This window comes from Dama dama, unplaced genomic scaffold (genome assembly GCF_033118175.1).
Source record: "Dama dama isolate Ldn47 unplaced genomic scaffold, ASM3311817v1 ptg000036l, whole genome shotgun sequence".
NCBI classification, from domain to species: domain Eukaryota; kingdom Metazoa; phylum Chordata; class Mammalia; order Artiodactyla; family Cervidae; genus Dama; species Dama dama.
This window is the reverse complement of record NW_026870878.1, coordinates 2,411,355-2,483,099: the sequence shown is the minus strand read 5'-3', so window position 1 is coordinate 2,483,099 and position 71,745 is coordinate 2,411,355. Positions and strand designations below refer to the sequence as shown.

At 43.2% G+C, this 71,745-nt stretch overlaps 1 protein-coding gene and 1 long non-coding RNA gene across 3 annotated transcripts; both read left to right on the top strand.

The window, feature by feature from the left end:
• Positions 1–26,470: 26,470 nt before the first annotated feature.
• On the top strand, positions 26,471–30,803 carry LOC133053671 (uncharacterized). Its single transcript, XR_009692306.1, has 2 exons — positions 26,471–26,626; positions 30,685–30,803. It is a non-coding gene; the product is annotated as an uncharacterized LOC133053671 (long non-coding RNA).
• A 932-nt stretch (positions 30,804–31,735) lies between these two features.
• On the top strand, positions 31,736–67,918 carry LOC133053672 (cyclin-Y-like protein 1). Of its 2 annotated transcripts, XM_061138189.1 has the most exons (10): positions 31,738–32,134; positions 43,663–43,737; positions 45,530–45,564; positions 50,875–50,975; positions 54,126–54,161; positions 56,294–56,345; positions 57,185–57,304; positions 61,181–61,347; positions 64,565–64,727; positions 65,854–67,918. In XM_061138189.1, the coding sequence occupies exons 1-10, from the start codon at positions 31,909–31,911 to the stop codon at positions 65,968–65,970; spliced, it is 1,092 nt and encodes a 363-aa protein (XP_060994172.1). In that variant the 5' UTR covers positions 31,738–31,908; the 3' UTR covers positions 65,971–67,918. The 2 variants fall into 2 exon arrangements, with proteins under 2 accessions (XP_060994173.1, XP_060994172.1); XM_061138190.1 differs by lacking the exons at positions 50,875–50,975; positions 56,294–56,345 and having other exon boundaries at positions 31,736–32,134.
• Positions 67,919–71,745: the final 3,827 nt, after the last annotated feature.

Genomic DNA, 71,745 nt, shown 5'->3' with positions numbered 1-71,745 from the left:
ATATTGATTGATTGGTTGATTTTAAAGGGCATAGGGGAGACATGAGCATTTCTATAACTGGGGGCGGGGTGGGAATCAGGTCCTTAGCTTCTCCATCCAAATATTGCAGAAATGTTAATGTAACTGTAGACAAAGAGTCTGTCCAAGGTCATCCAGCCAACTGACCAAAGCATCAGAATTAAAATCCTGGTCCTTCAACAGCTTGTTTTCTTGGGCACATGAGGTCTCTCCATTTTGCAACTGTTTTTTATTTCAGTGGGTCATGGAAGGATGAAGGTGGTCATTCCTGTATAACTGCATTTGTAAAGAGCTATAAGGTCCTCTTGGGAAGGGAAGGGATAAAGATAATAAATACTTGATTAAGTTAACATTTTCCATTTGCCAGACACCAGGCTAAGTGCTTTACCTAAATAAGTTATTCAACCCTCACAGCAACATATAAAGAAGATTAAGTTATTATCTTTTCACAGACAAAGAAATTGTGGCTCAAAGAGATTTAGTAATTCACCTGAAATCACACCAGCAAAAGCCAAACAAAAAAAGGGGGGTTTTAACCAGTAGATTATCCCATCTCTCATATGCTATTTCAAATCCTGAAAGATGATGCTGTGAAAGTGCTGCACTCAATATGCCAGCAAATTTGGAAAATTCAACAGTGGCCACAGGACTGGAAAAGGTCAATTTTCATTCCAATCCCAAAGAAAGGCAATGCCAAAGAATGCTCAAACTACTGCACAATTAGTGATATTTTTAAATATCACAATTCATTGTTTCTAGGTACAGTCACATTTTTGTCCTGTTTTATTTCCAGAAAATGCTGTGAGACAACTGAGAACGTCAACTCCATTTGAGAATAGGGACAATGAAACATAATCTCTCTCTCTCTCCCCTGCTCCCACTTCTCTCTCATACACACACATACTCACACCATTAGGGAGGAAAGCCCATTAGAATGGAAATAATAGAGCCTGGATAGCTCGGTGGCCAAATTTGCCACAGAGCTGCCAGGACACGTAAGAGAAGAGATTCAGTCCTCTGCTGTTTTTAGCCAGCAGCACCTGGTGTCCAGGGTAAAGGAAATAAACCCATTCCATCAAAATGCCAGAATGTATGTCCGCAGGCAGCTTTATCAGAAGACCAGGTGAGAGGACTCATAAATAATAACTAGGAAAACTATTTCCAAGTGGAACAAACTCTTAAAATAATAAACGCAGCAGATCTTGACCACTACTAGAATTCTTTCCTCTCCCCAGTGAACTACAATGAGTCTCTTGGCATCACAGGGCTCTGTGCTGAGATGAGAATTTGCAATTAGCTTTAAGAATAAAAGAGTAAGTACAAATTGGCCCCATATAGCCTTGATTCATAACATACCACTTAAAAGACAGTATCCATCAGTTACAAAAAAGAGTCTCTGTGCAAAGGCCAGCCTAGGTATGGTTTGTTTGTAATTTTTGTGCAAGAGCTATGTCTTACTCATCGTTGCATCCCCAGCACCCAGCATAATGTCTGGCACATTGTTAGTACCCAATAAGTTTTGTTTAGTGATTAGTGAATATTAGCCAGGATATAATGATGCCATGTCTGCCACTTTGCTCCAGTTCTCTAAAACCAAGGAATATATTTAGGATTATGTTAATCAAATATACTTAGTTGGATGAAGGTAACACTGGATTGACATCAAACAGCTCTAGCCTGAATTTCCTAGGGAATTGCCTCAACTTTTAACTTACATGGTTTGTAGCATTCTGATTTAATGGAAGCAATTCCATTATTAATGGGTGAGTTTCTAGATCAGCTTGTAAAATTCAGTCAGTTAGTTCAGTCATTCAGTCATGTCCAGCTCTTTGCAGCGCCATGGACTGCAGCACACCAGGCCTCCCAGTCCATCACCAACTCCCAGAGCTTGCTCAAACTCATGCCCATAGAGTCGGTGATGCCATCCAACCATCTCATTCTCTGTCATCCCCTTCTCCTCTTGCCTTCAATTTTTCCCAGCAGCAGGGTCTTTTCAAATAAGTCAGTTCTTTGCATCAGGTGACCAAAGAATAGGAGTTTCAGCTTCAACATCACTCCTTCCAATGAATATTCAGGACTGATTTCCTTCAGGATGGACTGGTTGGATCTCCTTGCAGTCCAAGGGACTCTCAAGGGTCTTCTCCAACACCACAGTTCAACAGCATCAATTCTTTGGCACTCAGCTTTATGACCCAACTCTCACATCCAAACATGACTACTGGAAAAACCATAGCTTTGACTAAATGGACCTTTGTTGGCAAAGTAAGTCTCTGCTTTTTAATATACTGTCTAGGTTGGTCATAACTTCCCTCCCATGAAGTAAGCGTCTTTTAATTTCATGGCTGCAGTCACCATCTGCAGTGATTTTGGAGCCCCCCAAAATTAAGGCTCTCACTGTTTCCATTGTTTTCCCATCTACTTACTATGAAGTAATGGGACTGGATGCCATGATCTTAGTTTTTTTAATGTTGAGTTTTAAGCCTACTTTTTTACTCTTCTCTTTCACTTTCATCAGGAGGCTCTTTAGTTTCTCTTCGCTTTCTGCCATAAGGGTGGTGCCATCTGCATATCTGAGGTTATTGATATTTCTTCCGGCAATCCTGATTCCAGCTTGTGCTTCATCCAGCCCAGCATTTCGCATGATGTACTCTGCATATAAGCTAAATAAGCAGGTGACAATATACAACTTTGATGTACTCCTTGTAAAATTATTTTATCAGAATATAGAAAACTAATGGCATTCAATTATATTACAGACCTGTTTTCCCATTGTAATCATTCTTACTTGGCAATATTTATTTGAAGTTCCAGTCTAAGATGGCAGAAAGAGACTACCTGCTGTTCAGATTCAGGAATTCCTTCTTAACTCTCCACTCTTTCTTACCTTCCATTACCTGTATTCACCTACCCACCTTCATCCAAATAAAGCCTACTTCTCCTCCTGTTTTCTGAATCACAGTGAGTAGCACTTGTCATCTACCATTGACTAAAGTCTGACACTTTGGAGTCATTCTCCCTTAGTGTGCCCCCTCACTCGCATTACATAGATCCACATCCACACAGACATGTCTAGTGGGCTACCAGGTACTGATGATTCTATCCCAGCCACTGCTTTAGTTTAGGACATTATCTTTCTCGACTACTTCATATGGTTTCTGGGTTACAGAGAGAAGAAATCTGTAAATATGGCAAGTCTTCTTGCCATTTCCATGCATAGAAAATTTACCTGAATTCATAAGTTAGTACATATACTCAGGTGAAGACAACACTGAGGTAATAAATAAGGTTTTAGTAGTGGATAAACTCTCCAAAGAAGGACACAATCTTTCATCAGGACCTTGGAGAGAACCAGCAAAGGTAGCTGATAAATAGAACTAGGCAAGTTCTGTCAAAACTAGGATTATAAACGGGCAAATACTGGAAAGAAGTCAGCTTAGACTTTCCAGCCACAGGTTGACTTTCTGATCCTTAAATGCTTCAAGTACAGTCCTGTGACAGGCTTTTGCACCAGATGTTTCCCTTGATTGCAACCCTCTTCCCCCATATATTTGCATTGCTGTCACCTTCTCACCATTCAGGTCTCAATCCAAATGACTGTGCAGTACAGCTTTTCCTCAAATACTCCTATCCCATTTCCCCATTTTACTTTCTTCATAACAATTATCACTGCTTGAAACTGTGTTATTTATTCATTTGTTTACATGACTATTGTCTCCCTAGGCTTCACAGAGAGTAAGCTTTGTGGGTGAATAGACCATGTCTATGTGATTAACTGTCATATATCTTTAGTGTTTAAAACATATCTGTCACCTAGGAGGCAGTCTATAAATATTTGACAAATGAGAAAATGAAATAAGACAGGCAAATAGATTTGAAGTTTAGGAGACTAGTGAGGACCTTGAACTGAGAAGTTGGAGTTAATATCAGACACTAATTATTGAGTTTGGAGAAATAGGATTCAAGATGCCATGTATAGATTTGTGTTCGCATGACCCATGTAGGGCCAAACATCAAACACACCCATTGGGTAGCATGCATGCCAATACTACATTTTAATTTCTAGAATAATTACTATAGTTTGAATAAAAGCAAGATAGCCCTTATTTTGATCTCTGCAAAAGGAACAACACTTTTCCCTGCATTTTCTCTAGAAAGGGATTTTTATTCTCTCAGTGGCATTAAGTGGGAACTGACCAAGCAAATCAGTGGGTGGGTTGTTTGACCACTCCAGAGGTCAGTGAGTTAGGACTATTTCCCTTGAGCCCTCACTTCCATAATTCTTAGAAATGAGAGAGTCCTGTGGCTTGGAAGCTTGGATCTTGCAATTTGTCTCTGCAAATGGAGAAGGCACACAAAGGGTGCTAGGGCAAACTATATTAAAATCCTATATTATATAGGATTTTAATTAGGTACACATGTTTCATTTGGCCAATGCAGAAGTTTTAAATGTTTTTGATTAGTCACCAACATTATAAAAATCAGGAGATTTCATATAAAGAAAGTTTTCCAGCCTCTCTTAGAAATACAGAAGTTCTAGAATACTAGCCCTTGATTTCCCACATGACAAAAAAATCACCTGACATGGAGTGGCAGCTGCCCCTTCAAACAGGACTTGTCATCTCAACACCGCCTCTGTCTCCAGGCCTCCACCTACTTCACTCATTTACCATAACTACATGGCCTTTGCAGGTGTTTGAGTCTGAGGTCCTCCATTATGAAATACAAGAATTAGATGATTCTAAGAATTGGAGACATGAGAATAATTATGAAGGTAAACTATCTATAAGGAATTACAGTGTGCATTTCCCCAAAAAAGCAACTAATTTTTGGTATATTGCTATGGGTATGAAACTTGTATGTATTATAAGATATTTATGAGGATATTGACACCATTCACACAGTGGCTCCCTAAAAGAAGATCTAAGGAAATTGTGTTTATGTGTGTATGTGTTCACACATACACACAGATATGCACAGAGTAGATACTCAGTAAATATTTCTTGAATAAAGTAATGAGAGGCTCAAGAGCATTCATCAAAACCCTAAGCAATAATAAATATTATGAACTGCTGCTCTACACCTCACAGCTTATGAACTCACTCTACTTCTCTTTTTTCTCTTATTTTCCCCCAGTTGTAGTCCAAGACTGAGAATCTAATTTAGATATAATGAAAATTTATTAATTAATTGTAAATAGAACGGGTTGATCAAGCATCAGTTAGCCTACCTGCATTAGTTTGATGTGATCTGAGAGTGAATTCATTACTATAGTGAAACCAGAACTTCTTAGTTTGGAGATATGGATTCTGGCCCTGATTCTGCCACTAACTGTAGTTCTTTGAATAAGTCACTTGGCTCTCTGGCCAAAGTTTGATCATCCATAAAATTATATGGTCTTCAGGGCTTCTCTCTGCTTTATGATCTCTCTTTATGTGAAAAATGAAGACACATCAGAGGTAAGAGCTAGAAACTCAGAGCCAGCAATGTCTAGCAAGGAAAGACCAAGAAGAGATTTTTTTCCCCCAATAATTAAGGCAAGTAAGTCTCCAAACGCATGGGCAACAATCCATGGAGGGACAAAAGTGGAAAGTGAACTCATTAGCAGAATGTTGAGTAAAACTCAGGGAGGAAAACAGAGTAATAGAGAGGGAGTCCAGCTGTAGACTAAGAGAATTCTAAAGAAAAAAAATGGAAAAACTGCTGCTAATTAGGTCATTTAGAAACTGAACAACCGAATGTAATTCTTGCTGAAGCAATAAGGAAACAACCATGGGGTGCACAATAATAACAAGAATACATGCTAATAGATAAAACTAGGATCCCCCAAGTAACTTAACAAGTCCCATGCAAGCTAGTAGATATCAGGTGGAAAACAGCACTTGAATTCCACACAGATTTTTAAAATATACTGAGGAAACATGTAGCAAAGGATCAGATAATATTTGCTGAATCAAATTCTGTTATTAAAAACTCTGGTATGCTTCACTATTTAAAAACTTTAATGTGAAAAATTAAAAATTTGAAAAATCTCAGAGTGATTATTTCTTTTTATAAAAGAATTCACTGCCGGTATATTTTAAACAGAAATCTTTCACCCTTAAAATTAAAAAAAAAAAAAATTGAAACATTTCCTTTTACAAAAATCTTTCATTAACAAAAATGAGGTAGAGCTCAGAATCAATGCTTTATTTAATTTTACATTCACATCACCTAATGCAGCGTCAGGCACAGATGGACAGTTCAGTAACTTTCAGTGAATGGATTATGTGTGGTTTTCTACTGCTGCATAACAAACCACCCCAATTTAATGGCTTAAAATGACTTTACCTTTCACAGTTCCAAAGGTTGACTAGGCTCAATGGGAAGTTCTTCTGGTGGTTTCACTTGTATTCTCTCGCGTGCTTGCAGTCAGGTAACAGCTTAGCATGGGTTCATCTGGAGGCTCAACCAGGATACTGGGTTGACATGGTCTCTCTCCCTCTCCATAGTCTCAAGTTTCTTCCTCTCTATGTAGACTCTACATGTGGTCTTTGCAGCAGGGAAACCAGACCTCTTACATGGTGGTGGCTCAGGCATCCCCAAAGTACAAAATCAGAAAACTGCCATTGTCCATGGGTTAAAACAGATCACTGGGCCAGCCCAGATTCAACGAGTAGGGGAACCACAGAAGAATATGAACAGGAGGTGTGATTCATTGGGGCATGTTCATAGACTAGCCGCCCCAGTTTGCCTTCACTTTGGGCCCTTAACTTCCAAAGAGATAGGAAACAGGTTTAGAGTTATACAGCTACAAATATAGGCCATTTTAATGAAAACGGAAGAATGACTCAGAGCTAGAACCCAGAGGATAAAACCAAGAGCAGAGGGAAACCATTCCTAAAAAGCAAAACTGTACCTTAATCAAGGACTATCCTCTGCCTTGAGTTAGAGAAATTGGGATATGCACCAGGTTGGATTTTAGAATTGCTATAAATCAGGAAATGCTCATGTCTCCCTTTTCTCCTCTTTTTGAACATGGGAGTCTGCTGAAGTTTTTCTGTCTCTTTCACCATTACATGAAAGAGATGGGTTGGGGGTGGGTGGATAATCTGCTCTTCTTCACTGGTCTCTGCACCTGAGAAAGTGCATATGAGAAGATGCCTTCGAGCAGTCACATCCATACCAGCACCTGATTTTGTTGACGATATCCTGGAATTTAAACTGATATCATATTTAGGATGAGATTTGCAGAGGTAAGCACATTTTTCATGTAGAAAGTCCATGAATCAGTAAGAGCCATAGGATGGTACCCCGGTCTCCAAAGATGGCTCCCAATGAACCACATCTCTTTGAATTTACACCATGTATAGACCTCTCTGTCATTGAAGCTGGGCTTTCCTGGGACTTGATTTAAATAACAGAATATGGCAGAACTGACACTATACCAGCTAAAGCCTAAGCTTTATAGACCTGGCAGCTTCCACTTTTTAGTTTTGAAAACCTTGAGTCTTCACATAAGAAGTCTGGCTTTCCTTCTGGAAAGATCACATTGACAGAAAACGTAGAGAGGCCACACGGAGAGACAGAGGAGGCCACTTAAAGTGGGAAAGAGGAGCAGCTATCCTGGCATCTCAGCCAAGCCTCCATCTAACTACAACTGCATGACAGAACTCAAGAGTGATCAGCAGAAGAACAGCCCCGATGACCCTAGGCATCCCATAGAAATATGAAAGGTAATAAAATCATTGTTTTAAGCCACCAAGGTTTTCAATAGCTTATTAATGCAGCTATAGATAAATAAAACAGTATACATAAATGAATATGGACAAAGTACCCTATTTAGCGGAGTTACAGGTTCACATACTAACCATAAAGTTCTTTTCTCTATTCAAGAAATATTTACTAAGTCCCTACATCAGTTAACACATCCTTCTTATGTATAAAAGAAAGATTTAGGCTTATGGAAAAACATCTTTAATTGAAAACTGGAATGTTTAGTTGAAGAAAACTTTCATCTATCATTTGCTCCAGCATCCTCAGGCCTCAGGGGAGATAATTTTGATACATTAACAACAGGAAACTATTGCAAACTCTTGGGGGAAGAGTGACATGATGGAAATGGTATTTGGAAAGGTTCATTTGGCAGTAGAAAACAGGGTTAGTGGCAGGGTTAGTGAGGTTAGTGAGGCAGTTTTGCTTTTTGCATCTAAATCTTAGATGCAAGTTGATCTGGATTGAAACCAGGGTAAATGGAAGAGGAAAGAACTTGATTATAGATCTTGAAATTTTGTTGAAAGAGTAAAAGAGAACATGTCCAAGATTACAGAAGCTGGGAGAATAATGGTGACAACAACAACTAAAGGAAGAATGTGGGACACTTGGAAAAAGAGTCATGAATGGGAAGAACAGATCTGTACAGATTTGGATTTAATCATTTGGATAAGAGGAAAATTGAACAGAGCTATCTGATAGACAGCTGGTATTTCATTAACTTAAAAACAAAACAAACAAGCAAAAAGACTAGGGCAGCAAACTACAGTGAGAGAAAGGATAAGGATTCAGGAGATGATGATCTGCTTCTCTGCTTACACCCTTGGATTCAACATGGCTTTGCCACACCAGCCAGTGAACCGTGTGGTCTAGGCCACAATGTCTAGATCTGAGACCTGGAATTCTGCAGACCTATCCAGTCATCCTGCTTCTAATGAAGATCCTAATGCATGTGGGAGGATCCAGGAAACAGTGGAGGGCTGAGTGCTAGCAAGGAGCAGATATCAAAAACCAAATCTCTGTGGAGCAGCCAGTGGCTAAGCTAGCAAAATTTAAACACAGAGCATATCATTTTCTGACTTCTCCCTCAAATTATCTTCAAAGTGGTACAATTTCATTACCGATTGTCTTGGACTGAATGTTTGTGTCCCACCTCAAATTTATTTCCTGAAGCCCTACCCCTAAGGTATAGCATCAGGAGGTAGGGCTTTGGGGATGTGATTAAATTTAGATGATTTCATAAAGGTGGAGCCCCCATGGTGGGACTAGTGCCCTTATAAGTAGAGGAGTAGACATCAGAGTTTCCTTTCTCTACCATGTGAGGATACAGCAACAAGACAGCCATTTGCAATCCAAGAAGAGAGCCCTTACCAAGAACCAAACTGGCCGGCATCTTCACCCTGGACTCACCAGCCTCCAGAACTGTGAGAAACAAATGTCTGTTGTTTAAGCCAGCCAGCATGTGGTATGTTTTATAGCAGCCCATGCTGACTAAAACACTTTATCCTTTAAGTAGATACTATATTCTATATGGAAGTGAATTTGGTGAGCTTCCAATAACTTCATAATGGTTTAGCATAAGTGGAAAAGAATTGACAGTCCCTTGAACTGCTAGGAGACCAACCCAGTCAATCCGAAAATAAATCAACCCTGAATACTCATTGGAAGGACTGATGTTGAAGCTGAAGCTCCAAAACTTCAGGCACCTGATGTGCAGAGCCAACTCACTGGAAAAGACCCTGATGCTGGGAAAGACTGAGGGCAGGAGGAGAAGAGGGTGACGGAGGATGAGATGGTTGGATGGCATCATCGACTCAATGGGCATGAGTTTGAGCAAACTCCTGGAGATAGTGAAAGACAGGAAGCCTGACATGCTGCTGTCCATGGGGCCACAAAGAGTTGGACATGACTTAGCAACCGAAAAACAACAAAAGCTCCCTTTGGGATCACTTTGTGTCTCCAACCCCTGTGGTACTAGATATTCTTGCATTTAAGCTGTAAAGCAAAAATAAACAATGCTTGTGAAGATGATGGAACAGAAGCTGAGTTCCTTTAGTTCTAACATTCTATGTGATCACATGCTTTCTATTTGTATTCAAAAGTTTAGAACATGAAACATCCCACCCTGCCTTCTCCCACTGATGATTTGAAAGAATAGCAGCGAAACATGTACATTACCATATGTAAAATAGATGACCAGTGCAAATTCAATGCATGAAGCAGGGAATCCAAAGCCTGCTCTGGGACAACCAGAGAGAGAGGGTGGGGAGGAAGGTGGGAAGGGCGTTCAGGATGGGGGAGGGGGAAACATGAATACCTGTGGCTGATTCATGTTGATGCATGGCAAAAACTATCACAATATTGTAAAGTAGTTATTCCCCAATTAAAGTGAGTTACTCAATTTAAATAAATAAATAAATAAATAAAACACTGAAACAGAGTGACCAGGGTGATTATTTGAAAACATGCTCAAATGAAACTGAAATCCAAATACCTCTGTAATGTACTCCTCAAGTGTGCAGTTGGGCCCTTGTGTGTTAAGGGCCCATTCTAGCTACATAATCCAATTAAATCTCAATAGTATTGCAGTAACTGTTTAGGTCTTCAGTTCAGTTCAGTCGCTCAGTCGTGTCCAACTCTTTGCGACCCCATGGACTGCAGCACACCAGGCTGTCCATCACCAACTCCCAGAGTTTCCTCAAACTCATCTCCATTGAGTTGGTGATGCCATCCAACCAGTTTATCCTCTGTCATCCCCCTCTCCTCCTGCCTTCAATCTTTCCCAGCATCAAGGTCTTTTCAAATGAATCAGTTCTTCACATTAGGTGGTCAAAGTATTGGAGTTTCAGCTTTAGCATCAGTCCTTCCAATGAATATTCAGGACTGATCTCCTTTAGGATGGACTGGTTGGATCTCCTTGCAGTCCAAGGGACTCTCAAGAGTCTTCTCCAACACCACAGTTCAAAAGCATCAATTCTTCCGTGCTCAGCTTTCTTTATAGTCCAACTCTCACATCCATTCATGACTACTGGGAAAACCATAGCTTTGACTAGACGGACCTTTGTTGGCAAAGTGTCGTCTCTATTTTTTAATATGCTGTCTAGGTCGGTCATAACTTTCCTCCCAAGGAGTAAGCGTCTTTTAATTTCATGGCTACAGTAACCATCTGCAGTGATTTTGGAACCCAAAAAAATTGTCTGCCACTGTTTCCACTATTTCCCCATCTATTTGCCGTGAAGTAATGGGACCAGATGCCATGATCTTAGCTTTCTGAATGTTGAGCTTTAAGCCAACTTTTTCACTCTCCTCTTTTACTTTCATCAAGAGGCTCTTTAGTTCCTCTTCACTTTCTGCCATAAGGGTGGTGTCATCTGCATATCTGAGGTTATTGATATTTCTCCCAGCAATCTTGATTCCAGCTGAGTGGATGGGGGCTGCCAGGGTGAGTGGAACGCAGAGCGTGTTCACAGACTGAGCCCTTAGACACCAACGACCTCACTCCCTTTGCTGGTGTCTCCAGTGGAAGGCTTAAGGCTTCAGGAAGTCCCCTCCTTCTCTTTCTCCCTCCCTTGATATGTCCTCAGTGCTGCCAGGCAGGGGGCCTTGTTCCCACCTCAAAGACCTCCTCCTCTTGGGTCCGTGAATCCCACACTGAGCTCGTCACCTGCTCACCTCTGCCTTCTCCAAGCCTGCTCTCCTACCGGCCCTGCTGGTTGACGGGATGGGAATCCAGGGCGCACTGCTTGCTTCAGTCTGTCCTCATCGGTCCCTGAACCCCTGAAGAAGGGACAGTGGCTGTTGTCCATTTGTAGTTCTGGCTCTGGGCTCTGAGTCTGGAAGGCAGGAGACTTTTATCACAAGTTTTCTGAATGTATGAGCAAGCTGGTCCAGAGTCTCAAGGCTGGGTCCCTGCTCAGGTCAGCCAGGCCCATGAAGAACTAAACCCAGGAGCATTGGGGAGGCCAGCCAGGGGTCATACTGAGGGTCCTGTCCAGGCAGGCCAGAGTCTAATCTGGTGCAGGGTGGTGGGCTTGGGCCTTCCGTGGGCGTTCACTGAGACCTGCTGTGAGCCGATGGGTTCTGGGTCCTGGCGACACACCGTGGACGAGAGGCTGACCCGTCTTCCAGTAGCCCAGGTCCCTGGGGGACACACGGGCAGATGCTCCTGGGTGGTGATGGGGGCTGCCAGGGTGAGGGGGCAGCTCCGACTCTTTGAAGACACAGTGATGCCACGTTGCCGCCGAGCCTGAGGGCAGGAGAGGCGCTGGGGAAGCGGCCCTTGGGCATAGGGCCTCACGGGGCGAGTGCCCGAGGGAGCCCGGAGACCTGGCCCAGGCTGGTGAGCAGCGGGGCCCTGTGCCACCATCTCCGGGCTTCGAGTGTGCGGTGGGCTGATAATTCACTCCGCGAGCCCAGCCTGTGAGCCAGGCGCTGTTCCAGGAGGACAAACAGACAGTCTGCCTGCCCTTTTGGGGAGCTTCCACCTTAGCGCCCCAGTTCTGAAAGTGGGGGTCGGTGGAACCCTGAGAGGGGTCCCCAAGATGCTGTCAGGGGAGCCACAGGTCAAAGCCGCGTTCACGGCAACACTCAGATGCTGTTGTTTGCTTCTTCTGTGTTGGTGTTTGCACGGATGGTGCAAAAGCAGTGACAGGCAAAGTGGCTGATGCTCGGGCACGGATTGGAGCGGCAGCGCCACGTCCTGCCGCCGTGTCGGGCGTCTCCGGGGCCGCGCACCTGAGCCCCGCCCCGCCGCGGGCAGCCAAAGCCGGCTTCCCTGAGGCTCGGGGCTCTCCTTCCAGCGCAAGCACCCAGCTGTGCAAGCGCTCTGTGAGGGGTGGGAGACACCATCATGGTGGTCTCGGGAAGAGCCCTGAGCCTCTGTTTTGAGTTACAAGCTCGGCCAGCTGCCTTTCCCCAGGAGAACTCAGCCCTGATGGCCATCCCCAAGTGTGGCCTCAGCATCCCGGTGTCAGCCCCAGCTCTATGACTCTCCGAGGGCCCTCCCGGGCCTGGGTCCTGGTGACCGCAGAGGACAGACCCGCCGGGAATAGGAACAGCCCGGGGCAAGGCTGCGGCATCAGGGGCTGCGGACACAGACCCTACTCCACCCACGAAGCCCAGTGGCCCTGGGGGTCGTGACCTCCCGGGATGTGCCCTCTCATTGGGAACACGGGGTAGTTACATCCTCCGCGAGGTCTTCTCCCAAGCCCAAGTGTTTGTAAAGTGCCGGCATAGGTAGAAGTTCTAAAAATGGCCCAGTCATCACTGGGAAGAAGAATCTTCCAGCAAACGTTAGGAGATGGGCCCCAGTAGTCTATTTTCAAGAGGAGGAATCTGAGGCTCAGAGCAGGAGCTGACCTATCCGGGGGTGCCCAGGCTGGCCACCCCACTCCTTGGGGCCACACGGTGCCTCTTCCCTGCCTGCTCTCTCAGACCCCCAGGGCCCTCCCAGGCCTGCACCCAACCCTTTGCAGCTCAGGCCCTGCAGGGCCCACTTCTCAGAGCGGCTTCCCGTCCGGAGCTGGCTTCCTGGGCTCTGTGCTGGGCACTGCCCTCTCATCCCCATGTCCTGCTGACGGGGGGCCAGGTTGGATGCATGGAGGGAAAGGGGCGCTGAATGAGCGGGGGTGAGGGGCGGCAGGGGCGAGGAGAGATGGCTTCCGGGTGGCTGAGAACCTCTGTCCCATGGATGGGTGTGTGTCTTCTCTGTACCAGGCAGGAGTAGGGGGCCAGAGGGGCTGCAGGGAAACCGGGGAACCGGCAGGCCCCGGGGATCACAGTGGGGCTTAGGGGCTCTTGTGCTGCTGTTTGATTTCGGCCGGGGAGCCAGGCGTGCCAGTGCTCCTGGCAGTTCCTCACCCCTGCTCTCTGCACGCAGTGCAGCACCAGGCAAGCTGGACGCAAACATGAGAGCAGGGTGACGACCAAGGGGCCGCCTGGCGGCAGCTGCCAGAGTGGCCTGGGTCCAGGCAGGGTTTCAGTTAAGGCCGAGTGGGGGCTGGAGGCTTGGACATGAGCCCAGGGGGCACAGAGAGTGCCCTGCATGGCCGGGGAGCCTGGGAGTGCTGGGGTGGAAGCTGTGTGTCAGAGGCGGTCTCGGGAAGGTGCAAGAGTAGCCTTCCGTCAGGGAGCAGCCTGTGCAAAGGTCCTGGGGTGGGAACGATCTGGTGTGTTCTGGGAGAGGAGGCGTCTTAGGGCCGGACTGAGGAGTGGGGGTTTGGGGGAAGATCAAGGGAGGTCTTGGCCATGCTGGGGACCTAGGTTTTCCCACGAGCAGGATGGGGGCCCCAGTAACTTCGGGTGGATATTCTTAGAGGATTTTCTGGCTTCTCGTGGGCCACAGAGCAGGGCAAAGGGAGGCGTGGAGGCAAAGAGGCCCAGGCCTGCGACAGGACGCTCCTGAGAGGGAGTGACCGGGCCCCTGGAGGGCGTGGGGGAGGCCGATGCCCCAGCTGGGGTCCCTCAGGGCAGGTGCGGCACAGGCGTCGGACAGAGTCCCAGCCTCGAGCTGGGGGCCCGCCAGGTGCTTTTTTCATGGAGGCTGCAGCCCTCTCCCAGCAGCCCTGCTGGTGACTTGGCCCTGGTGGGACCCACTGGGATGGACAGACGGACGCGTCAGGATCCGTGGACAGGCAGACGGTTGAGAGGGGGCTCACTGGGAGGCGAGGGCAGGCCTGGGGGGGGGCACCACAGGGGGCTCGGGGGGCAGCAGGGTGGAAACGCACCCATAGTCCTAGGGGAGCCCTGGATCCCAGGTTCCTCACATGCTGTCCCATGATAGGTCCCTCTCTCCCACTCCCAACCCCTGGGGAACCTGTGAGCCCCAGGCACCTTTGCCCTCATCAGGGGTCTGGGCCGCTCTCAGAGCTTGGTGAGCCCACCTGATCCCAGACGCGTTGGAGGGTGGGGGTCCTCCTCCTCGCCGCCCCAGGCCCAGCACACCCAGGTTCTGCGTGGCTGTGGAGTGAGGCCGCCTGGCCGGGACATGGGCTCGAGGGCAGACTGCATGGCATGAATTCACTGGGTTCCCAGACTGGCCTTGTCCTTGACTTTTGAGGGACCTTGAACCCTCACTGCCTTCTCTGAGCGGCCACTTGCTAGTGAAGGGCCAGAGGATTCCCTCAGCCCCTCCAGCCTCTGTCTCCTGGGATTCCAAGACCCTCCCTCCTGGCAGTGATGGGCAGGGCTGGCTTGTCCCCGGGCGTCAGAGCTGCTGGAACGTTCACTCTTGGAAAGAACACGCTGCACAGAAATAGCAGCCTGGTGCCGACGAACATATGCTGCTTCCCGGGGGGTGGCAGGGAGGGGCGAGGGCCCCTGACAGGCTCAGGCTGGAGGTTTCGCCACTCCCCAGGAGGGCGTCTGCGTCGCCAGCACCGACTGGGCATGGCAGAAGGGCTTATGAGGCACCTACTGTGTGCCAGTTACTGCTGTCTGTGGTCTGCGGCTTCCCGAGGGCCTGCGGGCAGGTGGTGCTGCTGTCCTTCTTCCAGGTGAGGAGACCGAAGGGAGAGCAGCCGAGTGACGGCGAGGTCACACAGGGGAAGGGCAGAGCCGAGGCATCGGCCTGACCTCGAGGGAGGGGGCGCTGCTGTTGGTGTGGGTGGAACAGACTCCCCACCCATCCACCCACCCACCCACTTCCTCATTCATCCACACATCCGCCCACCCACCCAACTGCCCACCCTCCCACTTGCCCACTCACCCACATCCTCATTCATCCACACATCCACCCACCCACCCACCCAGCCACCCATCCACCCACTTAACCCATCCATCCATTCACCCATCCATCCTTCTCTCTTCCTTTCTTTTTCTTTTTTTTCAAGTCTTGTTGATTTACAGTGTTGTGTTAGTTTCTGGTGTACAGAAAAGTGGTTCAAGTACATATATATATACACACACACATATTCTTTTTCATATTCTTTTCCATTATGGTTTAGTACAGGATGTTGAATATAGTTCCCTGTACTATATGGTAGGACATTGTTGTTTATCTATTTTATATATAGTAATTTGTACCTGCCAATCCCCAATCCCTAATTTATCCCTCCCCCACTCCCTTTTCTCTTGGGTAATCATTGTTTCCTGTGTCTGTGAGTCTGTTTTGTAAACAAGTTCATTGTGTCATATTTTAGATTCCACATGTATGCCATATCATATGATATCTCTCTTTCTGACTTACTTCATTTAGTATGATAATCTCTAGGTGCATCCTATATGTACCACGTCTTTTTTATCCACTCCTCTGTCCATCCATCCATCTTCCCATCCATCAGTCACTAGACTGAAGAGAAAGTGAAAGTCGCTCAGTTGTATCCGACTCTTTGCAACCCCATGGACTACATAGTTCATGGAATTCTCTAAGTTTGAATATTAGAGTGGGTAGCCTTTCCCTTCTCCAGGGGATCTTCCCAACCCAGGGATCAAACCCAGGTCTCCCCCATTGCAGGCATATTCTTTACTAACTGAGTCATCAGGGAAGCCTCAAAATGTCCTCACTCACTTGTACCCTAGGCCGTAGCAGGGAGTCCTCTGGGCCTCAGTTCCCCCTATGGTATAGAGGGGGCCCACTTGAGGCCCCCAACTCTCAGGCTGAGAGTGAAAGTCACCTCCCCAGCTCTGCCCGCTGCCAGGGCCACTCAGCTCCCTAGTGTGCATGCAGACTCTCAGTCCAAGCAGCCTGCTCGTCCCCTCCTCCAGTCGTCCCAAGTCTGCCTCCATCACTCCCCATTCGGGCTCCTCCTTGGTGCTCCCAGCCCCCTCCTGTGTGATGTGGGCCCTGATCGGATGGAACGCCATGTGAGGCCGAGGCCACGGGGCTCCGTGGTCAGGGATGTGACTATATCTCTGAGGTCCGAACAGGGCTGCACACCGCACCGGGCTGGGGGCGCTCCTGGAATCGTCACCCTGGGGTTCCGGAGTCCTTCCTCGTGTGTGTCCCGGCTTCCACCTGCTGCAGCTCCGGTCAGCTTCCTCTTTGGAGCCTCAGGGCGGCAGTCAGGAGGGTCAGGGGAGTGCAGGGAAGGGCTCCTGGCCCAGCTGAGGGGGCTGCACGCGCTCCTACAAAGGTTCTTCCAGTTGCTTCGGGCGGCTGAGCTGTTGATGGAGAAGCTGGAAGCAGCCTGGCAGGGAGTGGAGAGGCGCCCCTTGGAAGAGAGGAAGGAGCCGTTTTGTGAGCACTGCGGGTGGCTCTGCCGCCGTCTCCCCCGGAGCAGGATGAGGAAGGACGGAGGCAGGACGACTCTCCTCTTTACTCTCCATCACAGGAGGCTTGTGGTTGGATGGGGAGCTCAGAGAGGACCACCCAAACCGCCGCTCCCCCTGGGGACCCCCTGCCCCACCGGGTGAGATGAGCCATCCCCATTTGTGGGGTGAGGTGCCTTCGGGAGCCCCAGAAAGTCTCCCTCACTCAAACATCCCGAGACTGCCCTCCTAGGGCTTCCAAGTGACCTGAAAACAGCATTTCCCCTGGGAGGTCAGGAGCAGCGTGTCAGGGTGGCAGGGGTCTCGGAGCCACTGGGATCAAGCCCTGATGCCTAGGTCTCACCCTCTGTGCTCTCAACTGTGGTGAATGGGAGGGTCCCCGGGCCCCACCGGCTGACTCCAGGTGGGCCCGGAGAGGCGCCCTCTTTGTGAGCAGAGTCTGAGGGGGCCCCCCTGCCCCATGCAGGTGCGGTCAGGCCAACACCCCCCGCATACCTTCTTCCTCGCCTTGTTCATCACCGACAGACACCTTCCTGGAGGGGCAGGGCACCTGGGTGGGGTCCTCTCCACGTGACCCTCCCCATGGCAGGGTCTTGCCTAATCGCTTCACCGTCCCACCCAGTGGCAGCTCAGGCCTGGACCCGGGGACCCGTCTGCTGGAGGTGGGAGGCCAGGGTGCTGACCCCCGAAGGAGCCAGCTCCACCCAGGACGCTTCTCACGCTTTGATCAGCCGACTCCACGCTGGCTGGGGAACTGAAGTGAAGCCCCCTTGAAAGGCGGATGGGTCCCTTGCCCTTTTGGAAGCCAACACGTTTGAAGGGACTTGGAATCTGATTGTTCATCGATGGAGGCCAAGCTGCTGCACATGTAAATTTCCAACTAAAACAGAAATTAATCCTCTCCCCCAACTACCTGCTATCTCCAGCCGGATGAGCAACAGTTTTATTCTGCTAATTAATGTTATCACCCGTTAGCTTTATTTACATAAGCAGATAAAATTCACATGGCTTTGCAGAAGCTGATGGAGAAACTTAAAAAAAAATTTTTTTTAAGTTAAAAAAATTAATTACCTTGATCCTCCCTCTTGCATTCTAATCACAGACTTGCAGGGTTCCTCTTTGGTGCTCCCTGAAACCCCTGGGTTGGCGCCTTCTTTGATGAGTGGGAGCTTGTTCCAAACAGAGAGAGGAAAAAGTTGAAAATTGAGCAGCTTGGAGGGGAAGCCAGTACCAGTCTTCATATGAAAGGCCCGATGGATGTGATAATTATTTACGGTTTCTGGTGTTGGGTATTTTTGTTACCCAGTTAAATAGACTCCAAATACACATTAAAATCTTGCAAAGATCCTGGCAGATTAATAAATCACAGCAACTGCTCGGCATTTGGCATGGTTTGGGGGGAAGTTTGAGTCTGTTTGGTGACTGCACCTGCAGTCGCCTCCCTGCAGGATCCACGTCTGAGGGTCCCCCGAGCGGAGGAGCAGCCAAGAGGCATGGGACAGGACGTCCCGGGCCCTGGGCTGGAGATTTCGTCCCTCCAGGGCTGTGTCGAGGACCCCGCTCAACTGTTGCTTTACCCTGAGGAAACGGAGACTCAGATGGTCAAAGAGGCTGCCTGTTGACTGGAGACTGGCATTAAATATTACGCGTTGTCCTAGGTGGGAGCCGTGAAGTTGGTGTGACAGTCAGTCATCAGACACTTGGAGAACTGTGCTCTGGATCAGTGGTTCCGGCCTTTTTGGCCCCAGGGACTGGCTTCGTGGAGGACAACCTTTTCACAGCTGGGGTGGGGGGCGGGGTATGGTTAAGGTGGTAATGTGAGGGTGCGGAGCGATGGGGAGCGGCTGGTGAAGCTTTGCTTGCCTGCAGCTCACTTCCTGCTGTGTGGGCCGGTTCCGAACAGGCCACTGATGGATCGGTCTGCGGCCCCGGGGTTTGGGGACCCCTGCTCCATATGACCTGTGGGTGTGAACTTTTTAGTCTCGGCAGATGGAATCAAGACGAGGTCATAGCGGAGTGGGGTGACCACCGATTGATGGACTGCGTCCTCTCAGAAGAGGGAGGGCTGGAGATAGACACCGAGGAGGGTCGGCGCCCCGTGGAGACACAGAGTCTGAGGGAAGAGGCGGAGACTCAAGCCAGGACCTCACGCCAAGGAGGCTGGAAGAAGGAACGGGCCCTCCCTATCCCGGGGCTTCAGAGGTCCACCTTCTAACACCAAGTTTCCAGATTTGTGTCTCCAGCCTGGGTGGGGATGAGTTTCTGTTACATGAACTCACCCAGACTGTCCTAGGAAAGCAACACAGCTCTGCAGAGTTCCCTGTCTGGAGCGGGAGACAGACAGACAGATCGTCAATACTCCAGGAAGCATCAGGAGTCTCCTGGGGTGGGCGGAGGAGTGCAGGCTGCCTGCTGCAGCCCGGGGGTCAAGGAGGGCTTCCTGGAGGAGGGGAGGCTGGGCTGAGGCTGGGTGCTGGCAGTCAGCTGGGGGCTCAGGCGGGCTGTCTCTGCACAGTGCCCCAGCCCCACACCTCTGCCTCTGCCACCCTGTGACCCGGCCGCACTTCCACTGATTCCCCCCCTTGGAGGTCCGAGTCCACCTGGGGACCCCGCCCGTGGCCCTGACTGTGGCCCTGGCCTTGGTCCTGGGAGGCCCTCTGGGCACCCAGCCCTCCACTCCACCCTTCAGCGGCCTCCCACTCCAGCCCCGGGGCTGGTGCTCCTGCTTCCTTCCCCCACCAGACCTGAAGCTCCTCGGGGCCTCACTCCACACCGTGTCCCCTGCCTGTCCCCCTCCCACAAGTGCCTGGCAAAGGTTGGAGACTCTCCGACGGGGCCCCTCTACCTGGGGGGTGCGGGAGCCCAGGGAACCCTTGGGTGCCAGCCTGGCTCTCCCCAAGTCTGAGCCCTGGGCTTTGCAGAATCCGCCTCCCCTCCAGGGCCTCACGTGCCTCAGGGCTGACGTGGCCGTGGGGAGGCCTTGGGCAGTGCTGAGCAGCTGTGGGGCCTGGGCCGTGCCCCTGTCCCCTATCCCAGGTCAGTTCAGTTCAGTTGCTCAGTCGTGTCTGACTGCGACCCCCTGGACTGCAGCACGCCAGGCCTCCCTGTCCGTCATCTACTGCCTGGCGGGGGGAGGCCTGACCCTGACCATCCCCTCCCACCAGCCAGCCTGCATCTGGGATCAGACGTCATCTGATCTGAGGCTGGGGCTTCTGAAAAGCTCCGGGCAGGTGAGAAGAGACAGGGCTTCTTTCAGGGGACATGAAAGTCAGCCTAACTTTGAAGAAACCCCCTCCCCACCACCCCCACCGGTGTGGAGAGCAGCTGCCAAAGTCTGAAACAGCGTCCTGCCCCCAGAGAGATTTGGGTGTTTTTTTTTCCCTCCTTGAATGAAGGAAAGAAATGATGCTGAGTGGAGACTAATTACGCAAATTGAGGCGGAAATTAGTCGTGAAAGGGGGAGGAAAGGAGATCAGCTAGGAAGTGCCCCTACCCCCAACCACCGCTCTGCCTTCTCCTCCTGGTCGGGCCCCGGGATGCTGTCATCAAAGTGGTTCTGGCTCTGATGGCCTGGCCCCTTCCTGCCCCCAGTGAGGGCCCCAGGGGTTCTCATCCCCCACCTAGGGTCTGCCAAAAACCAAAATTCTACAAATTTTGCCTCCTAGCCTCACAAGGGTTTCCCAGGTGTCCCTAATGGTGAAGAACTCGACTGCCAAAGCAGGAGACCTCAGAGACATGGGCTTGATCCCTGGGTGGGGAAGATCCCCAGAAGGAGGGCATGGCAACCCACTCCAGTATTCTTGCTAGAGGATCCCATGGACAGAGGAGCCTGGTGAGCTACAGTCCATGGGGTCACAAAGAGTTGGACACAACTGAAGCGACTTAGCATGCTTAGCACTAGCATCATAAAATGGTAAAAATATCTTAAAGGGGCAGAGCCATAGAGTTCTTTTTCTTTCCTCTTTTAAAATTATACTATTTTATTTTTTGGACCAATTCAACCAGGAAAGACTGAATGACACCTGTGAGCAAGTGAAAGCAAATGCAGCTCACCCATCACTGTCTCCAAGAAGACCTTGTCGACACGCGGGGCGTCTGGAAATTCTCTTCTTTTTGGTGGAAGCTGTGACAGGGATGTGGCTGTTTGCACGCTGACCCCATACCCCATGAGGGCCTTGGTACCTCCCTGAGGGGGCTGTTCTCAGGGGCAGACCCACTGAGTTGTTTGAGGAGCCTGGAGCCCATTTCTGAGCTTTGGGAAGTGGTTCTATATATGCCTGGGTGTGGAAGGGGCAGGTCAAATGTGAGGGGCCCACTGGGTCGCCACTTCAGAGTCACAGTGGGTCACGTAGACGGCCAGAGGGATCCCCGTGAGGAAAACCAGTTAACTCTGAAGAAAACTTTTAACGCCAAAATAATTTATGGAGCTATAGTTCACAATGATATATAGTTTATGGGCTTCCCTGGTGGCTGAGCTGGTAAAGAATCCATCTGCAAAGTGGGAGACCCTGGTTCGATTCCTGGGTTGGGAAGATCCCCTGGAGAAGGGAAAAGCTACCCACTCCAGTATTCTGGCCTGGAGAATTCCGTGGACTGTATAGTCCATGGGATTGCAAAGAGTTGGACATGACTGAGCGACTTTCACTTTCATAATTCACATACGATACAATCTGTCCACTTGCAATGTACAATTCATGGTTTTAAGTATATTCACAGGTGTGCTGTCATTTTTAGAACATTTTCATCACTTCACAAAGAAACCTCAACACCGCCACGCCTCAGTCCGCACCCCATACCCTTCGCAGCCACGAGTCTGCCCTCGGCTCTGAGCGTTTCCCGTTCTGGGCGTTTCCTACAAATGGAATCACACGTGTGGTCTCTTACTGAACCTCTCGTTGTCAAGGCCCATCCACGTGGGAGCCTGGGTCAGGGCTTCATCCTTTTTTTGAGGCCAAATCACATCCTGCTGTGTGGATGGACCCGTCTTCACCAGCGCCAGGTGACGGGCCTTCGGGCCGTTGGCACCTTTGCTGCGGATGCGGCTGCCGTGGACATCTGTGTACACGTGTTTGTGTGGATGTGTGCGTTCGTTTCTCTTGGGTACACACCTCGGAGCGGCACTGCTGGTCACATGGTGACCCCACTTTACCTTTCAGGGGACTCACCAGGCTTTCCCAAAGCGGCTGCATCATTTTCCGCCCCCACCAGCTGTGTGTGAGGGTCCACTCTCACCTCCTGCCCAGCCCTTAGCATCTGTTGTTTGATTCTGGCCATCCTAAAGGGTGTCATGTGGCATCCCATTGCATGTTTAACAATTAAGCCAAACTTTCACAAACCTGCTTGAGCCCTGGGCCCCACTCTGAGGAGCCAGGGTGTAGGACACGGTGTAGCCACCCTGTCGCCCCTCGGGACATGCTGGCCTGGCACAGGGATGCTGGGGGTGGGTGTGACCTTGCGAGTTGGCACCCAGGGCTTGCATGGGGCGTTGCTTAGTGTCAAGTAAACCCTGATGCTTCTGGGGAAGGGCACACAGACCTTGGCATATACCTTGTTTCAGAAACAGGCAATAGCAAACAGCGTGTTCACTCCACCTACTTCCCTGGAGAAGGGAAGATCCTCGTGAGATGGGATCAGATGGGCCATTGGTCCCAAGTGGAGAGTTTCCCTGAAGGGCTTTCATATTACTGTATTATGGGGGTGGTTTGTGGATATTTCTTCTGCACATCAAACACTTCACAGTATACATTCACATGGAAATTGCTAGTTAAATGTAGCAGCTGTAGAGCTTCCCCGGTGGCTCAGTGGTAAAGAATCCACCTGCCAAAGCAAGAGACAGGAGTTTGATCCCTGGCCCCAGAGGATATCACATGCCATGGGGCAACTAGGCTGGCGTGCCCCAGCTATTGAGCCTGTACCCTACAGCAGGGGAGCCGCAACTACTGAAGCCCGTGTGCCTGGAGGCTGTGCTCCATGACAAGAGAAGCCGCCACAAGGAGAAGCCCATGCACCACAATGAAGAGTAGCCCTCTTAGCCACAATTATAGAATGGCCTGTGCAGCAATAAAGATCCAGCACAGTCAGAAGTAAATAAAGGGGAAAAAAGTAGCAGCAATAATAATGTTTGGAGTTTTGTGTTCATCAGTGGTTTCGTTTTACAGGACACTTTTTTTTTTTTTTTGCTGAAACCATAGATTCTAAGTTGCTCTGTCAAGGTAATCGCTAGAAAAATAAGCTATTCTTAGCATATAAACTTTAGGAAATTTCTCCTACTACTCTTCTCTATTTAATGTATTATATGTTGTTTTCAAGAAACAGTCTGCCTGCAGTGCAGGAGATCCAGATTCGATTCCTGGGAGGGAAAGATCCCCTGGAGAAGGAAATGGGTACCCACTCCAGTATTCTTGCCTGAAGAATCCCATGGACAGAGGAGCCTGGCGGGCTACAGTCCATGGGGGTTGCAAGAGTTGGACACGACTGAGCAACCAACAACTATCATCATGTTGTTTTCAAACACATAAGTGGAGACATCACAAAATGAACATAACCTATGGCAAATTTGTTTCTGCACAAATCTGTGTTTTTTTCTAGCTACCAAAAAACTCAGAGACCAAGCGGGGAAAGGAATTGTTTGAATGGCAGATAGTGCATAAGACTTAGATTTGGTTACAGTATAAGTTTAGCATAATACATTATAAGGTGATGGCCTGGATGATCTTCAGAGGTTGATGAACTTCGGTGAATTAGTTAACTTTGAGGTTTTTTTTTTTTTTTTTTTTCTGATTTAAGGAATGTTGTTCACCATACCTCTCCTTTCCTCCTCTGTAGTTTTAGATTAATACACTTACTAGGGAAGCAAAATACAGCGGGATTACATACCTGCATCTAGTAAGAAGTCTGACTCTCCTGAGACCACCACGCGCTGATGGCTGTCTGGCTAGTCCCAGATGTCCCAGCCTTCAGAGACTAGGCATCTGACGGGAGAGTGAGGAACTCAGCTGACAGCCAGAGCAGACCCTCCAGCTGCGTGGCCCTGCATGAACCATGTCCAGCAGCTAGATCCATTCCAAATGAGGCCCGAACTCTTCTGGGTCAGAGAGGGGTGGTCCCCACCGTGCCCTGCCCTTGAGGACCCACAAAATTGTGAGCATTAGAAAACGACTGTTGTTTACATAGATTTTCATTGGTGTACAGTTGCTTTACAATCTCATGTTAGTTTCTATTGTACAGCAAAGTGAATCAGTTATATGCATACATATGTCCCCTCACTTTTGGACTGCTGTCCCACTTGGGTCTCCACAGAGCACTGAGTAGATTTCCCTGTGCTACAAAGTCGGTTCTCATTAGTTATCCATTTTATACACAGTAGTGTGTATATATCAGCCCCAGTCTCCCAACCCATCCCACCACCTCCCCTTTCCCCTTGGCGTCCCCATATCTGTTCTCTATGTCTGTGTCTCTATTTTTGCCTTGTAAATATAGTCATCTATACCATTAGAAAATGACGATTGTTTTTAAAAAATGCTCTAGAGGAACAGAAACTAGAAGGAGAGGCACACACACAGACACACACACACAAAATAGAGAAGGCTGAAAAGTAAAGAATAATTGTATCAGTTCTCAAACTGTGCTTGATGGTACACTTAGTCCAACTTTTTCACTTTTCCAACTTTTATTATTCATTTAGTCATTCAAGAAAAAACATATTGAGCCTGCTGCAAGCCAGGCATTATACTTTGTGCTGGGGATACAAAAAAGCTGAATAAAATAGCTCTGTCCTCAGGGGAATGGCTAGTTTAATGAGGATGTCAAGCTATTACCATACAATGGGATACAAGGCTGCTTTAGAGAAGGAACTGATTGCCCTGAGGATGCAGAGGTTTCCTAACTTTAATAGTCAGAGAGCACTGCAGAGAAGGTTCTGCTTGAGATAAGCCTCAAAAGAATGAGTAGAGGTTTACCAGATGGCCAAGGTGGGACAGGGCAAATTCTATGACTACAAAGAACAGTGAATTCATTTTTGGGACAGTAGCTTCAGCTGCTCCTGTGGTCTCGATTTTTCCTTGTGTCTCCTGGGCAAAGCATTGATTGCATAACCAGAGAATTACTTTCAGATGAGTATTTGGTTTTATCTGCATGATAAGTATGACTGGAAAAACACAGGTCATGGGGTGTATGGCCTTACTCAACCTAGGCTTGTCAAACAAGTGCCCTACATAAGCTAAACTTACTCAACATAGGGGACAAGGCCTTAGCCCTCCCTACCCCCTACACCCCCACCCCCAATGTAACCTGTGTTATTGGTTTGTTTGTTTTTTCCCCAAGTGTGCTGTCTATTCAAATCTGACTCTTCAGACAAGTTCCCTGGCCCCTACCTCCTTCCAGTTTGCTGTCTTAATCCCTTTTGATAGAAAAGTTCTAGAAGTATTTCAAGGTGAATGCCATGCTATGAGGATAAAAATTGATTTGTCTCCAGAAAAGGGCAATAGATTCATATGAGAAACATTTCATGTCCTAAAAATCCGTGAGCTTTGTTTCTAGGAGACAAACTTGGTGAAAAAGACATCTTCAAACTTTTCCCTACTGCCAAGTTTAATGAAACTCCTTTTTCTGCAGTGTTTCTAACATCAACTTTGTTTCAGGAGGCCGTTGTCAAAAAGGCTAGGAGAAACTGAGGGGAACATGGTGAACCACTGCAAGAAAATGGTTCTAACTTCAATAAGGCATCTTGGCCAAGGATTCCGTTTTAAGTGTATAAAATTAAATGGAAGTGCAGAGAATAAACGTCTTAAACATCCCAAGATAACACACAAGGGAAACAAGTGGAAATAGTGAAATTTGGAAATGCTGGGGGAAAAGAGCGTTGGCATGATTAAGAACAAACAACTGAAAGCATCTACTGTGAGTGTTTTTAAAAATCTCTCTGCCTTGTTCTAAGTGGATTTGGCAGTGAATTATTTCCTGGGTAAGTATAGAGGGGAGGAGCTCTCTGATGAGACCAGTTAAGTATAGACCACATACTGTTACAGTCTTTGGAGCTAGGAGCAGCTGGCATCTGCTTTAGGAAACCAGCAGCCTGAACAAGGCACTTCCAGAGGAGAACAGCTCCTCTACCTTCGCTTGGAGGTGATCAGAGGAAGCACTGGTGGGCTGAGAAAAATTTGAGATTTCCTATCATATTTAGACAAATGGAACTAGAAGTAAATAAACCATTAAATGGCAGAGGAAAGTAATGGCCCCAAGAAGGCAAAAGGAAACCCCTTGACTCTTCTAGAACTGCAGACTTTTCCTAGAACTTGTCTGAGAAAATGCTTCAATATTTGGGACAGTGACTTGTCCAGTGAGCATTCATTGCCCTGATGGTATGGTAAACTAACGACTTTTTCATTTTTTTAGAGCATCATTTCAGCTAAATTTGCATTCTCATCTCAACAGACTCACTTGGCAGAAGGAAACCTAGATGGTGTGAGAAGAGAAAGAAGGTGGGAGAATGGTTCAGAAGGAGTAGGGAAGGAAGAAAGCTGGAACAGACATGGGGTAGTTTATTACAATATGACTCCCAGTATTGTCTAATGCCCCCACTTACTCCAAAATCTGGATTATAATGTTCTGAAGTCGGGAATGAGAGAAGTCAAGTTGTTCCACATGAAATCAGGTATAATAGTAATTCTCAACTTTTTTGTTCACACATGCCACTGAGAATATGATGATAAGGGTAGACTCTACATCCAGAAAAAAATGTACCTATTACACACAAAATCCTCTTTTATAAGACCAACAAGTTGTAATACTCAGGATAGAATCCAATTACTCACAACACACACATATAATATATAATCCTGTTTACTTGACCATTGTGGACTCTTTCTTGCATCTGGCCTAGTTTCATTCTACAGTTTGTCTTTCTCCATTTTTTTGTCCTTTTAACTTAAGAAAAGATCATTATAGAACTCCTTGTATAACTTTTTCAAATATGCTTGCAAAAGGCTATGAAATTTTATCATGATCATTCTTGCTTTAAGTTGAAATTTCTCTAATCTTTCCTTAGAGATTGTTCCTTACAAAGCGTGCTTTCAATATCTAGTTTCAATGTCTAGTTCTCCCTTCTGCATTAGTTACTCAGCTATATAATTACATTTTCTGAGCCTCCCTTGCAGCTATGTATGCCCATGGGACTAAGCTTTAAGCCAATGATATGTAAGCACTGTGCTATGTGGATTTCTGAAAAAATCTCCCTTCTACTCCTCCACCCTACCGTCTAGAATGAAGACACAATAGCTGGAGATAAATAGACATCCTGGGCCATGAGCTTGAGGGGTGATGGATAAGACTGGTTTGTGGACTCCCTTATCAGAAGATAAATTTCATGAGAACAGGGACCTTGTTTTTCTTGGTCAAAGCAACCTAAACCTGAACCTAAAAAGTGTGGCTTATAGTAAGAGCTCGGGAGCGTGCATGCTATCTCTTCAGTTGTATCCCACTCTGTGGGACCATATGGACTGTAGCCTGCCAGGCTCCTCTGTCCATGGGATTCTCCAGGCAAGAATACTGGAGCGGGTTGTCATGCCCTCCTCCAGGGGATCTTCCTGACCCAGGGATTGAACCTGCATCTCCTGCATTGGCAGGCAGGTTTTCACCTCTAGCGCACCTGGGAAGCCAAGAGTTCAGATGCTGTGCTTAATTGCTCAGTCATGCCTGACTCTGCCACTCCATGGACTATAGCTTGCCAGGCTCTTCTGTCCATGAGGATTCTCCAGGCAAGAATACTGGAATGGGTTCTTTGCCCCACCCCAGGGATCAAGCCTAGGTCTCCCACATTGCAGGCAGATTCTTTACCTTCCGAGTCATCAGGGTATTGAACAGCCATTAAATGAATAAGTTGAATTAATGAATGCATTTACTCCAGATCCATGTAAAACAGGGAATGTTCATACATCAGTTGGCATATGCAAATATCAGGTTCTATCACAGAATCAGACTCTAGCTTAATTCAAACGTCATTACTGCTCTGCTTCCCTTTTCTCTCCCAGATTTGCCACAGTCATAACAGGATAAGGTTTTTTCTCACTGCCCTCCAATGTTCTTCTAAAACAAAATATTTTCAAATCTATTAATACTTTCATAATGGTGCTTCTGAATAATTTTTCTGCTTAGCAAATTTAAAATTCGTTAATTTTCAAGGTCATGCCTATCTATTTTTGTATGTGCCTGATGTTAAATGCAGGCAGTGTTTTGAAACTTAATCTTAGGCATTGTCCCAAGTCTATAAGAATCATCCAAAATGGTAGCTAATGACATTCCTAGGACTTCAGACAATATTATTATTGTCATGGAATGTAGTCACTAGGTCCTAAGGATTTAACGAGAAGTTGTTCACTGAAACTGAACTTCCTTGAATCCTTTCCCATTCTACCATGGTTTCCCACATTTCAATATATTGCCTATTTTTGTATCCAAACCTTACTTATATCTTTTAAACAATTAAATATTAATCATCTTTGCTTCCTTGATTTTTGAGGTGACCTTTCCATCCCGGTATCCTTTTAACAAAGGAGAATACTCCTTCTGGGTTTTTTTCCTTTCCTTTTGGTCTTATGTGTGATGAAAGGGTTTTGTAAAAGTTCACATTTTTGGCAATTACATGTAATTCCTTAATTTTTTTAAAAACTCTTCCCCCTTGAAATTTGTTGCTATTTCTTTTTACTATTTGGAGGAACAAATGTTCCCATCATTCACTTTTGTGACATACCTGTTTTATACCCTAGCTCCTTGGTTTTTTTTTTTTTTTTTTTTTGGTTTTTTGCTCAAATTTATTTTCAACTTTTCTGATTTTGAGGGAAGCTATCATTTTCTTTTTATTAGGTATATCAAGCTTTTCTAATGTTTAAACTTCTTTACACATTATCCTCACTTTCCTGGAGTAGCTTTCCAAACAGAAGCCTATTATAACAGAGAAAAATAGAGGTCATCAGATGAGCTCTTCTTAAACATCTTCTCTATCAGAAATGTCTCTATTCTGACAGACCCAAAACAGGCATCTGTCACCCAGGTCCTGTTTCCTTCCTTGCTTTTCTCTCAATCCAAAGCTAATCTATGTCTGCCCTGGAGGACATCCACTTCTGCCTTCTTGAGGACCTTGCTCTGTCAATTTTCCCATCTCCTCTAACCTCAAACTCCTTTTTTCTCCATCGGCTCATACCCTTTAACATATAAATATACTCACATTTTTTTTCCATCTTAAAAAATTATTAACTGCACATTTCCTTCTAATGACTGGCACATCTCTCTTCTCAGTCAAATGTTTGGGAAGAAAATCCTTGTCTCCACTTTATCACCTCCTATTTATTTCTTTTACTCACTGCTTGCCTTCCAGTTTGCACCCATCCTCAGTTACCCATGTACCACGGTCAGTGGTATTTGTAACTTTCCTGCCCTCTGGACAACACTGGACTCTGTTTAGGGAATTACAAATTAGAGCTTCTACTGGCCAGGTACTGTTCTAGGTGCTCTGTTCCAGAAAAGAGCAGATGTGATTTCTACCCTCATGGAACTCAGCTGATCAGCCATTTCTGATTAATACACAGGTCCCTTGATTTCCACTTCTTCCTTTGGCAGGTTTACTTACATGCCATTTAAATTTCCCTATTTTTGAAGTTCCCTCTCTCCCTCCCTTCATTCCTTTCCTTATTATACATGTCTTCTCGAGGCAATTACTTCTACACCCATGGCTTCAACTACTTTGTATGTACTCCAATGACAATTTTAATATTGTTCTCATTTAACAGTTTTAGTTTACATAGGACATGTCATTTACTAAAACCATAGATTCCAATTTGCTCCATGAAAAATATTATAGTCTTAACTGTCAGCACAGCGTTAGGGGATTTCCCCAACTACATTTTAAAATTGATTTAGTATGTGTTATTTTCAGAAACATAAGATGGGATATCACGAAATGGACTTGGCCTACAGAAGTTTACATCTAACTTTCAACTGGAGAGCTCTAATTCCACGCTCTCCTTAACAGAGCCCCAAATGATCTTCCTCCTCAAACCTCTTCCTCTTTCTGCACTATCTAGGAAAAAGTCACTGTGCTCTCCCTAGTTCCCTAAGTCAGAACCCTAGCAGCCATTTTTGCCTCTCTTTTCCCCCTCTTGCTCCGTATCTAGTCACCAAATGACCTCAAATCCTTTCCCACCACACCAGTCTCTGCCACTGCCTTCAGTTTAAACTCTCACTCCGCTCTTAGATGAATATAAAGTCTCTTCATTGCTCTTGTTTCTTCCATCAATCCTCCTTATTGTCCAGAGTGACCTCGCTAGAAACCACCTGATTGTGACTCCTTAACGTCACAACATTCAAAGGCTTTCATGTTTCTGGGGGGAAAAAAGTCAAGCTCTTTACCCCAGAACCTACTTTGGGGTTAGACAGATCTAGGTTTGAATTTCAGGTTCAAGTACTTGGCAGCAGTGTGAGTGACCTCAGACAACTGGACTTTCTAAGCCTTTGTTTTCTCATGTGCCTGACGGAGCTCATCGAGGGCAGGGCTATTGCAGGAACACAGTGCCTAGAAAGTGGGAGGGACTAACCAATGTTGAACGAGGGGAAAGAATTTTAAAATCCACTTCAAAAAATTGTTCTCCCTAGAGAAAATCCTATGCCACTTCCAATCAAATTTGACTTCTACCTTTATTTTCTTATAATCCCAATAAGGTGCCTTTGCGGATCCAAACAATCGGAGACCAAATCCTGGCCATACCCCTGAGCAATCATGTGACCTTGGGAACATATCTTTACCATCACCTTCATTAAATCAAAACCGTGGTACTTCACTTTGCGACTCTTCAGTTTTGTATGAGAAAACCGTGCTTTATGCTTTATGTGACCGGTGAAAGTAGGGAAACCTGGAGACTCGGCCGTGGAAGAGAGAAACAGCGAGAAAATCGAGTTGCTGAATCCCAGCGTTTCAGAGTTGGGAGGGAGGCGTTCGGTCCCTAATTTACCGATGAGGAAGCGGGGGGTGACGCGTCCTCGAGTCTCATTCAAGACACGGACACAGCTCTTTATTGAGGACCCGGGGGATTGCTATGGTTAAACTGAAGGCGGAAACTAACACTCTTTAGAAGTCAATTTGAGAGGAGCATTTAGTTACAAAAAACTGTCAACAATTCGGGTGTAACTAAGTTCGTTGAGGAATGCAGCAAATGAGTCAGCTGTCAGACCCGGTGAAACCGAGTTGCTTAACGGAACTGACTCTTTACTAACAAGCCTTCTGTAGAGTCCACTGGCTCTCTAGCTTCGATTCACAAACTCCCGCAATGCTTCCCGAAGGACCGGATAGCTCCGAGCGCCGCACGAGGAATGGAAACAGGAGTCTGGGGCGCGCCACTCGAGGGGCGGAGCAGTCGCGGGGCGGGGGCGGGGCATCGTGAGTCACGTGCCTGCTCTCTGAGGCGGGCGCTGGGAGGAAACTCTGTGTGTGATTGGTCCGCGGTAACCAGGTGACCGAAGGACGCGTTCCGGTTGGCAAGGGCCAGCCAGGCGAGCGGCCTTCAGTCGGGAGGCGGCGGCGGAAGGAGGAGGAGCTCCGACCGCGCTCTCTCCCGGCAGTGGCTGCGCGTCTCAGCGCTCGTCGGGTCCCCACCCCTTTTAAATAAGCCGGGCTGGTTGCCGCCTTCACTGACTAGTTGACTCTGGGCAGGCGGCGGCGGCGAGACAGCGGGCGTGCGGCCGGGGCCGGAGCCCTGCTCCGGGCCCGGCGGCGGGGCGGACAGGAGAGAGGCAGGCGAGGCCGCGTCTACATGTGCGGCGCAGCCCCGGCATAGCCCGGTGCCCGCCGGTGCCCGCCGCGCCATTGTTGGGGGAGGGGGCGGCCTCTGAGCTTGGCGGAGTCCGGGGCCGAGCGGAGGCGACGGCGGCGAGGAGCGGAGGCGCCCCATGGGGAACACGCTGACCTGTTGCGTGTGCCCCAATGCCAGCCCCAAGTTGGGCCGGCGCGCGGGGCCGGCGGAGCCAGACTACGAGTTTGAGGTCTACGAGGCGGCGGCCGGAGACGCGGTGGCCGTAGCACCGGCGCCGGCTGCCGTGGAACCCACCGAGTTGGATTTCCGAGCGGGTGAAGGCCACCACCTGCAGCACATCAGCGACCGGGAGATGCCCGAAGGTAAGGAAGCGGCCGGCGCGCCTCGCCCCTCGCGGGGCCGGCGCCGTCTGCTCTCGGGCTTACCTCTGGCCTCCGCCGACCCCCAGGTCCCCCGGGAGGAAGCCGCCGCCTAGGGCTCCTTCCTGCCTGGAGTTGGCTCTCTCGGGGCTGGGCACCAAGGACGGAGGCTGGCCCTGCCTGGCGTCCCCACCCCTTATTCTTTCTCCGTCGCGTCCGGCCAGTCTTTCTCCCTCTTCTCTACCCGAACGCCCAATTCTTCCCCATTCCCTTTTCGCAACCCGACCCAAGACCCTCAAGTCTGTGGCTTCTGTTCGTGATTCTATTTAACATCTTGTGGGACTTTGTAAAGACTTTCTGATGTATTCTCTCTTTTCTCAATGAAAACTTAAATACTCCCAACTTCGGCGATATCCATCCCATCTTCCTATCCTTACCTATTCAGATGGTACCTAAGAGAAGGAACGAGGTAAGGATCTAGATACACTTCCACTCGTTAGGATAGTTGATACTCGGGGCAATTAAGACAGATTTTAGGGTTTGTTATTTAAAATCAAAACTGATATCGACAGAGTTAGTGTGGTGTTAAGTAATATTCTGTCTAGAGTTGTCCTGATTGAAGCGACCTTATTCTAACTATAATTTGAAAACGATAAGAAAGAAAAAGGTTAGAGGGGGTCTTAAAATAACTGAACGGTGTGAAACGTTACTGCAACGGCTGCAGGGAATAGTTTTGTGGTGGTTGTTGTTGTTTTTACTCAAAGACGATCCCACGGAGCTCTGATTAAGATTCCCACTTTGACACAAAAATGTCTTCAGCTCCCCAGCTTTAACCAACTTCACTTGCATGTTGCCTCTTCTAAGGGAGGATTGGGGGTGGTTCCTGAGACTGTTGGTCAAAAGTTTCAAAGGAGAAAAAAGAAATTCAGACTTTAATTTGTAATACAAAGATTTGGCAGTTTAAGATGGCAGATCCTGCAGGAAAGTTGTCTCCATGGCTACCTCTCCTTCCAACCCCCTCCTGCCAGTGGAATCCTATTCAACTTTTATAATGTTCAGGTAAAATTCTGAAGACGAAGTGGCTGGGGGTGGGGGTGGGTTGTCATGGAGAAGAGGAAAGAGAGGAGAGGAAATGTTTGATTTTTTTTTTTTCCTCTAGAATTCTGAAACTGAACGGCTCTAGGTTTTAAAAAAAAAAAAAGATTCTGGATAACACTGTGGCTCATTAATAAAGACTGTGTTCTTTAAAGTAGAAAACATTGTGCCGTGAAGATGTTAAAGCCCCACTGGCCCACTTGTTTCATTTAAATGCCAGAGAGTATTTCTTTATTTCATAGAGGATATGTCTTATAGCTCTTCTATTTAAATTTTATTTGGGTTTACTTAATTTCTTTCAAAGTTAGGATAGGTAAGCCTGTGAACTCACCCATATGATGGACATGGCTTTGTAAGTGGAAAGTACTCCCCTTTTCAGAATAGTCAGATACTGTGAAAGAACAAATTATGTAAATTAATTGTAGCTTTAAAAACAAAGCTTGTGCATACCTGTGAAAACCGCTCAGCTTGTCGCTATAAGGTAAGCCTCTAAGTGATTTTAAAAAACAGTAGTAGGCTAGTGTAGGGAGACCAAAGTTGGACTTCTGTATGATTCTTTTATGATTTACAATGTATTTTCGGGTGTATTTCACCTGACCCTTCCATCTATAAATAAGGCCTGTGAATATTCTCCCTGTGATGCCAATGAAGAAGCCAAGACTTAGAGCTCTGAAATAACTGTGTAACATAGCTACTGAACAGAAGAGACAGACTTGAGAATGGTAGACGCACCAAATTCAGTTGTTGGGTGCTTAAAAAAAAGTTTGGAATGCACTTTTTATTTTATAATTTATCCATAAGATAGGCCTAACTCAACTTCAGTTTGGTTATTTCCATTTGAGTTTGTTGTTCACAACTCAGAAGCAACACATACCTCTCCATTCTGTGTCTGTACATTTATTACAATGGATAGGAATAAAAGAAGTCGTGAAATAGCCTCAATTTACCAGTCAGGTAAACATGTTGGTATATTTTAAAGAGTTTGTTCTGCTGACTCGAATTGAAGCCCAGAATGCCCTGGACAGAGGGACATTAGGAGAAACCGGTAAGCGGGCAGGTAAGGTACGAAGCATTTAGTGAGGGGGAGTGCTGAGTCGGGAACTAGAAAAAGAGAGTTCATGAGCACAGAATTTACTTTTTTATGTTTGACATGATTGTTAAAATTTTACTTAAATTTGTCTCTCTTTTTTGGCATTCAATAAAGTGATGAGAGAAACCTCAATTTCAGCATTTGCCTATTATTAAGTTTCCATAGATACGAGGTCAGAACACGAATGTAAAGTGCAAGCACATTGGAAGTTTGCTCTTAATGTTTTTATTTCAGGCAATTTTATATCAGTTTCCCTGGAAACTGAGAAATACCTGCATTGATATAAAACATTTTGGCTTTTCTGCAATGAAGAATTATTTGGTTACTTAGACAAAACCAAACATAAATGATGCTGTGTTTTTTTCTTCAGAAACCTTTGAGAAGAACATGATTTCTTCAAGCTGTTTCAGTTAACTCCTAAGAACCTAGTATAAATATCAGATAGACTCAAAAGAATTTTGTCGCTATCTTGCCTTTCACAGTGTATCTAATGTAACTGATGTTAGTGTCAATAATAGAAAATAAGATGCTGAGGTCCTGTTACCTGATTTTACTACTATGCATCAGCTTTTCAAACGGCCTTTATATTCTCCTCTCAGGAACTTTGCTCATTCTCTGGTGCAAGCTGCTCTCCCAAGTGATTCCTTCCTTCCATCCTCCAAGGAGTGGGTAGGGAAGGAATTGACAATGTAATGGGGGAAAACCTCTGAGCAACAGGTTTTTCCTCCTTTCAGTAGCTATTATAAACACTTTTTTTTTTTTTTTTTTTTTTACTTTTTTGATAACAATAAACATTTGAGGTAAAAGATTTGCAAAATACTAAAAAGTCATTCACTCTTACTCAGAATATCCAGAATTTTCATTAATATTTTGGTGTTGGTTCTTCCTGAACCTTTTGTATACGAATAAACAGAATGTTGTGTTTATTGTATGAGATTGTTCTTTGTGTGCCACGTTGTAACTTTCTCTTGTAAAGTGAAGACGGGAAGCTCCTGGAACCGCGCTGACACCTGAAGCGTGCTCCAGGATGTATTTCCACGCAGCTGCATGTAGCTGTGCAGTCTGCTTTTTACCACCTGTTTAATGGTTGGAGCATCATTCATTTACCCACCCTTTATGGTTGTCTTTTATAATCTCATCATATTGCTTTAATCTGGGCACAGACATAAAAAGTGATGTATCGTACTTCCCTGTAGAATTCTGGTCTTATGGCTTTGTCTTACGACTTAATTAAATTCATAGGGTGAGTCATTTTGTAGTTAAGGTATTTTAACATTAAATGTCCTTTCCCCAAATTAAAGTTACCATTGATTTTTCACTGAACAGTAGATTTCCTCTCTTAGGTTTTTGTGGGTCTTGGTAACCTGTCGGTGTCTTTGAGTCTGAGTAACTAAACTACCACTCAAAGATATCTGAAATTAATGCTGGTCTTGGGTGACAGACACATCAAAGGGAAGAAATCTTAGATGATGAAGGAAAATTGGGAGAAGCATAAATGATTTGGGGTACACTGAAATGGATGATTATTGGGCACCATTTAGGGGCAGGACAAACAGAGGTTTTATTGACAAAACCCAAACCCTATCTCTGGTCTTTACTTCCTAGAGGTACCTGGGGCCTGTTGACACAGGAATAATGTCAAGTAGCGAGACACTGAGAAGAAAGAAAATGATGGTCATGGAGTGGGGAGGGGGCAGTGTTACTGGGTGTGGTCTCCTTAAGTGACAGTGAGCATCCTAGGAGTGAGGGGGAGCCGTGTGAGGTCCTCAGAAGGAAATATGCTCGGTGTAGGCAGAGGACAGAAAGAGGGTGGCTGCAGCTGAGTGAAAGAATGCCAGGAGGAATATCAGGGGGTTAAGGCCTTGTGTCTAGTAGACCTTGACAAGAAAAAATACGGATTTTAGTCTAATTGTAATGGGAAACCATTGAAAGGTTATATGCAAGGGAATGGTGATAATTCTTAAAGAAGGGGAAGGAGATGTGGGGAGAGGGGAGGGAGATCAGACGAGCTACTCTAACGTGGGCAGGGGTAGAATGAAGCAGGGAGACAAGCTAGGAGGCTGGTGTAGTCTCTCAGCTGAGAGCTAACAGTGGTTTGAGCAAAAAAGCAACATTAATAAGGGCCTAAAATAGGCTGACTTGAAGAAACTGAGTGAATCTAAAAGTAGGCTAACAACAATATGAATGGGATAAGTCACAGAAAAAGAAATGCAGATGGCTTTTAAGCATATCCTCACACATAAGAGAAATGAAAATACAACGACTGTAGCTTGGGTTGGGAGAAAATTCAGAAACTTGGCACTGCGTTCTTTGGTGATGCTGAAGAAAGTTACATTCATATATTGCTGGTAAAAATGGGAAATTGGTCAACCCTTGAAGGGGAAGTTTGCACAGTCTCACTTAATCCAGAGATCCTACTAAAGGAATTTATTCTGAAGGTATAGGCTGCATATGTTGCATTATCTTCAGTAGCAAAATACTGGAAATAATTCAGATGTCCAGTAAGAGACTGGTAAACTAGCACATCCAGACACTGAAGAATTAGGGAGCTGTGAAGGAGCTCTCTCCACTGTTACTGACTTCATCTCCAGGGGATGTTAACCTGAAAAAAAAAATGGGGATAAAATATACACTAATCTCCATGATAGAAGCAGGAGAAATGATATGTATTTGCTTATTAAAGAAGAAAAAGGAAGAACACTAGGAGAAATGCTTGCCCTTGGGTACTCTTATCCTCTTTCCTTTAGTGGGTGGCCTGATTCAATGACGTGAGTTTGCACAAACAGAATCGTGTAGGACTGGGAAGCCTGGCGTGCTGCAGTCCATGGAGTTGCAAAGTCAGACACAACTTAGTGACTGAACAACAACAAAGCACTATTTATTTAAGATGTTATTTGGCTGAGGGTGATAAGTGGACATCAATTTTCCTATGAAATGCTAAATGTTCACTTTTGGCTTTTGAGTTAATTTGTGAAAGCTGTGATGTGTCATTTATTATGCTTTATATAGTATATCCCCTCATGGATTGCAGCCTTGTCATGGTGAAGGGGCTTGTGTAACTCAGTGAAGCTATAGTGTATGGATTGCTCTTGAATTTCATTTGATTCTTATCATGTTCTGAGTTAGGCAGTGTAGGGATTCTTCTCTGAGGTATAGAATTGTCCAAGGTTTTACTCATTTTTAAAACCTTGATAGATCAGGACTGTAAATTCCATATACATGACATATAGGGATAAAATTTATTGATGTCATTTTGTGCTCTGCTTTGAAATACTACCTTTTTTCTCGCCCCTTTTAGAAAAATTGTTTATTTTTAGGGTATTAAAGTAATAAAACTTGAAGAGTTAAAACAGTAACATTGTATGATGTGAAATGAAATCACCGTAGCTTGCAACCCAGAAAGGTTCTTAAAAGTCCAAGAAGCCCGAGCTAAGTACTCTTTAGAAATACATAAAGCCAGGTATACTTACCTGTATATCATCTCTTGGTCATCATCATTACAGCATTTGATTGAGGATTAAAGTAAGGCAGGACTGAGAACCAAGTTAGAGGCAAGTTGAGAAGCAGTTTGGAAGCCAGGTTGGTCAGAAACTGGGGAAGCAGGTCAGTTGAGGGGGTTGCAGGAGCATGCCGTGTGCCCTCCGGTGAGACAGCCCAGGTCAGCATCTGCTGGCAAGAACCGCTTGGCTAGGGTGTAAAGTGTGGACTCAGATGAAATCACCGGATGACTGTAAGCCATGAAATGTATTATTAGCCATAAAACTAATATACTGTACTACTAGGGGTGATAGGGCAGTTCAGTAAATGGAGTAAACCTTTAAGTAAACTGGAGCCCAGAAGTTGGCCCAGAAAATGCTGACAGTCCTGTTTAATTGCAATATATTAAGTGAAGGAGAACTAAAGGGCCTCTTGATGAAGGTGAAAGTGAAAGAGGAGAGTGAAAAAGTTGGCTTAAAGCTCAACATTCAGAAAACTAAGATCATTGCATACAGTCCCATCACTTCATGGCAAATAGATGTGGAAACAGTGGCTAACTTTATTTTTCTGGCCTCCAAAATCACTGCAGATGGTGATTGCAGCCATGAAATTAAAAGACGCTTGCTCCTTAGAAGAAAAGTTATGACCAACCTAGACAGCATACTAAAAAGCAGAGACATTACTCTGCCAATAAAGGTCCATCTAGTCAAGGCCATGGTTTTTCAGTGGTCATGTATGGATGTGAGAGTTGGACTATACAGAAAGCTGAGCACCAAAGAATTGATGCTTTTGAACTGTGGTGTTGGAGAAGACTCCTGAGAGTCCCTTGAACTGCAAGGAGATCCAACCAGTCCATCCTAAAGGAGATGAGTCCTGGATGTTCATTGGAAGGACTGATGTTGAAGGTGAAACTCCAATACTCTGGCCACCTGATGCAGAGAGCTGACTCATTTGAAAAGACCCTGATGTTGGGAAAGATTGAGGGCAGGCAGAGAAGGGGACGACAGAGGATGAGCTGGTTGGATGGAATCACCGGCACAATGGACATGGGTTTGGGTGGACTCCGGGAGTTGGTGGAGGACAGGGAGGCCTGGCATGCTGCGATTCATGGGGTCGCAAAGAGTCGGACTCGACTGAACTGAACTGAACTGAAGTCAGTATGTTGGCATTAGTCTCCTCCTGTCAGATGATTTCTTGGTCACTACCCTCTCTCTGATATTTTGACAGGGAAAAATCATTTATTGACAGTTTGACAGCATAATTTTAACACTTTTAGGCTTCAGTAATGCATCTTGTTTGTCCTAAGTTGCCTTTATTTTCATACTTTTAACATCTACAATTGAGATGGATCTCACGATTGATAGAATGTTAGGTTGGAGGAAAAGTAATGTTCAGTGACCTGGTATTTTACAGGTTTCCTCCTGGGAGTGTTTATATTAAGACCCAAACTTAAATTTTTTTAGTCATCCTTTTTCCACATAAGTCTATCATGCTGTCAAATAAGTTGCAATTTAAATTGGTAATATAAAAGTGATGGGTCTTAAAATATAACTTTAATGATAACCCCTAATCATAAGCTCAAGAATATTTCTCCTGGGTTAAAACATTCTTAAAGATTGCTAGAGAAGTAATTTTAGGAAGAATTCACATATAAAATGCACAGTAATTTCTCAAAATACCTCTAACATTACTGTGTGTGCTTGTGGGAGAGGGGATGAGGGGAAGTGTGGGTGGTAATGCTTTGCTTCAGAGTTGACAGTCTTACCTTTGTGACAGTGAAGAGTACGGTAGAGTTTTTTCATCGTCTCCTTAGACTCTTGGCAAAACAGTTAATGGAGTGTGCAGAAATATTGTGTGTATGTATGAGTTTACTGTCTAATGGCTTACCTGTCAAGTCTATTATAAAATAGTGATGTAGTTTTCACTGGCAAAAAGTGCAAGTTGTATAGAAAATTGTTATATAGGCTGTAAACAGAAGATTAATATTTTCTGAAAACCTCATGCAAATTGACAGCAGTAAGGCCCTGGTATGTTTAGTATGTATGAATGATAGGCGGCTCACCAAAGTGGAAATGATGCTGATAATTATGGGAAAGTAGTAAAAACTGTGTAATCGAAAGAAATACAGATTAGATCTACAGTGCTGTTCCTTATTTATATTAGTAGGACTTCCCCCCCGCCTCTCAACTGTACAGAGCAGGGGTCGGAACTAAACTGTCATGATTGGTAGTATTATACATTAATGTGGCCCCACCTTCTTCAGGAAGCAGTTTAGCACTGTACCTTGAGCCATGAAAATGATCTAACCTTTTGGCTTAGACATCCCACTTTTGAAGATCTTTGCTAAGGAGATAAAACCATTATTTATTTAAAAAGCTGTATAACAATAGATGAAAAGTTTCCTCATCAAAGAATAGAACGTTGTAAGTACCTAAACCCCAGCAATAGGGGATTGGCTAAGTCCAGCACAGGAATAACGCTTGATGGGCTGTTGTGTATTCATTAAACAGTAAATATGCAACAGTCAGATGTAGAAGGGTTGTTAGTAACAAGAAGACATAAATTATACACTAATTAGAGCTTTTTCTAATGTATAAGGAAAACAACTAAAAGTAAGGGTTGTAAGTCTGTGGGTTAGTTTTTAAATAGGGTCATTTTGGCTCATGCAAATTTTTGTTCATGACATTTGTTAAAGGAATGAGCAAGTGACTTTTACCTTTCCCCACCTTCATTGTGATCATCAGTACTGCTGGTTAACCAGGTCTCTTTCAGTTGCAAGTTTGAGAAAATGTCTCAGAATAGCTTAAATTAAAATATATATATATTGACTTTTATATAACTGGAGTTGAATGAGTAAATTAAGCAGTACTTGACCCAGGAGTTCAATGACCTCACAGCCTATCTCAGTTCTGCTGTCCTCTATTGATCTCTCCTGAAAAGCCTTTCCCCTCATGATGGCAAGAGGAGTGTCCAGCAGCCCCAGACTAGCTAAGGGTCCTAGGGCACCGCTCTGCCTTCTTCTGCTTTTTGGGAAGTTCCAGGAAAGCTGTGATCTATCAGTCAGTTCTGGGTCATGTGCCCACCCTTGAAACCTCTAGGGTAGGGTAGGGGGAGTGCCAGCTCTTTTCTGATCACTTGGGCAAGTTTACTGTTTTCCTGCGTGTTGTCATTTCTTTTATCCCAGCCTTCTTGCTTTCTGTATATAGATCCGTAGTAGCACATCATAGCATACCTGTAACACACCCTGGTTTGGCAGGGGTGTGTGTGTGTGTGTGTGTGTGTGTGTGTGTGTGTTAAAGCTTGCTTTACAGCATACCTGTAACACACCCTGGTTTGGCAGGGGTGTGTGTGTGTGTGTGTGTGTGTGTGTGTGTGTGTGTGTTAAAGCTTGCTTTACAGCATACCTGTAACACACCCTGGTTTGGCAGGGGGGTGTGTGTGTGTGTGTGTGTGTGTGTGTGTTAAAGCTTGCTTTACAGCATACCTGTAACACACCCGGGTTTGGCAGGGGTGTGTGTGTGTGTGTGTGTGTGTGTTTGTGTGTGTTAAAGCTTGCTTTACAGCATACCTGTAACACACCCTGGTTTGGCAGGGGTGTGTGTGTGTGTGTGTGTGTGTGTGTTAAAGCTTGCTTTACAGCATACCTGTAACACACCCTGGTTTGGCAGGGGTGTGTGTGTGTGTGTGTGTGTGTGTGTTAAAGCTTGCTTTACAGCATACCTGTAACACACCCTGGTTTGGCAGGGGTGTGTGTGTGTGTGTGTGTGTGTGTGTGTGTGTGTGTGTTAAAGCTTGCTTTACAGCATACCTGTAACACACCCTGGTTTGGCAGGGGTGTGTGTGTGTGTGTGTGTGTGTTAAAGCTTGCTTTACAGCATACCTGTAACACACCCTGGTTTGGCAGGGGTGTGTGTGTGTGTGTGTGTGTGTGTGTGTGTTAAAGCTTTACAGCATACTTGTAACACACCCTGGTTTGGCAGGGGTGTGTGTGTGTGTGTGTGTGTGTGTGTGTGTGTGTGTTAAAGCTTGCTTTACAGCATACCTGTAACACACCCTGGTTTGGCAGGGGTGTGTGTGTGTGTGTGTGTGTGTGTGTGTGTGTGTGTGTTAAAGCTTGCTTCTCTTTGATCCCGACACTTATTTTTCCTGGACTTCCATCGACTCTTGTTAAATTTTACCATTCCATATGGCTACTTTGCAAGCATTTCTGCTTATTTTTTAGATTCCAGTGTAGTCTGTTTACTTTCTGGTACAGGTAAGTAGTCATGAATCCTTTCAGAAACCTTAGGTCGAAAGTCTGTGCCTGTCAACTTTGTGTATAGCTGAAATAATTTATTTTCCCAGTGTCCCACTTTTCAAATATGTAGGGGGGAAAAAACTTTAAAACAATTTTATGGGTCTTTTACATAAAATTGTTGAGTAGAATATTTTCTCCAAAAACAGCTTAATAAACTCCAAATGCAGTGAAGGAATTTTCACAAAGAACAAAGCAGTCGGTTTAGCTATGTAAATTTCTAGTGCTGGCAGTAACAATTAAATTCCCATTAAACCAGGAAGTCCCAAATTACTGTTCATGCAAAATTCTTTCTTTGGGGAAGAAAAGGATTCTAGGTAGATAACATTTGTGAAATGCTGGGTCAGACAGAATTCACTATGGGACTGGTTAGTTTTTATTTATTTTTCCTTTCATTTATTTTTATTAGTTGGAGGCTAATTACTTTACAATATTGTAGTAGTTTTTGCCATATGGGATGGGGAACACATGGTTAGTTTTTAATATATCAATGTATATATTCTTTTGATTCTCAGCGATAATGTGTAAATCACGTTGACCACCAAAGTCCCCTTTAAAAATAGGCCAATTATTATGTGGTTTGGGAAATGCTGCCTTAACTGTTGCTCTTTAAAAATCTTGGTCCAGTTTCTTAAAAGGTTGTTTAATTGGTTTGAGGTGGACTTCACTAAGTAACTGCCCATAGGGCTTTTACGTTTGTTTTAAACAACAGCCTTACTGTCCAGCATGGCAGCTTGTGCTTGCTTGATATTTCTGCCTAAATAGAAGACTGTCCCACCTTGGTGCAAGGTGAACTGCCAGCAGACCCACCTTTTTTATGTAGGTATGGGCAAAATTTTTTTCAAGCAGCCCTTTGATGTGCTCCAGGAAGTACTGTTACTGAAGCCCTCTATTAATCATGCAGCATGAAAGGAAGAAGTGAGAGTTTAGCTTTGGAAATAGAGGGCAAAGTTAAAACTCACTATCCTGGAAGTGTTCCTATGGATCAGAACATTGAACTCTTATGTAGTCCTCTTAAATCTGCCATGATGAATAGCCCCTAGATAAATGGCAGCCAACTGAATGAGTTCATTTGTTGAGTGTAGTTGGAATTAGCCATTAGATTGTCTGAAGAACGTTTGCCAAAAGCAGCTCATTTGGTTATAGCATATTTGATTGATTGAGCTGGTATCTGATAGTAATTGACTACAGCATAACTTGCTTCTTGAGACTTCCTGAAATGTGCTAGTAATATCAGCTTAAAGAGAGGTGACTGAATTTTTAATCAATATGTAAGAGGGAAATCACATACATGATTCGCCTAAAAGTGGCATAGATTAGGTGCAAGTTAAAAAAAAAAAAGCCTAAGACATAGCCCTGGTTTTATTCCACTATATATGGAGACTTTCTACAATTTTTCTGTTTCCCAATAGAATTTTTGTATTGTTGCCTTTACTACAGTTTCCTTCTTGTCATTACTAAATGCTCTTCTTAAGACTATTAAACTTGATTAAAATCAGCGTGTAGCTGTTTTAAAAGTCATGTCTTTTTCTACTCAACTAAATTGTCACACCTTTTTCTCTTTTTCCTGTGCAGACTTAGCTTTGGAATCAAACCCTTCTGACCACCCAAGGGCAAGCACAATTTTCCTGAGCAAATCTCAAACGGATGGTAAGACAGTGTTTTCCCCCCCTGAGAAAAAGATTGAAAACTGTTTTTGTTTTGTGTATTATAGGAAGATACAGAAAAGCACTTAGAATGGTTTAAATATTTTTTTTCATATGTGATAATATTTTAATATGTGATGTTTTATTTTAATATGTGATGATACATTTTTCATTTAGGTGTCACTGTTTTAATGAGGAGAAACACCTAGACCATCTGTTTATACACTTTGCTATTTCATTATCAGCAGTCAGCTTGCCACATGATTTAGTTGTGGTCTCTTTTTCCATGCTACTTTGTCCTTTTCCTTTCACTCCAAGAGCACATGAGTTAAAGATGAATGACACGGTTTAGGTCACAGTTAGGTTTGCATAATCAGTTGTTATATACGGGAGTCGAGGCTTGTGATTTCGGCACCATTTTACACAGTGCTCAACCGGGTGAACCTCTCTCACATCCAGATTCATGTGAATTTTTAAGTTCTTTTAAAAGTTCTTATAAGAACTTTTAGCTCTTCAAAGTTCTTTCATCCTGATGTAGTGCTGGGTCAGGGTAATCAGACCAATGTGCCTGCCATATGGGATTTTCCAGAAGGTTATCCTCAGTATGGGAAACCTTGTGTAAATTTCTAGTGTCCTGCTTGTTTTAAGATGAGAATCAGAAGTTTTTGCACTCCTGCTTGTCTTCCTTAATATATGTTAAATCCTAGTTTATTTGCTAAAAAGCCATATATGATCAGGTTTTTCGGTTGTTTATGAGAGCAGGAATACCAGAAGTGAACGTTCTATAATATTTGAAGTAATACAGCACAGTAAAAAATAGAGGGTTCTTTTCCTCTTTTATTTTCATTAGATTACTGGTTTTTATCAAAGGGTCTGTCTCAGGAACAGCCAGACGGAAGAGGGCCAGGCATGGGGGCAGGACCCAGAGTGTACCACATGTTCTCCAACCTGGGAGCTCCTGGGGTTTCTAGTTTGCATTTTCTTAAAGTGTGTGTACTTCGCCTTGAGGCAATTATTTTTAGTTAGGATTACTGTATTTCTCAGTCTTTTCCAGACTCATGACCTGCTCACACTGTAGAGAGACGGTGGAGAGAGTAAAAGAAACACTATCCCATGCCCCTGTCTCTCCTCAGTCTAAAGGAATTCGTGCTTGTGATGCCATGGGAAAGTGTTTGGCCTAAGACCCTCTTTGAGCTTATATTCTTCTGGCCTTTGTTGGAGCAAAACAGTTCTATGTGCTGTCGATGTATGTTCAGTGAGGTCAGCACGTATGTTAAAATTTATAGATTACTTTCCAGTGTGTAAAGAACCTGTATTTTTTAAGTTGGGTGTTTGAGTAGGTGACCAATAAGTGGTTCAGGATGCTTCCAGAGACACGGGTGCTTGACCAGAAACTGGAACTTAGAGTTGTCATCTGTTAATCCTGGTGACGAAAGTACATGTAGAACTAGAAAATACTACATACTGTGCAGCTGGTAAATTTTTTTATTAGCTAAATATCTCACCTGGCCTAATTTGCTTTGTCCTTTTCTTTTGTAAATGGAGAGTCTTTGATTTGTACCTAATACAGAGTATCTGTTAGTATTAGTCAAATAGTAAAACTAAGTTTTTAGATATTATTTATAGGATTCATTTTGCTGGGTGGTTTAAATTATATATTTTGTTGGAAATTATTTGAAAAAACAGAATGAAATTTTAACTCATTGTGTATATTGGTAATCCATCAGATAATTAGTGACTTATTTTTCTATGGTAGTTTTATCAGAATTCATCAGTTAATTTTTTTTTATTCTTAGTGCAAGAAAAGAGGAAGAGCAACCATTTAAACCATGTAAGTAAATAGTTGAAAAGTTAAGAAATCAATAGTTTGATTAATTAAAAGCATGTCTGCCATGATTCCTAAAAAGTATGATGGATCCAATACTGTTAGCATTAACCTCTTATTTATAAAATTTCTGAATCTCTAGTTCCTAATTATCAAGTATATTCAGAAAGGTTTTTGACTTAGTAGTACCCTTTTCTTTTTTTAAGGGTCCTGACATTTAAGTTAAATTTCAATAATATGGTTATAGCATAAAGATCTACCTTAAATTCTTTTGCCTTAAATTTTTTATCTTAGTTTTTAACCAAAGTAATAAAAGTGTAATAGGTAATTTAATTTTTAGCACCGTCCATTGACTTCTTGGCACAACAGGTGAAAGCTTTTATTTCCCTCCTTCTGTTCCCTTTACATGCATCAGTTTTTATTAAATCGGAATCCCTGTTTACATTATTATGACTAAGCAAGTATTGTTCATTGCTGAGCCATGTAGTTCTCTGTGCCCCCTCCTTGTACACCTTTCATTCTTTTTCTTCAATATTAATGAAATCTGAGCACGTCTACTTTTCTCAGGATAATCCAGTTCTGCTTTTTCTAGCAAACATGATCTCACACAGCTCAACATAGTTGAGTAGCTCCCTGGCCAGTCTCCCTGTTTTCACATTCTTCATTTTTTTTCCTGTGGAATTAATTTCCTGACTATATTCACTTGCCTGTTTTCTAACAGCTATTTTTTCCCCCAAATGTTGTAACATTTGTCACATGTCTATCAAAAATATTTACCATCCACAAAACCACATCTGTTCCATTTCTTCTTGGAGACAGTCTTCGCCAACCTTTTGTCTTCCTACCCCCTACATACTAATGATTCCTGGACTGGCTCTGTGCCTGTTTTCCTGGGATATCTGTGTGAAGTCACCTGGGATCTCACATCACTGCTCTCTCGTGTTGGATCCCGTAAGTCCTAGATTCTGTTTCCCTCTGTCCTGTTTTACTGGAGCACATTTTCCTGGAAAAAGGCACATGAGCAAAAATTTTATAAAGACCTAGCCTCTGTGAAACTCCTTCCATTTGATAAAGTGTAAAATTCTAGGTCGAAACTAATTTTTGCAGTTTTAGAGACATTTCCCTCTTGTCTTCTCATTTACAGTGTTGCTCTTAAATCTATTGAATTTGATACATTGTATATTACCAAGTTAGTCTTTTCTCCATTCCTTCCTCCTGTGGAAACTTGTAGTACCCTCTGTCTTTGTGGGGTTTTGAAATTTCATAACATGGTTTGGTATAGACCTTGTCACGCTATTGGGGCATTTAAACATGCAGAACATCTTTTCTTCTAGTGAATTTTTTTGTGTGCTGCTTTGGTATTTTCTATTTTTTTCTTTTGGATTCCTGTTAGATGTTGAAAATTTTAGAGCAATGTTTCTGCACAGATTTTTTTCCCCTTCTGTTTTCCATTTTGTCTTCTTGTCCTACTTCATGGAGGTTTCCTTGACTCTGCTCTAATCCTTCTATTGAATATATTGTTTTGTCTACCTTATTTTTTAGAATTCTCTTCCATCCTTTCATTCTTTTTTTTCACTGATGCAATTTCTCATCTTTCTGTAGATGTTGAAGATTTTTTTTTTAAGTTTTTATTTGCTCCTGGATTTTTATCATTCCCATCAGTTCCTTCTCCCTGCTTTGATCTGTGACTTCTTGGAGGTTTCCCTCAAACATGTGATGGTCCCTCGCTGTCTGTTAAGATCTAATTGGAAGCATCACTTTGCTAACTGATAGACCTCACTGCACGGATTTGGCAACCACGTCTCTGAATTTTGAACCTGCCTTGGGTTCTGTAAGACAGATTGGTTTTGTTGTTCCGGGCCCAGTCACTCTGTAGTTCCAAGGTTGTGCTTCCTCTGTTATGCCATGTCAGTTACTACTCCTTTATCTCATTTTTTCATCTTTCAAACATCAAAAATCATCTGCAGTTTATCCTGTCTTGGGTACAGCTTTTTTAAAAAAATACTTTTAATTCTAATGAGATGATATCTCTGAAAGAAGGTGGGAAAAGAAGTAGATTTGTGGTTGGTCCACTCAAAGTTGGATTTATACTTTGAATGTAAATTCTAAGTTTAAAAGTTTTAATTCAGTATAGTTAATGATACTGATTCAGACAATACTTTCTATTATACCTACAATTAAAATACTGTACATTTCTACTAAGGCCTTGATTAAGAATCCTGTTCAAACTACTCATCCTGCCACATTGTCCATTAATGTGCAGTAATGTGGATGGAGTAGTTTACACTAATGCACTTCTTGTTGTTTTGTTGCTAAGTCAGACATGACTCTTTTGCAACCGCAGGGACTGTATCCCACCAGGCTCCCCTGTTCATGGACTTTTCCAGGCAAGAATACTGGAGTGGGTTGCTATTTCCTTCTTCAGGGGATCTTCCTGATTGAGGGATCAAACCTGCGTCTCCTGCATTGGCAGGTGGATTCTTCACCCACTGAGCCACCAGGGAAGCCCCACGCTAATGCATAGAATATTACAAAATTTTAAGTTAAAGTCTTAATAATTATTAATAAACACATCTAAAGCTTGTGGAAAGGGGAAGAAAAAAGTGAATTTCAGCTTAATTTTTTTGATGGGTTAAACTCAGAGGCAGTGGGCAGGATGGGAAGATTCACTTGGGTGGAGGCAGAATTTCAACAGGTGCTTGACTTTTAATGATAAGTTTTGGGGGGGATTGTTACTTATTAGTCTTCCAGTATGGTGATTTTCTAGTCTTTGCCATTAAACCTGAAGTCTACTAAGTAAGCCTTTTCCCTTCTTGTAAAGATTGTAGAAGTCCATCTGTTCTGTCCTTAGCTCTGAGTGAAGGTAAATACTCTTCTTCATTGAACATTAAACTATCAGTGAGTGGGTTTTGCTGTTTGATTTTTGTATTTGCATTTTATATCATTAATCTTTGTCAGTGTAGTTTATTGAGGTTTTGAGCCAGTGATGATAAGGCTTTAATCATAAAGGACAGTTACCTTAAATTTTAAAGTGAGATGAGGGGAAAGTAACCTGTTGGCAGCTAATACATCCAGGCTTTGCTCAGAGGCTTTAATTCTTCCATCCTTTAGTAGATGTCAAAAGTTTGAATCACTTCAGGAGTAGGCCTGGAGAAGTGTTCACTATTTCTTTGGTAGGATCTAGCCAGTAGTCTGTAGGTTACTGATAGACTAAATGAGCACCCATAGTCTGTAGGGCTACGTCTTATTAAACTTCTTAAACGTTTCAGCACTAATATTTCCAAAGATAAACAGATATAATTCATAATAAAGAAAAAGTTTTAATAGAGAAAAACGGGATAAATGTTACCCAAAGCCAAAGCTCTACAAACTAGTCTATATTTTGGTGCATTTTCTTACTATTTTTATTCCCCTCATAGATAGATTTTATAGTCAGAACTGACTTTGACTGTGTGTAATGTGTCATACTCTTAATAGTGGTGACCTTTTAAAAGATAACTTCATTTAGAATATAACTATTTGAATGAACAGTTTTCATGCTGTGTCTCTTTTGAGATTCTAAAATTACACATTAACCAGATGGCTTAAGGAATATATGAGTTTCAGTTTAAATCATTTCTAGCTTGAAGGAGAAATTCTTCCCAATAGTGCTACTTTTCAGGTATGTTATGTGTAGAACTTTTTGTTAATAAGGAGTAAGTGGCCTTGCCATAAAATACCTGAAACAAGCAAAACGGTGGCTTATACACCCATTTGGATAGTTCTTATTATTGGCTACTGGCAGTGTTTATTTAAATGCTCTGTATTTTAAAAAAACATTGACTAGATTTTCTTGTTTCACCTTTGATGCGTTTGTGGAGGACACTGATAGAGTGTGACAGCGTGGTAAAAACTACTTTATTTTAATGGAAGGAAGGCTCATCTGAATTAGTAAACAAAAACCAACAAAACCAAGTGTTAAAACTGTTTGTGTTCTGTGGTATTAAAGAATGCTATTACTCAGAGCTACTGACAGTGACTGGGATTTGATTATTGGCCTTTACTTAAAGGAAGAGAATTGTCCTCACATAGTTCAGGCTGTTTTAGTATTTGACTATGGCTGTGTTTTGGGCTCTTCACAAATAAATGGATACTTCTAAAGTGTTTTAAAGATAGCTTATTCTCCTGAGGGTCTGACAAAGCTCTTTTTCACCTACCCAGCACCACTGCAGATAGTTTGAATGTGTATCATTAGCATGATTTACCTTCCAGTTGTAATCGATCTTAAATAATTGGTCAAATGCTTCTTGATTCCTAATTTGTCTCAGATTCTGTTCTCAGCAGCTGGAGGAGGAGCAGTAAGAATCTGTCACCTGGAGGAGCTTGCTTGCTTACTTAGGAGGGGGATACCAGGCAAGCAGTTGAGACCATGTAACAGGTGGTGAAACAGAGGTGTAAGTGTGCAGAAAGGTAGAAGTTTGGTGGTGTGGCTGCTGGCTGAGGTTTGCTGGAGGTCAATGGGGTCAAGCTTGCTGGGACAAGGAGGAGGAAGAAGCCACTACAGGCAGAGAGCAGCATGGGCAAGGCAGCAGAGTGCCATGATGAGTGGCAGATAACATGTAGAGTAGAATTAATAAAACTGTGAGATGAGTGGAAAGTATTCTCTGAGGCTCTCCCTTGTGTAATATAATGGCAGTCTTACTTAACCGTGAAATTCTCAGAGCTGCTTTGTCTGTTTCTTGGCTGTGAGAGAATCTTAAAGCTATACCCTTTCATCCTCCAGATAAGGAAACTGAGGCTCAAAGAGATCTATGGCCTTCAGTTCACTAGTGATAGAGCAGCCCTGGCATGCCCAGCCTCTGATTCAAAAACACTTGTTTCCTCACACTGTCTCCCAAACTAATACATTTATGATTGGCGTTCATTTACTGCAATGAAATGCTCTCACATCGATATTATATAAAGCATTGCATTTTATTGTAGTAAATGAATAGAAATAGAAATCTCCACTGCATTTCATTGCTTAAGGAAGAAACACTGAAGTCTTACTAAAAGCTTTCTCATTACTATAAAGGCAATTTATAATAGGTGCTTTCCAGGTTCATTTGTGGGTCCTTTTTCAAGAGCAGCAGTTCATACCACATTTCTCAGATCTTGCCTGTGGAAGTTAGAGTACAGAGGTTTCCCATGGAGCTGCACGTGATGCAACACTCAGCAGTTCATGGAGTATAAGGAAAATCTTAATGCTTTATCGTTGGACATTTTAACCAAGGAAAAAACACACTTTTATAGGTTTAACTTACTGTGACATTTTCTTCTATCTCCCTTCCCCTTCAGGTATCTCCAGGGCAGCTTACTAAAAAGTATAGCTCGTGCCCAACCGTATTTCTGGATGACAGCACAGTCAGCCAGCCTAATCTTAGAACCACAATAAAATGGTGAGTACAGCTAGGTTGCCAAGGCTGAGTGGCAGACCCCCTTCATGCTGAAAGCATCCTCGCCATACATAATTTAATTCGTTTGGTTTGTCCTTTTCAGTGATCAGGTTAAGAAACTGGTGTCAACTCTATGTTGGTTTCAAGGACCTCTCAATATGAGTCTTCAGTTTCCATGTTAATCATAGAGTACATGATAGAAGGGAAAGTCAGTTAGCAAGTGAGAAATCCCAGGAAAAATGTAAACCTCATTTGATTCATTTCTATTGTTAAGACAATGTTGAACATAATGAGAAACAGAGGTACCTGTTTATTGTATGTTTCTAGAAAAAAATTATTTCTTTATGAGTTGGGAGAGTCCTACAACTATGTATACTAGTTTGGAAGCTACCATTAGAAGAAGGAACAGCTTGTCCCCTACTGGCACCGAAGTGAATCTGCAGTTAAGTTTAACTGGACTTGGTCAGATTTATCCCACCGTGCATTTTTTTCCTGCAATATTTCTGTAGGAAATTTTACTTCTCCTTCCTCTCCCCCAAAGAGGGGGAAAATATATCAAAACAGTTTTAAGGGGCATACTCTCAAGCTTAATTTCTCCATAGATGAAGTTTGTTCAACTGAGATTTTAACTTAATAGACACATTTAATTTTTGTTTTTGTTTTTTTTAAATTTTTGTTTATATATGTGTATCTCTAACACACTGTATCAATCAAAGCAGAGAACAAAAAAAGAGATGAAGTTTCAGAAACAAGGCTGTGGCCAGGCTTATACTTAAGAAGACATGAACAGTGTTACGATGACAAAAACTATTCCTCAACTTCTGGACGCCCCTAGTCCGCAATTGGAGATGCACAGTTCAAAACACCCTAATCATGGGAATGTTCAAGTTTATTTAAGAGAGAGAATTAAAAACCAAACAGGATGCAGACCTTCCTACCTCCCTTGGGGTTGTCCATGGAACATTAACTAATGTCTTCTTAGCATATGAACGTTGACTTTCCAGAACAGTTTGGGAAATGCTACTTGAAAATATTAGTATCCTTATCATTAATTTTACTTTTCTGTCTTAAATATATAATTAGCTTATAAATTTAATTTAATTTTTAATGTGCAAGGCTTTTTATTTTTTAGCTATTTAAATGATCAGTAACTTCTAACTTTAATTAAAAACAACCAGTTCACAATCATAATAATGTAACTTTCTTATAATATTAGTTTCAGTCAAATCGTATTTCAACAAAAACTGAGCCCCATTGCTCTTTAAAGTCCTGAGTTTTGGCACTTCTGTCATAATCACTGAATGTTTTTATTCAGCCAAGACTCTAAATCTGTGGGTTAAAAACTACTCTCACTGTGGCTAGACTCACAGCTTCTTTTGAATTCAAAAGAGCCTGATGTTCCAGTATATAATTCAGAAGTAGTTTTAAAGATTAACCTTGCTCAGACAAGTAGGTTTCATGCTTTTTATTCTCAACCTAGTCTTAGTGTTTGGAAATACAGTAAATTTTTTTCTCATTAAGTTTTAAAAATGACCATTCACATTCATTATTGATGAAATAAAGGTTTACTGAGAAAATTAATAGGGCAAATTGGCTTTTAGGAATGATTTTGAAAAATACGATGGGATTAGTTTTCATTTGGGGTAGGTGAGCCTTATTAGAATCACTTATGCAACTTTTTCAAGATGTATGTCTCTGAACACATACATGAATTCCACCTTTCCTCCCTGCCCTCAAGACACAGTCTGTGGGTCTTTCTGCCTCTCTGTCCCTGTGTCTCTTTCTCTCACACACACACCCCTTTTGACAAGCTGAGGAATGATGTGTGAGGCATGATTTCATAGACAAAAGCATCCTGAGAGATTCTGATCTTAACCCTGACTCATTCATTCCTAGACTTGGCTGCACGTTGCAGTCACCTGGGGAGCTTTAAATACAATCCTGTTGCCCAGGTCGTACCACCTAATGCAGTTAAATCAGAACATTTTGAAGCAGAAGCCAGGCAGTGTTTAAAGCGTCCCGGGTAATCCAGTGTGCAGCTGACCTTAGGAACCACTCTCTGCTTTGAGGGTAGGAGAAAGAGAACTACTTCTGATAATTGGTGGGACCTTGAGTAAGTCAATTTTAAGCCTTGATTCTCTTATTTGTAAAATGGGTTAAGTATCATATTAGGTTCAGTTGCCCTTTTTATCATGTAACTTTTAATTCTGTGACTTTAAAATCAATTTGAAGAAACTTTGAAGCACTATAGAAGTATCCATCTTTGATGCTAACAGTGTTACAGGCCTTTCTGCAAATGCTAAGATTCTATAGACGAGTTACAAAATTCAGATTTGCCTTCTCTCTATTATTTTGAGTTTCATTTTAGATACTGAGAACAAAGGGAAGCAAATAACTTAACCAGAGAACCCCTTAATTGCCTAATACACAGCATCTGTGAATAACTTAGGGCTATAGTAATGTAAAAACTATCTGAGGACTTGTACCTGTTGGTTAGTTAATACTTTATTTAAAATAATGTGGAAATACCTGTCATTAATAGTGTACTGTGCTGTATTGTGCTGCCTTATTAGCAGTGCTTATTTCAGGATAACTAGGCCTATCATCAATTTTGTGACTATAAAATTTTGCTATTAAATTTTCTAATAATTATGTGTGAAAGTGATTTTAAATCCATTTTATTTGATATGGAGCACTTGTATTACTTACTTTTAGAGAAATAATGGAAAATAGATGTGTTAGGGGGAATACCGAACTGAATCAACTGAAATGCAGTGCCTAACAAAAAGCCACACACACAAAATCTGTATGGCTTAAATTTAACCATTTGGATAGATGATGTAACTTGTATGGGATGAAAGATTCTGTGCATAGAAGGACAAATGACCAGGGAAATATATAATAATTTATATATTATAATAATCAACCCAGACATGTCTTCTAAGAGCACATCTATATTTTGGGTCTCCTAATTTTGCTAAAAGCCAAAGAACCTAAAACATGGGGGATACCACCTATGGGTACTGCTCTGAATTAGGGGGTGTGGGGGCCACTGGGCATCTGGATGGTCTCACCTCTCTGCCAACCCTTTAAAATGTCTTCAGGCCTAGTGTGATAAAAACCAATTATTACAATATTTTTTTTCCTCCACAGTGTGATCTTAGCAATATATTACCACATAAAGAACAGGTGAGCTCTTTTAAAACCTGTCTTATTATTCCAGCTAATTAATTTACACAGTATCAAGTTTAGTGTTAATAACAATAGACAGTATTAGAGTAAGCTTTTACTGTTAGAGTGCTTTCATTACAGTATTGAAGTGAATCATTTATTTTTATTTTGGGACTCTTAATTCTTTAAGTTTTATGTGGTTTATATGGATATTTACTGTATTAGAAATTGAAATTTAAAAAATTAAATCCACTGTATGTTAAAACAGGCTTTCCTTAGCACTGCTGAAGTTTTGAGCTGGATGAGGCTTTGGTGTGGGGTGCCACCCTGTGTGTCGCAGAGTATTTAGCAGCACCCCGGCCTCTGCACTGTAGGTGCAAGTAAGGTGTTCTGCTTCTCTCCACATTAGGACAGGAAAACTGTCTCCTGAGGGATGAGATCACCATCTGACTGGGGACCCCAGTGTTTAACATAAGTCATTTTTTTAATGAAAAATAACCATTTTCCACAACAAAATAGTGGAGAGGATAGTATCTCATTAATAGGAGACAGTTGATTCTCATGTCAACATTGTCTTCAGTCATTTGCTTTGAAGAAGCAATATGAAGATCCAGCTACATGCAGACATATAGTTGGGAAGAGGTGAATTTCTAAAGCCTTGAGATAATTTGACATATTCTTTGATACTGTCCCCAAAATCCACATGTGCCAGTTTATTAAATTAGTTAAGATGGAGTTCCAAGTCATTATCAGTGAACTTGAGGTAGATACTATGTTAAATTAATGCCCATTGATCTGTCATGCATACTGAGTGGATCTTTTTATCTGTACATGATTTTATAATATTATACATTGTCATTTGCCAAGTATTGGTTCACTTGTCTTCAGACAGTGTCAAAATCTCACTCTTGTTAGTATCACTACCAGTCTTATTGGAAAAGTCTTTAAGTATTGATAAATCAAGCTCACCATAAATAACACACTGGAAGGTACAAATTTTCCAAAAATCCCAATATTTTTAGCTTGATGGTTTGAATTTTATCATTGGCAACAAATAGTTTAGAGTTTTCTTTGAAGTGACAGGCTCACTTTGTTCATTTTTGAAAAAAATGACTGTCAATTGGTGTTTCATGAAAAAAGTGGTTTAAATATGATGTTCTAGGGGAAAAAGTGACTTGGTTCCCAGTGAGTTACAAGTGCTGTCCCTTAGCACGGCCATATCTCAGTCCATACAAGTGCTTAATGCATCCTTTCCGCTTACTCAGAGTATGAGGAAGAAGAGTAAAGGTTTAAGAACACTTAATTTTTACTCTTTCATCATGGATGTTCTTAAGTGAAGCAGATTTTTTACATTCATTTGTCCAGGAATAAGTGAATGACTTCTAATTTAGTTTCATACCACTGCCTTGAGTCACACTCAGAAATGAGCAATTTTTACCCACTTTTGCTTTTATACAATCATAGTTAAGTGTCAAACAGTGTAGAGGCAGGTGGTGTCTTGGTATTCTTATAAAAAAAAGTTTTGACCTCTTGGACTTACAGGATTTCTGAAGAAGGGCCAGGGGAGATTCCCAGAGGCCTATAGACCACATTTGCAGAACTGCTGTTTAAATGGGCATAGTGTAGTAGTGTGGTGGAATTTAAAAGAAAAAGCCTGGTCTCTCTTAAAAGACAATTAAAATTTTTAACTCAAACTATTTAAAAGAGACAAGAAGAAATAAACAATAAGAATATAATATGAAGAACAAAAGGGGGTGGAGACAAGAAAAAATCATAAATCTCATATTTACATTCATTGAAGTTAGAAGACTTTATTGCCCACTACTACCACTTTATAAAATGTTCTTGTATATTCCATTGTGAGGTTAGTGAAATGGAAATGTATTGGTCTACGAACATTGCCTGTTAGAAGGGGTCTGTGTGGGTAAAGGCAGCTCTGGCTGGTTGTAGAAGAGATTTCATGCAACTTGGTGTGCTGAGTATAAAATAGGTCAGAAAACCTTTCTAAGGGCAGAATCCAGGAGAATATGTAAAACTGTTTGCTTTATTAAGGTTAAGCTTCCTCTACTCCTCTTTCTACTTTTAGCAGATATTTTACTAAGCTAGTAACTCCTGAATTAATTTTTAAAATACACATTCTTATTTTACAGAGATGCCAATAAGTCCTTGGACATTTTTGATGAGAGATCACATCCACTCACAGTAAGTGTCACTTTTATTGAAGGTGTATTTTTCTTTTATTACAGTCATGTTTATTTCATGCTGATTTGCTTTGAAGTTAATTACTAGAAGAAAATTATTGCCTCCAGCTCAAAGCCAAGATTGTCTTCCTTTAAGTCTTCTTCCCCCACCCCATATTATGTCAAGTAATTTTACCAAAAGCATGTTGTGTCAGGGGTGTGACTGATAAGAACCAAGTTACGCTTTGTATGACGAATGAGCAGGTAAGTAAACATACCCAAGTAACAGAAAATGTAGCTAAAGGATGATTTTCCATAGCATCACACAATATAAACATTTCCTAACACATGTAAGACCTCTAAGGAGAAAATTTAAAAACTGTTTAAATTTTAAACTAATTAAAATGACAGGGTTTAAAAACTCACTTCTTCAGGTGCTCAGTAGACACATGTGACTGGTGACCGCTGTGTAAGAGAGCACACTCTTAGAGCCTCTGGTTACAGGACACTGGAAAGGTGTTTTCATAGTTGACTGCAGAAAAGTATGATGACGTACAATGATCAGCAAGACTTTGAGCCTAAAAATAGTTTGCATTTGGTTAGAATTCTTTGGGGAAGAAGGTGAAAATACATTTTCTGAGGTTGTGCTTGCATTTTTCTTTAATGAATAGTAGTGAGTATTGAATCACTATGGTACTTTAGGATCCAATTGTTTATATTTAAAAGACTACAAGATATGTCACCTAGTCAAAATTATTTTAAGTAGCACGTGCGCCCACGTGTGAAGATTGCTATCTTGAGGGTACTTTTAAGTATTTTTCTTCAGTGGATACTTAACATTGTGTTTTTTTCTTCTTTCAGCGAGAAAGGGTTCCGGAGGAGTACTTTAAGCATGATCCTGAACACAAATTCATTTACAGATTTGTTCATACTCTTTTCAGTGCCGCCCAGCTGACCGCTGAATGTGCAATAGTGACTTTGGTAATATATTTTTCTCTTAATACAAGCATCTCTAGAAATTTTTTTCTTGTACAGAAGGTATGGGCCTGTTTTTCAAATGAAAGTAGGTTCCTGAAATGATCATCAGAACTTTATTAAAGAGAAATGTATCAAAAAGAATTAAAACATACAGATTTGAGCTTTAGTAATCATCATGATTTAAAATGTTGCCATTGCTTTTCTCATCACAAAACAGTTGATGTTAAAGGCAGCAGGAGAGACTTCTGGTTTCTCCTTCCACACCTCAGGATGCATGCACACACAGTGCACACAGGTACACACCGGCAAAGTGTGCTGGGTAGTAGGATGGAGGCGATCACTGAACTTCCTGGCCCAAGGCAGGTGGAGATTCAGTGTGTTTCTGAGTCTCAGGCTGTGTTGCCTAGGCAGTTGTGATGTGTATCTTGATTGAGACCGACTGCCTTCACCTCCCTGACCTTGGACGGCAGTGTTAACCATCTCTACTGTCCCCTGGTGCCGGCGTGTGAAGGTACCCAGTACTGGGGTGTTAGCAGTGCTTGGAAAGGCTTTACTCAAGTTAGCCTGCCGAGCTCCAGCTATGTGAGGACCTTTCTGTCATCCATACTGAATTCCTATGGTAAAATTTTATCATTTGAATAATACATCATATTCAGCTGAGAGGTAGTTGGGATTGCCTAACTCCTCCCTATAGCAAACCTATAGGGGAAGGTCAGCTGCATGGTCTGAAGGGAGGGCCTGCGTCCACCGCTGCCTGCGCCCCTGCAGGCAGAGTGTAGGAGAGGCGGCTTCCCCGCAGTGGGCCCCGGGTCAGATGCAGGCCTTTTCTTGGAGCTGCAAGCCAGTTACAGTGCTCAGTTAGCATGTGCTTGAGAGAGGCAGGAGTGGCGCTGGCACATGGAGAGCTGGGAAATGCAGGCAGGAGAGGGTATGTGGGTTGGAAGAGGGGCATTTCTTTGTAGACAAGCCCGATGGACCTGTGAGACAGCAGAGTGACAGTGTCTAGCAGTCATTTGACTGTACGGGATTGGAGCCTGAAGCTGAGCAAGAGGCAGGGAATTATGTGTAGCTGTTCAAATGCAGAGAAAGTACATTAAATAAAAGTTGAGGAGAAGATAGATCTGTGGGGACTGTCAGCACTTACAGGACACATCCCCAGAGGAGTGGCCACTCGGAGTGGTAGGAAACCCAGGAGAGAATCAGAAGAGCTGCCAGGAGAGCTTGAAGAAGGAGAGCATGGTGCACATGCTGAGTGCTGCCAAGGAGTTCCTTAGGGCATACATAGGCACCAAATGCCTGCCCGTGTCACGGTTCTCAGTGCTGGGCATAGAGGAGAGTTCTTGCCTTTCTGAGGTAAGTATAGCAGACATAAGGGTTTTGTTTTTCTCTAGTTTTTATGGAGTATGGTTCATTTACAGTGTGTGTGAGTATCGGGTGTACCACAGAGTGTAAGACTTTTAAAAATGAGTATTTTTAAAAAGATGACTGTTTGAAGTAGTAGTGAAAGCTAGAAAGAGAAAGCAAGGTAAAGGGATGGAGAGATTAGAGGGGCTTCCCTGGTGGCTCAGACAGGAAGCAGTCTGCCTGCAGTGCAGGAGACTTGGGTTCCATCCCTGGTTTGGGAAGATCCCCTGGAGAAGGGAGTGGCAACCCACTGCAGTATTCTTGCCTGGAGAATTCCCCATGGACAGAGGAGCCAGACAGGTCCATGGGGTCACAGAGTCAGACACGACTGAGCGACTTAAGGCATGCACGCTAGAAAGACCAGAAGAGCCTCTTTACAGAGGTGAGATCTGAACCAGGACCTGGCTGGACTGAGGAAGATGAGGGGCCTGATAGCACAGGCAGGGGGCAGAGCACGAGGCGCAGAAAGGAGCGGGTTCTGTGCTGAGGGATCAGCAAGGCGCCGCTGTGATCAGAGTAGGGAATGAGGGAAGGCACAGGCGATGAGGGCACAGAAGGACGATGGCATCTCACACAGGGCCTCGTAGCTAGCCGGCCACAGAAGTGACCTGTTTGATGGGAGAGCCCTGGCAGATGTTGAGCAGGCCCGTGAAGTGCACTTAATCTGAGAGGCTCTCCTGGCTGCTCTGGGGAGAACGGACTGTGGTTGGCGGTCAGTGGAAGCAGAGAAGTTAGGAGGCAATGGCAGTGATAGAAGCCAGAAGTGACGGACAGAAGAGCAGAGCCGGCAGGTGACCAGTGAAAGTGGAGATAAGAATTCCCAACAGATGGTGGTGAGATAACTCAAGTGGAGGTCTTTGGTCCCGGCAGCCAGGCGTGTGGCAGTGTCTCTCAGCTCTGAGGGCAGGCCTGGGGAATGGGGCGCTGTGATGAAGAGTGCTGGCTGTTTGTCATGAAGGCAGCAGTGACCATGCCTCAGTAGTTTCAGCGGGGCAGTGGCGGCCAGGGGCAGACTAAATGGGCTAAGGAGAGGATGGGTCATGAGGAGCCAGTGTCAGAACATTTCCTGAAGGAAGTGTTCTAAGGGGTGGTGACGGATGGGCTGAGAACATGTAAGAGAACATTGGAGAAAATCTCTGACAGAGAAGGGGGGTTGTTCAAGAAGAGATGAATTGTGGGAACAGTGTTCTGCAGAAATGAGAGGTGGGACTGACTTCATTCATAGAAGAGTTAGCTTCAGGGAAAAGAAAGAGATGTCACTTCCGCTGAGACAGGAGGGCAAGTGGTGTAAATGAGACCAGGTTTGCCTTCAGTGAAGCTGAGAGGAAGCTGAGGGACTGCCCCTGAGGCTGAACTACCTCTGTCAGTGCCATAATACAGCAGAGGGGCGGACCCTGTGGGAGACTCGTTCTTAGAGAGTACTGGCGCATGCGGAGTTCTCTGGGGAGTGGGGGGCAGAAGTTCACTAAGGGTATATAATCTCAGTAACCGTGTTTGAAACACAATTGAGTTTGGAGAGCTTTGGCAGATCGGAGCTGTCAGTCTGATAACGGGACATTTTTCTTTTTGTCAAATGGCATATATTTTCTTCTGCAGAGGTAACACCATCACAACTTATGTCTTTAATCTTTACTCAGCTGTTAACTTGGTCTGGTTCTTTATAGAATAGCCATTTGACACATATAAAAGAAGCCATGAAGTCATCCCACAAACTACCTGGCAGATATAGAGGAGCCCCAGGGATTCAGACACCGGCAGCTCTTAACCACCTTAGAACCAAACAAATTGACTAAGTTGCAGAATATGTAAGACCAATGAGTTATGAAATAATGGAGATGTGAAAAATCGGGGATATGAACAAAAAGCTCTTTTTGTGCATGAATCTTCCCTAAAAAGGCACTAAATGGAAAGCACAGCTGCTTTGTGCTGCCTGTCCTGCGTGGCACAGCAGGGAGGCTCCTTGATCTGGGAGGCTCTCTTGACCACCAGTTATTATCTTCAAGTTCACCCTCTGAAGAGAAGATAAAGAAATGCTCAGTCTTACCAGAGTTTTACATACTCAAGCTTTATGTAAAATTGCCACGTACTCACCACCAGTATGGTAGGTACATTGCACACGGTAGGCACTCAAGCATTTACTGAACGGTTGAATCGATGCTGGGCTATACGTGCTGCCTTTTACAAGTGGGAAGGTAATAACACAATGCCTGTCTTTAGAATGCTGAGATGTCCTTTCATTCCTGCGACCAAAATTGGGTTGGAAATTCACATGGGCAGAGTAGAAATACCAGACTGACAGAAATATTTGCCTTACAATTGTGACCTGGCCTTTGGCCTTGGCTGGCCGAGCAAAAGTCTCTGTAGAACCAAAGAATAAAAGACATGTTAAAAACAGATGAAACCTATCATTCCTAACAATTCTATCACGGCCCTTAAACTGAACTAAAATCAAAGGTCAGTCCTCTACTTTTGCAGGTTTACTTAGAAAGGCTTTTAACTTATGCTGAGATCGACATTTGCCCCACTAACTGGAAAAGAATTGTTTTGGGAGCCATTCTTCTTGCCTCCAAGGTTTGGGACGATCAGGCTGTTTGGAATGTGGACTACTCCCAGATCCTAAAGGACATTACAGTTGAGGACATGTGAGTTTGTAAGGTTACGGTGAACTGTCTAACCATTTTCCAATACCTTATTTGCTCCCATAAAGTTTACAGCTTAAGAAATGTTACATTTTAAGAAAGGTTACATTGCGCAGAGAGCTGAATTAGGTATAAATATAAAATTAGACTTCTTTCTGTCTAGCTGTAGTATAACCATTTGTATTTCCCATCATTAATTAGTTAAATCTTGGTGTGTTACTGTTGTAATATTCTGCTTGATAAACTGAAATTACTTTTCTGGTGGTTTTTGCCATTTTACAAGCTCACTACCAGAACAACATGATGCAGTAAATAACTTCACGTCTTTCTTAAAGCTGTCTACCAGGTCCAGTCTGTTTTTAAGAGACACATGTCTGGCCTTGGAAGTTAAGTGGTCACTGCTGAGGTCTTAGCACCTCCAGACTGCTGAGGTTATAACTTCAACTTGAGTCACACATCGTATGTTTGGTTTTGCAGGTCTTTTCTTCTTTTGTAATCTGAGGTTGTCTCTAAGGTTCTGTTGTTACGGAAACCATGATGTACAGATGACCAAATAGAAAGGTTTCAGATCTCTGTGTTCTGTCTCCTCCACTGTCAGGAGTGTTTCCCATGTTTAGAAGTAGGTCTGCTGAGTTAGGAAACTCCTTTGTCTCAGGTAGCCCAGGAAGTGTCAGTGGGGCCTCACCCGGGGCCCTCAGCAACCACAGTGGTACTTGGTGGGGCCTCGAGTTAACTTGGGGGGTTCCTCACAGATGGCCTGCTCCCATGGGCATGAAACATCAGGCTTGCTGTCTAGCTGCAGGGAAGGGCCCCGAGGGTGGGAGGCAGCAGGAACCAGAGAGGTATTTGCAGCAGACTCTAGAAGTGCTCACTTGACAGCAAAAATGTCCTTGTGGGTGGCATAGGAAAACGTAAAGGGGCACCTCTTTATTATAGTGAACAGCAGAGGACGATCAGGGTCATGGCAGGCAGTGGCAAGAGTTTGTTTTTGTTACCTTTGCCCCTGACTCTTAATTCAGATTTACCAAAGTGCATATTTACAACTGAAGCAAAGAAGCTTGTGACTAAGAGAAGGGACCAGTGATTGTTGGTAGCTGTCAAAGTGGCTTTTGGTGAAAATGGCCACTTTGATGATAAAAAGTGTCATGGTGATATTGCTGGTAGCCACCTTAGTGTTACGGCAGATAATTCAAGATAAGTAGAAGTACTTTTGGAATTTGTAGAAACTAAGGTGACATTGAGCACCACTATCATCCATCTTTAAACTGGTTCCTTGAAGGAAGGAAAATGTGTAATCATAAACACCAGGTCTGCCATGATGGCAGCTGAAATTTTCTCAGAACCTGCAACTAAGCTGACGGGGGCTCTGGGTCCAGTTACAGCATCAGAGAACATGCAGGGAAGTGTGTGGATGTTCATAGATGTGAGCCCAATAGCACTGATGGCAGTGTCTAGCTACAGGAAGAAGCTAATTGTAAACAGCACTTTTCTGTGTACAACAGAATCACCAGGAGCTATGTTCGTAATAGGTTGCTTTTGTTTATGATCTTTGGAAACTGGAAAGCATTACAGCCAAGTGTTCAAGTCACATTTGTCTCATCCCCCTGCTGTTGGCTGCTATTTGTAATGGTCTCATTTTGAGTCTAAATTGAAAAATTGGCATCTATCAGCTTTTCCTTAAAAGTTTTCTAACATCCATGTATCTTGTTTGAATATATTGAGCAGCTGCTGTTCAGAAAATTTGCTGCACCTATAAATGGCATGCTCTTCAGTCATCTAGTCATTTAAAAAAAAAAAACGCAGAAGCGTATTCTGTAGTCCTAATGCCTTTTTCTTCAGTAAGTAAAGCTCTGTTAATAGACATGTTAATCCTATGAAGTACTGTATTTCCACACAATTAAAATGTATTAGTGGAAGAGAATATAAAAGGGATAGTGAAGTGCATTTATTCCCGTAGTAAATTAAGTCCTGATTAGCTGATTATCAAAACATTATCTGATTTACATTTCTATAGACTTATGGCCATATGAACAGGAAATTAATTTTGGAGGTAGGTTCAGTTAGGTTTAAAGTTCGGCAAATGAGAAACCTCATTTCTGCTCACACTCTGCTCTCCACGCAGGAGAACATCAAACATTTGATGACTTACCAATGGATAAAATATTAACACTTTAAAACCAGGAAACAAATATTTTGAAAAATAAGTCACTTTCATTTGTCTGGGTATTTATCACTTTTATATAATTAACTCTTTAAAGTGATTGCTGTGAAAGTGGTAAGACTTACTCTGATTTTATTTACTTAAACATTAGACAAGCTAATGACTGTGCATGGTCCCACAGGAAAGACCTGCTTCCAGGACCCTACTTTCCCACTTCATTGAATTCGCCCCCTGCGTGCCTATGCACCTTCTGTCCTAGTCAGGGCCGGCGGACGGAGCACAGGGGGAACTGCTCCATCGGGGTCGTTGCTCAGGTGCATTTAGTCTAGCCAAGACGTCTCCCCTTAATCCTACTGCCTCCCATAGCTTAAAAAGTGTATCCCATCCTGTCCCAGGAACACCTTCTGGTCCTACTGGGATTAAGAGGAACAGAAACTTGCATTCTGCCCTTTGCCACAGTCCCCTGCACTGGAGCGGGGGGAGGGGATTCCCTTTCGCATGGAGTGTAGCTTATTTATTTATTTATCTGAGATGAATCCTTGTTGCCTCAAGAGTCTTCTCCCCTCAGAGATGATAGCAGTGGCTCTCCATGGCCCCATTTGTTGCCGTGGTGATGTGCCTACTCCTTTTGTTGGCGTGTCTCTACTTCAGTAAGCCCCTTCCTGTTATCTGTGAAAATGTCTGCAAGTTCTCCAGAGCTAATAAACAGCATACATCATTCCTTTCATCTGATGACTATAGCGGGGCCTTGTGAGTGAGCGTGGAGCATGAATGCACAGCTGCACTAATGGAACTCTGAAGAATGAGCCCCCGAGTCAGCTGCATGGGTGCATAAGAGGGCCGTAACCTCCCCCCCTTGTCCCGAATTCCAAGTGCCAGGACGCAGGAAGAACCACAAAGAGCTGTACCTTGTTTGAACATGAGTGTATTAATCCAGCTGGGGAGCCATTATTTGTTTCCAAACTGTAGTTAGAGCTGTTGTGGCACAGAATGGGGTTTCTGAAGATAGCCCAGTTGACTAAAATTGTCCTATGTTGGTTTTGTCTTCTCCTCCCCCAGGAATGAGATGGAAAGGCACTTTCTGGAGCTCCTTCAGTTTAATATTAATGTTTCCGCCAGTGTTTATGCCAAATACTACTTTGACCTTTGCTCCTTAGCAGATGACAACAACCTGAGTTTTCTAATTGCTCCTCTTAGCAAAGAAAGAGCACAGAGCCTAGAGGTAAGACTGGGGATTCACTAACTGGGTTTTCTGTCAGCCACCAAAGCCAGCATCTGTGGCTGACTTACACTACGCAGTGACTAACAGTTTGAAGAGCTTATTAACCCATTGGCATCTTATTCCCTGTGTCTTTTATGGGTTAGACAGAGATATCACATTATTTTTTAAAAAAAAATTACAGATATCGCTTATGTAACCATAATTCAGAATATTTTAAATCAGATTTAATTGTTCTTAATGGTTTTCCATTTGAACCTCCACACTTACATATAACCATACAGGAATAATTTCTTATAATTGTATCCCTAATCATATGTACATTGATAATTACTTACCACTCTTAACTGCCTGAGCTTGTAGTGTGTGTTTGTGTGTATCACAGTTCAGCCCCATGAGTTTATTAGACCAGAAGCATCAGGGGCTAACCTGTGAGACCTATACTTGGAAATTATAATGTGGGTTCAGAAACTGGATGTAGAAAGTAGGTGGGTTTTTAATCGAAGTGGTAACATACATGGGATGAAGTAATTTGTAGTAGTGGTTTGAAGAGTAATTTGAAGTAGTTTGTGATTTCTGGTGGGTATACAGCAAAATTTACAGCTGAAATGAATACATATAAAGTTGACACTTTTTCTGGTACCTTGGTACTTTAGAAATAAGACATTTTTCTACAATAATTTACATGCATGTGAAATAGCACCTTGTAGTGCTTCATCACCAGACCTTTCTTGCCTTCAACACACACCTACTTCATTAAAATGTTCTCAGTGTGTAGTAAATAATGAAGACTGAATAGAAGTTGAATAGCTGGGTAAACACTGATTTTGCTCAGGTGTGTTCATTATGCTTAAGGACCTAGTATGTAGGTAACATCATATTGCTGTTAGATGGGGCCTATTTTGGGAACCCAGTTTTTAAATATGTTCCTCCCTGCCCCAGCAATCTCATCATAGCCCTTGAAGAATATTATCTTAGGGAATCAGCAGTGTAGATATGAGCTATCCAAAGTAGCAGCAACTGTCAACCTAAATGAATGCAGATGTGTGGCTTATCAATGCTGCTTTCTTTAAGGTTGGAACTTTTTTCCCCCAATTATACTTACGTTCTATCTGATTGACTTTCTTAGGCCATCTCCAGACTGTGTGAAGACAAATACAAAGACTTGGGCAGAGTTGCTGTGAGAAGGTCTTTCAGCGCTGATAATTTCATTGGTATTCAGCGCTCCAATGCCATCCTCTCATGAACAGAGAGGTGAGGGGCTGTAACATCATGAACCCCTCGCAACAAGGACTGGAGAAATACCACCTCTCCTGCTCAGAAACCAGCAAAGTTAGTATTTTCACCTAGAAGAAAGACACTGAATTCAAGAGACTTGCAGACAGCAAAGGTTATGGTCATAGGAAAAAACTGGACCTTGTCAAGGCAACACACTCTTCTGTCCTTTTTAATGGAAACAGAGTTACAAAAACCACTCCAAAGCTAAAAGCTCCCAACCCACCCACAGATATTTGCTTACTGTGTAGGCCGATAACTGTGAACTATGTGAGGTTTTTTTAATAGTTTAAATTTTTAGACTTTAAAGACACTATGTAACTTTTACTTTTTCCTATTTTTCTCGCCCATATTGCTGCATATTCCTTTAGAATCAATGCAGTATTGCCGTTCAAACACGGGACTCCTGACGACTCATAAAGCCACTTAGGGAACAGACTGTTTGAAGGATTCTTCCTCCCTATTTCATTGAAGCTGCTAGTCATTTTTGGCAATCAGTTTAAACCAAAAAGCTGCTGAATAACACTTGTCATTCAGTTTTTTTGCAAGCACTACTTATTAGCATATTAGCATGTTTGGGATCATAAGCAGAGAAAGTATGTTGTTACCTACTTCTATTGGGTCCGAGCTGCGTTTCTTGTTAACTCTAATGGTGCTTCTCATTTTCTGATGATTTTCCTCTTTGTTAAATACTTGTATTAAAGGATATTTTCATAATTCTAGCCAACCTGTTAGTCCAGGAATAAGCAGATAGTGAAATAGAAGGTGTCCCAAAAGTCTTGGTGCAATTTTAAGCTTTAATACAGTGTGCTTGGACACTCCAGGACACTGCCGCAGAAGTATAAATGCTACAGACACAAAATGTCACTTGAAAGTTTACTTGAATTTCTTCTAAACTCATTTAGTTTTGTAAATCTTAGATGTTAAGCTTTTAATTTGAATTTTTTGTTTCAGTCCCTCTTGAAGATGGCAAACAATAGGCTGAAACAAAAGATTAAAATTAAGAGCTTAATGTTTAAAATTTACAAAACTAAATGAGTTTAGAAGAAATTCAAGTAAACTCTCAGGTGATGTTTTGTAAGTTTGTAGCATTTATATTTCTACAAGTATCAAAGCTTCAAATTGCACAAAGACTTCAGGAGGATATCTTGTATCTTTATAGACCTGGCCTCTTCTTTTTAAAATAGTCCTTTGCCTGGCTGGGCTGTTGATCTGCTTGAACACGGAAGTTTCTTTTTTCTAGGTTTGGTAAAGGAATAATGAACAATAGCATTAGTTCTCGGTAATAAACTGAAAGGAACTGGACCCTAGTAGTAGTGACAGGAAAGTAAGCGACATGAAACAGCTTTTCTGTTCTGCGTGTTAACCTGGCTGTAGGTGTGTCACTTCAAGTTGTTACTTGAGGAAAGATAAATCTTAGGAACCCTTACCTCAGGCTTTTTAAAACACAGGGTACCACTTAGCCACCAGGAAGCCCATTAAAAGACAGGGAGGTCCAGTAATCAGTCTTTTAGGAAATTGGTAATGATGTCACCTAAACTTGAAACATTAAAAAAAAAAAAAAAAAAAGTGTTCTCAACTATGTAAAATCTTTCTCCTACCTTCTCAAACATAATCCTAGGAATTTTGCCTGTAAACAAAGCATTTCTGGGCTAGAAATACTTTCTCTCTTTATAGCAAGGCTTCACATTATATTGAGTGCCACAGGTTCCATCATTTTTAAAGGACAGAGACATAAATGATAAATAATGGATATAAAATATTACAGTCTACCACCTCAAAAAATATTGTTTATGGAGCTTGGAGATTCAAGTATCGATTGCAGTTTTATTTTGAAAAGAATGCTACAACTTGTGTGGTTTTTCTTCCTCATGTTTATATTAAAAGAAAAGCTAATAAACTCTATTTTAATTAAAATACGTGGCTGTTGTGCATCTTCTCACTGCTCACATAACATCACGGCTCTGCTTAGCGCAAATGTTCTCAGTCCGCTCTGATAGGCAGGCCTGAAAGCATTTTCCGACTACCCATTCAAAAGTTCCTTTGACCGTTGCCTTTAGTTAAGAGGCATTTATTTCTTCGGCTTATGTTCTTTTCAACCAGAAGATAATTTAGTACACTTAAAATCACTGGCTGTGGTGCTCAGTGGCATAGTGCATTAGATGGCACTTTGGAATTGTGTGTTATTATACCAACCGGGGAAAAAAGCACACTGGAAGATAAAAGGTAAAACACAGAAAGGAGTTACAGAAATACTGTTGAATCAGAACATGAGTTACTTGAGGATTTCAAGCCACTGAACAGGAAAGAAGATGGAATAAGAGGAGGTAGAACTGTGTTGTTATAAAGAGGGTGATGTTAAACAAGCCATGTGATGTACCAGACCACCATCAGGTTTCTCTAGGACCCTGGTCACTGCACTCGCGCAGTATTCCATCACTCCTGGTAGTGCTGTTGTGTCTTCATCCACCTTCATTCACTACCTAGGGTCAGATCTTTTAACTTTGTTCTTGGTAAGTTGTTGATTAGGAGAAATAATCTGAATTAGTGCAGAAGGAGAGAAAAACTATGACAAATCACTAAGATAGTTTGTACCATGTAATAATATGCCAGTTACTAAGCAGAAATGCTGTCACATCTTGAGTGGTCAAAGGTGAAAAAAAAGTGGGGGTAGGAACACTGCTTGGACACGACTGTAGTTTGAAGACAAGTTAGAATCACTAAAAATTGCTCTTTCAGTGTTAATTCTAGAGACAATTACAGCCATTTTGATAAATGGAAAACTTAAAGGTTCTCATAAGTACTATAGGGCATGAAAACTAGTTCCTAGTAGGGGCAATAGGGTAGTGTTGAGATTTTATACCTAGGAAGAGTTTATTCCCTAAAGTACTAAGACTATAAAAGAATACCTCAACTCAAATTTATTTTCATTTTTAGTTTTTGGAATATACTGACGGTGCAATTTTAACTGGAATACTGTGAACTGAACTTTATAAGGACAAGACAAAGGTTTCAAATCTATGTTTGAACCAAATGAAATTGTCGTTTTTCTACATTAAATTCACGTGGTTCACCCTAAGACAACTTAGGGCCCAGTGTTTCTGAGAAGTTTTTTCCATTCTGTATCAGATTCTATCATGACCCTATTCTATCACATCTAAAGTACCCTGTATGCCCATTACTGAAATTCAACATTACTAAATCCTGGTTTTATAACAACTCATGTTTCATTTGTTAGTTTTCCCATTTTATAAGATACACCATTACTTGATTTTTTAAAAGTGCTGATGAAGTCAGTATTTACTGGAAAATCATTCACTCTATATTTCAGGTTATGCAATGTTTTGGGAAGTGTTTCCATACAGCATGTAGGTTACCTGAACTCTTTGATCACACAAGCCTTCTAACCACGTGTAGAGTGACTAGGACTGTTCCTCGCCCAGAAGCTGTGGTCTGTGAGTTCAGAGCTACTAGGTAAAGCACCTGATGGCTGGCAGAGCCTCTCTCAGGCAAGCGCTAGTTTCTGTGCAGAATCTGTCGATTATCCCTAGCATCTACCAAGGATTAGATCACCTAAGATCTCAACTGTTGGCCACTTACCACCCTGGCTGGCCTGACACTGCCAGCAAAGATAAAATCCAGGAGCCCTTCAGCAAAGTCTGGTCCCTTGTACACAGGTGCAGTCTGGTTTCTGAGGCAATTTAGTCTATTTTAAATGGGTTTGGCAGATGAGAGAACAATTTACTTAATGTGAAACAAATTTTAAGAATACCAGTTTGTGGTTTAGGGAACTCTAGGATGCAGAAAGAACTAGGAAAGTGAAATAGAAATTAAGAGGAATCCAGAGTCAAATGAAAAGTGGTTAACCTTCTTTTAAAAAGGCCCAGGTAAATGTGAAGGGAGCTAGTAATTTGAATATTAGAAAAATTCAGCGACAGCCTCAGAACCTAAGGTACTCAAGAATGTGTCCATATCTACTCAGATTGTTCTCCTAACTTTTTCTTAAAACATCTATTCCTTCATCCTAGCATTCTCATTTCCAACCTTTACTTCTGGCTCCCCAGACGGTGGCCCTGTATTTCCTCCCTGTGGGAACTGACTCTTCCAAGGGCAAAGTTTCAGTGTTTGGTCACCTCCCACTGGCCTCTCTCAAGAGGATCATCTCAGCTTCACCCTCTGACTTTCTGCTAGTGCCAAATGTGGCAGTGCTTGATGCTGGTTACTACTGTGATCCACTTCCAAAGCCTTAGCAGGTTCCAGGAAGTACAGGATTTATATGGCTCACAGGCTAACTGGTCCCTGTGATCCCCTTTAATCAACTACTTGGGCCCTCCTCAAGGCGCTTGTTCCCCATCTGCTGCACTCAGTCCCCTGACCTGCCCACAATTCTAGACGTATCACCTCAGGCTAAGCAGCAACCCCACGTTCCAGACTCCACAACTTGTTTCACCTGGCGTTAGGAACAGATGCCTCACTCTTAAGGTAACCCCTCTCATCCAACGGAGGCAATTCCATCCCAAGGCTTAAAATCAAACTGCTATATCCACCCCCATCCCCTCCAGAGCCTCACCAGTTTATTCCCTTCTGCTTCAAAATTGCATTCATCTTCCCAACATGAGGATAGGGCAGTTTGACCTTGCTTGGTCCTTTACTTGTCCCAGTATTTCACAAGATGTGATCCCTAGACCATCTGCCTCTCATGGGCTGAAAACCTGTAAGAAATGAGTGGAATCCTGGAAGATAAAGAAACATTAGTAGAAAATCTGGTGAGATCCAAATGAAGTCTGGAGTTAATAGTAATATGATAATCTTGACTTCAGTTTAACAAAAGTGCTATGATAATATGTTAATATTAGGGCAAGATGTATATATTTTTGCAACTTCTGTGTAAACCTAAAATCTAAAAGTTAAGCAAACAAAACAAAAAGAACCACTTCCTGGACCCTAGACTAAATGAATCTCAGTTCCTGGAGCGAAGCCAGGAAATCTACATTTCTAATAGGAACCCCCAATGATTCTTACACAGACACAAACTTGAAAACTAGTCTTTCAATTCTCTCCCATCCCATGCCTGAATGGCTGCTTCCTCCTCATTTTATTGATACTTACCTTAACCTGGTTTAATCCTTCAGATCCTCTCAACTCTAAAATATAAATACTATCATTATCGCCCTTTCACAGATGAGAAAGTACTAAGATGAGAGTACTAAAAGGTCAAACAATCTGTCTAGGATCAAGCAGCCATGATTGATGGAGCTGGGATTTGAGTCCCTAGTCAGTCTAGCCCCCAAATCTATGCATAGAACAATTACACTGCCTCTCCTTCTGTTGGATGTGACCAGTTAAAGAGCTGTGCAACTAAGCCACTAAAAATGCATTATGACCTGTTTCTCTAGCCACCCAAGTCTAACAGGCCCCTTTTCTACTGGTGGGGAATAAGCAATGTCTTAGAAAGCATCAGGAAGATGTGTCAACTATGGCGACCTGTATGGGGAAGGCACAGTGGCTCTTCTACCAGGATCCAGCTCAACTGCTGTATTTTCTAATCTCTCAAATGCCCTAATGTGTACCAATCTAACAATGCTCATCTTACTTTGACACTACATTCTCTCAGGTTTGCTAAGCATCTGTCCATATTGTCAGGGAAGTGGTAACTTTAAATCAACTTACAATAGGTCCTCTGTATCCACAGGTTCTGATCAGTGGATTCAATCACCATGGGTTGGAAATACTTGGGGAAAAAATT

Excerpts from the sequence above, each read along its gene's own strand:
- LOC133053672 (XM_061138189.1), top strand. The coding sequence starts at position 31,909 with ATGGGGAACACGCTGACCTGTTGCGTGTGCCCCAATGCCAGCCCCAAG. Across the intron at positions 45,565-50,874 it reads AGAGCAACCATTTAAACCAT|GTATCTCCAGGGCAGCTTAC; the intron begins GTAAGTAAATAG and ends CTTCCCCTTCAG. Across the intron at positions 50,976-54,125 it reads CTTAGAACCACAATAAAATG|TGTGATCTTAGCAATATATT; the intron begins GTGAGTACAGCT and ends TTTCCTCCACAG.